Source organism: Juglans regia, chromosome 11 (assembly GCF_001411555.2).
Source record: "Juglans regia cultivar Chandler chromosome 11, Walnut 2.0, whole genome shotgun sequence".
Classification (NCBI taxonomy): Eukaryota; Viridiplantae; Streptophyta; class Magnoliopsida; order Fagales; family Juglandaceae; genus Juglans; species Juglans regia.
This window is the reverse complement of record NC_049911.1, coordinates 16,860,734-16,932,822: the sequence shown is the minus strand read 5'-3', so window position 1 is coordinate 16,932,822 and position 72,089 is coordinate 16,860,734. Positions and strand designations below refer to the sequence as shown.

Genomic DNA, 72,089 nt, shown 5'->3' with positions numbered 1-72,089 from the left:
CATCAGAAATCTAGAAAATAAAATTAGGTCATAATAAAAATAAAAATAAAAAGATAAAAATAAAACTAGTATTCTTCGTTTGAGTCATTTGATGAAACATGCGGCTCTCACATTTGCTCCCCAGATCTGCCTCCTTGAAAGAAACTCAAATAATAAGCTTTGAATTATCGAAACCTAAATTCAGACTCTCTAAAACTAAAACTAAGATTAATAACCAAGACTCCCTATTCATCCCAAAAGACGAGATTAAATAGATGTCAAAATTCAAACTTGGAAACAAAATAAATGCGGCTACAATCTAGCCTAAAAATTTGGAAAATAGTTTTTAAAGGTAGATATTAACATAAAAGGAAATTATCCTAAGAATATTAGAATTATCTAAAATAGAAGATTCAGTGATATGCGGCTTGAAATGTGAAGTTTGGGAGGATTTTGTCGCCAATAGATTGATTACGCAACTCGAAAGGGTCACACCGAGTAGATGTCGTGTGCGCTGAATATAACTGGCAGGCGTGGAGGTCACAAATGAATAGGCGTGGAGGTCAGAAAAACCACACAGCCCTCTACTCGCCTACTGAGTGGAAAGACTCCTCTCGCCAACCTACCGAGTGGTAAAGCTGCTCGCCTTTGCTGGTTGTCGCCCATAATGTTGGTCTTTGATCGGTTAGATTGGTCGCCAAGTCTTCTCACCTAATCTGATCACCATTGGGTCTCCTCGCCTACCGAGAGGAACGATTATTCTCTTTGCTTCCGGTGGTACAAGGCTCCTTGCCCAAATTTCCTTAGCTCTCTTTAGATCTCGTCGCCTCTCTTCGATTTGTATCTTTTAGTCTCTTTCTTTGTTCCAAAATGTTCTCATTTTGCACTAAAATCTTCTCATTCCTTCCAATCTAAGAAAATATAAAATAAAATAAATAAAATTGAATGAAAATTGACACATTTCATAAATAAAAGAGTGATAAAAATCACATAAAAATAGCACTTATCTAGTCGCATCAATTTTCTTAGCACCCAGAAAATCGGTAAGTTAGCTTCTAACTTACTCTTAGATAATTTATTTATGATTCTTGTATAACGCCACATTCATATTATAAATTTCATTTTAGCATGAAATGTTATATGAAACATTGAGTATTTGAATATTTGTTTACATAACATGTGAAATTTTTACCATTTTTAACATATTGCATATAAGTGTTATTTTCACATGAACCTTGCTGCATGTGCGCATGTCATGAAACACAATTTTTAAGTATTGCATGAAAATAAATTTTGTCATGACCCCAAAGGTTAGGATAGAGAATTATCCTAGTGGAACTTATCTGTCCACTCTGGAGTGAGTAAAAATAGAGTGGTAACTTTTAAGTTGACAAATAACTATCAACTGGTTTCGAATGCATTCTTTTTAAAAAAATGTCGGAGTGAAGTCATTTATGGCATGTAATGCTGGTAGGTGCATACGTTATAATGTTATGTTATGATGAAATATTATGACCAATGCATTGGGTTAAGATATTTGCAGACAAAAACGTAGTGTCAACATAAGTTGTACTACAGTCACCGGCAGGCACTCACAGTGCATATGGGGAGCTATGACGATACCATATATTATGTTAATGATGGCTTTAATAACGATGAAATGTTATGTTTTTTAAAGCAATAAGGTACGAAATGTTTTCTTTCGAAATGTCATACTTTTGAAATGAGAAAGTGAAAAAATATTTTGTGAAAGAAAATGTGCATTAAAGTTTTTTTGAAAAATGTTGAGGAATCTAAATAGGAGACAAATACGGATTTTTTGCATAGCATGCACTCATGTTTATCATTAATCATACATATGTTATCTTTGTGCAAGTTGGTTGTTTAACTTATTAAGGTTTCAAGTAAATATCACCCTTGTGGACCAGCATTTGATGAACAAGATGAATCGTTGCATATAAATGGTTGAAGAGGAGTCTGATTTAGAGAGGAGGCTGGACTTAATTTTAACTTTCGTAGCAATGACTTTATATACTATAGAGCGGATGTGAGAGTTAGTCTGATTATGTAGATTATGTTTTATGGAGACTCTATCTCCCATGTTATGTTGAACTCAAGTGGACTTTTTAAATGAGGAAGTACCTATTTATTGTTTATAAATCATTGGGATGTTTAGTTCATTCTGGTATCAATTATTTTTATCACCCTTATTTCTGTTGCAATTATTGCATATTGCTAGTTGTATACTAGGATGCATTGCATATTAATTGTCATGAAAGCGGGTATGTAACCTTGTGTTGCATGTCTCGACATGGCCTAGTTTGGATATTGAGAATATCTCATTACTATTTATTATTTTATTGTTATTTTTTATCTACTTTTCACTATTATTCAATATTCTATCATTATTTTTCATTACTTTTTCACTATTATTTACAGAATATCTTAGAATACCTCACTACCCAAATGTAACATTTCTCCATTCTATCCTAAGCGGTGACCTTGGGGCATCACAGAAACCCTCTTTGGTTTGACACAAATTGAATGGTTGGATGGAATAGTGTTTGGCTTAGGTGACATGACCACAAAGCTGATTTCCTTCACATTTCCATCTCATGGTTTCTCTTAGTACCAAGTGTCCAATATCATTCATCAAGTGTGGCTAAGATCTTGTCAAGTGTCCGAATAAAACTTCTCTAACCTAATTTGGACATTTCACATTGTGATCTTGAAAACATTTGACTGAGTGCCACATGACGCTTACACTGGAGTCATTATTCACTCTGAAAAATGGTGAAAAAATTTTGCATCATAAAACTCTAAATAATCATACTAACCTTAAGGTGTAAATTGTTTATCAAAATTCGACTCCATAGTGTCTCGAATAAATCAAAACGTGATTTCGAACAGCTGTTATTCTAGAAATCAAAATTATTTTATTGTGCCATAAAATCATAAATATTCATCTGAAACTAATGGTGTAGACCGTTTCTCATTCTCACACTCCTAAGTACCTCAAATAAATAAAATTGTGTTTCTAGCATTATAGTGAGTAGTAAGACTGACTATGATGTCAGACTAAAACTTGCTCAATTGGTCGATTAGTGAAACCTTTCCGGAGTTTTTACAAGGTTCCTAAAACTTAAAGAAATTTCTAACGGACTGCTACAACTATAATGGTTGAGCTTTGATACGTTGGTTGAATACTCATTCATGAAATAAATAATAAATAAAGCGTATAAAATGTAAATAAAGATAGAGACACATAGATTTACATGATTTGGCATAAAACTACTACATCCACAAGTTGTTTGGGTGCAAACTCCACTATGCTTGATAATTTTACAATCTCATAGCCTATCATAGCTCTCAATACAATTGACGAAATTAGGATTCTTCGTAGGTTGAAGAAGATGCCTTCATTGTAGAAATCTAGAGGGGGAGCCAATAATCTATCATTTTTCAAGTGTAAAGAAGTTTGCAGATCTGGAGAGATCCCCTCCATTCTTTCAAGTAGCTGATTACTACTTGTCTTATAACTTTCACCATTTTATATCTGAGTCAACCTTTTTCAATTTTTGTAACAATCCCTTTGTAGAGATAGAATGAGTTGCTACATTTCATCAAACTTTCCCTTTCTACACAAAGAATATGAAATCTAACATTTAATAAAAATGACTCTCATTTTCTCATAACTTCAAAGCTTAAAATAAGATATTTGTCAAAATAAAAAAATTGTCTCATTAGTTACACATTGAAAACATAACTTTTATACAGTATGAAGATCCATCCTGTTTACAAAAGAATGTTCTCTCAAAATACATAACAAAAGTCTATCATATTCATCAAACGGTTTCACAAAACACAACACAAACTAAAACTCCAACACAAGACCCAACCCAATTCTACTAAACATCTATCTCTCCTTTCTAAGTAGTTTCACGCTCTATAGCTTCATCTTTTTTTTTTAATCAAAGAGCCGAAGGTCACATGTCCAATAGTGACTTCGTCCCAAATTTATTAAAGACCTTCACGTAGGTGGAGGAAACCATATCTACTAACCATCACCTGAAGACCAAACATCATAAGGACATCAAACCAGAAAAAACCAAAAAAACCCAACATAGCACAAACAACCTTACTTCCTATGTAAACGAATATATGGAACCCCCCCCCCCCCCTTTTCCAATCTAATGATACCTCTAATAAGAGAAGGAATATCCGATAATGAAGACCAAACTCCAGAGGAACCTATGCTTTGTAAATCCATCTGCCGCTAAATTCACCTCTCTAAAAGAATGAGATAAAGAAAAATTGATCCCACCTAAACGCCTTTGAATTTCTTCCCAAAAATCTTCCATATACCAAAGCCCACATCTTTTATTCCTTAGCCAGTGAATAACAAGCAAACAATCCAATTCAATTTCCACATTCGTAAACCCCAACCTATCAATGTTCCGAAGACCATGCAATAATCCCATTACTTCTGCAAAATTATTCAAGTGATGGCCTAGAGTGACGGCAAACCCGCTTATAAACTCACTAGTTGAACTTCTTATAATTCCTCCAGCCCCTGCATCACCAGGATTCCCTAAAGAACACCCATCAATATTCAATTTCACCCAACCCTCCTTAGGCTAATTCCACTTGACCATAGATGCAACTTTCTCTCGCATCGAAGGACAAGGCAACTGGAAACAGCGTAGCACATCTTCATCTCTCCAACTTAGACCTTTGACTTCCTTTATTTTCAAAGCTGCCCAAGAGATCCAAAACCTGATAGAGCACCAAACCGACTGAGTGGAGTCCACCACTCCCTCCATTCTTGCCTTGCACTGACGAACCCACAAACGCCATATTAAGATCGACGACAGTAAACAAAGTAACTGCCCACTAAAGAAAGCATTACTTGCTCTTCTGTGCCAACAAGCAACCCTCTCTTTCCATGGCTTACCTTCCAACCTCGGTACACCCAGGACTAAAGAGCACCTCCTCCACATTTCTTCTACAAAGCCACCTTTGGCAAATACGTGATCTGTATCTTCACAAGCTCGAACAAGACAAGAATCACAGCCTGATACTACTGGAATGCCAATCCTCCTCACACGGTCATCCAACGGGAGACATTCATGCATTGCTTTCCACAGTCACTGATATTTTCCTTGGAAGAGCCGGATTCCAAACCCATTTCGCCCATGGAAATGTCTGCCCCTTAATTCTTATGCAGTTCCAAGCACTCTGTGTTGTAACATTCCATCAGAATTCGGCAACCAAAGTATTCAATCTTTCCCATCTTTGACACTTCCCAACAGCTCAAGCACCACCTCTATTTTTTCTTGCCCCAGAAGGCGTGTAAAAAGCTCAACATTCCATCCCAGTCCAGACTTGCAATCTGCCAATGTAAGCCCCTGCAACTCCGTCATTTGCTGTTGGTTACATAATGGCTCAGTGCCAACCCACCGATCATGCCAAAAGGAGACCAAGCCATCTTTCACTTTCCATTTCGAGTTCTCATGTATAAATGGAATTTGCTTCAACACCATTTTCCAAAACTTGACCCTTTTTGTGGATCCACCATAGTGATGTGTTTGTTTCCAACATATTTACAGCGGAATAAATTCAACCATAGCAATGAACCTTCAGTCAAATTTCATGCAAGCTTCATATGTAAGGAATTTTGCACCACATGTAAATTACGGATGCCTAATCCACCTTTCGAAACTGGTTTATAGATAGCATCCCAGGAGCACCATATTCTCTTAGGCTTCCATCAGTAGTTCCCCAAAAGAAATTACACAACATCCTTTGAATGTTTTGAAGAACCATTTGTGGCGTCTGTATAACAGATAAGTAGTGCATAGGAATACTTTGCAAAACATGTTTTATTAATAAAAGCCTAGCTCCACTAGAAAGGAGTCTAGATTTCGACCCACCCGAACAACCCCGGATTTTATTAACCAGATCCTCAAAGTGGGCACTCAAAAGTCGACCAGATATAATTGGAGGTAAGATGTGGATTTTTTGGTCTCAAGATATGGAGCTTTCATTTGTTTGTATGTGTGAGCAATTCATAACAGTGCAGCTTAACCATAACATGCGCGATATCCTAATGACCTTTGTTTATGCGAAATGTTACTATATGGATCGGAGGAGCTTATGGAGTGAGTTGTTAGAGGTCAATCATCAGAACCTACCTTGGATCATCTTGGGTGACTTTAATATTATTAGAAATGATCATGAGAGGAGAGAGGGAAGGCAAGACTTGTGTCGACCATACAAGATTTTAATGATTGGGTGGATGTTTGCGGCTTTTTGGAAATGAATTTTTCTGGACAATCTCTCTCGTGGTGTAATGGTCATGCAGTTTTATCTAGGAGTTGGGCCCATTTAGATCGTGTGCTCTTGAATGTTACAGCATTGGACCTCTTCCTTGATGCGCATATGAAATATCTTCACAGGTCTTCCTCGGATCATGCACCATTGCAGGTTTTTTTGGAAGCAAAAATGGAGCCGTATGGGTTCTGCCCTTTTAAATTTCAGCAGATGTGGGTTTCTCATGATCAATTCTTGACTTGTATTTCTCAAGCTTGGCATGGTGAAGAGGGCAGGGGCTCGAAATTGGAATCTCTTGTGATGAAGCTGAAACGTGTGAAGGCTGCTTTGCGTATATGGAAAAAGCATATGTTTGGAAGAACAGATAGGCATATTGCGGATCTTAAGGACCGGATAAGGGGTTTAGAGAAGAGTTTGTAAAATGCTTATTCTGAGGATGCGGAAATCGAACTTATTGTTTCTCAGGTTGAGCTTTTCGTTTAGATTGATAGAGAAGAGCAAAGATTATCCCAACAGGCAAAGCAATCTTGGATTCAAAAAGGGGAAGCAAATGCTAAATTTTTCCATGCTATCAGTTGTCATAATTAGAAAGAGGTCAAGATAATGCAACTAGAAGATGGATCTTGTCTTACTTCTCCGGAACAGATTCATGAGGGGCAGTGCGACACTTTCAAAAATTCCTAGAAGCAAGTGTTCCACATGCAGCACCAAAATTGGAGGGTCTGGTTCAAATGAAAATTCAGCAGGTTGATAATGAGGATTTATGTCGAATTCCAACTTCGCAGGAAGTTCATGACTCCATGATGTCTATCCCGATTCATAGTAGTCCAGGTCCTGACGGGTTTGGTTCAGGTTTTTATAGATCTTGTTGGCATACTGTGGGTTCTGATGTAGTTGATGCAGTGGCTGATTTTTTTTTAGGTATGGCATTGCCTCGATTTTATACGGCTTCTTTTTTGGTTCTTATACCGAAAGTGGAAAATCCATCAAGCTTTGATAAATTTAGGCCGATAAGTTTATGTTCGGTGTTTTATAAATTGTGCTCTAAGATTTTGGCTAAACGACTTGCCCCGTTGTTAGCCAAACTGATATCTTCTGAACAAGGTGCTTTCATTCCAAGCCGGATTATTTTTTAGAACATTAGTTTGACACAAGAAATGATCCACTCTATTAATAAGCCAAAGTTTGGTGGGAATGTTGTTATGAAGATTGACATGGCGAAGGCGTATGATAGTATTGACTGGGGTTTTCTTCTACATGTTCTGAGTTCTTTTGGTTTTCAGAATTTTTTTGCTTGCTTATTCGACAATGCATTAATATGCCTTGATATTCTGTGGTCATGAATGGTATACCAAAGGGTTTCTTTAAAGGAGCACATTACGTGGACATTTAAAACATTAAACACTAAATTGAGTCCAATTCTCAATAAGTAGTTACACCATATAGTTAAGATATCACACATAAGTTATTTCATTTCTTTTGAAAAGCCCATACAAATATAAAAAAATTTCAATTAAACATTATTAAATCAATTTTCATTTTTCATTGGCTGGTACACAACATTACGCCCCGTATGTTAAGGTTAGTAGTCTTTTGGACCTGATTTTGACCGTGGTCGCAGGTTGGGGATTCATCAGTCAAGATAGCACCACTGGGTGCATTACCAGTGGAACTGATCTGGCATTGCAATATGCCCCTCTTTTCAATACCATAATCATTCATTCGTTGGTTATTACATATTTTCATACATAAAACTTTCATTTTCTTTTCCCTTCATTTCTCTTTTCATAACATTTTCATTATCTTTCTTAGTCCAATGAAATATGTATTTTCTTTTACAAAAAGTATGTAATTCATGCTATAGCTTTACATTACGAAAGTCACTAATTTCTTTGTAAAAGCGTGTACATGATAAATTGCATGATCTCAACCTTGAATGTGAATGCCTTATATCATACTCATGCACACATTTATAATTAATAGGATGCTCAACATGGGCTACCAAGAAAGGTTTATTTATACATTACATGCATTTACTATTTTACTACAAAGAAGCATTTATTGAAAAAGAGAGCATTTTAATAAGAAACTTAGTGTAAGAAGCATGATCATAGCTAGTTACCTCAAAGCTTTACCCTTGGTCTTGCACTTCAATAAATCCGATTCAATGAAATGGAATCAATGCATTAGTGCCTACTTTATACTATGTTTTTCTAACTACAATTTAACTAGTTCTTTACTTTAATTCAAAAAAGAAAGTAAAACATTTCCTTAACTTCCTCTTCACTTAGACAAAAATCAAACTATAAGGCAAAATCTCCATCCCTTTAACTTCCTTCCATATCAAACAAGCCCACCAAGAACCAAGCCAATACAACTTCATCCCATCCTTATCACCATTCTTTTTTTCAAGGTATAATAATCTCATTCCACAATTTCATACTTAACACTAAAGGTCCGTTTGGCAAGACATTATTTTAAGTATTCTCAGATATTTTCATATATTTCCTTCCCAAACATCACTTAAATACAAAATACCTTTTAATTTCAAGTTTTTAACTTTTTCATCTAATCATTACCTAATCATTACAATTTTCTCAAATTCCCAAATAAAACATAAAAAATAATACATTTTTTTCAAATTTTAAAACAAAAATTATATTCAAATATTTTTTAACTTTATAATATATTTATTCAACTTTTTCTTTCTATTTTCCTAATACTCAATAAAATATCTTAATTCAAATTATTTCACTATTATTCACAAATATACTGAGATATTCTAAGTATCCAAATGGGGCCTTCAGGCTCTTTAAAGTCCACATTTCAAGCATTACAAAGAAATTCATAAACATGTTTAATAACATGCTTGCTACCCCACTCAAACTCCATATATTGGTCACACTTTTCTTTATTGCCCACATCCTCATTTTTAACTCAATTTAAGCCAAGAGAAAAGAGCTTACCAAAATAGGCTTGTTGTCCAATAAGGGTCTATTGAGTTTTCTACATTAAAAGTGGGTCAACCATGGATTAAAAATGTGTAGATGATAGGAAGTTGCTAGGAATTGAAGGAACAAGAAGTATCAAAATCTGGAATTTTACCAAAGGTGGGTGTTTGACAGCTTGTTAGTAAACTTCTTGGAACCAAGAAGTATGAAGAACTAAGGCTCACTTGGTGGTTGGCTTTGCCCTTTGTTTATAGTAGTTTATCACACAAAGAAGTAAACTTAGTTTAGTGGGAGATGAAATTGAAGATGGAAATGAAAAGGGGCTGATTTGCACTAAAACGGAATGTATAGTAGAAAATTAGACTTTGGTTTGCACCAACCTGTATAGCCAACAATTTAGCTATATTCTTGCTTCAAAATTTGCCTCCTTTAAACATAATCCCAACTATATAAGAAAAATGATGAAGATAGTTTGGAAAGAAACATTGCTTATGTGTAGGCATAGCAAAAAAACAAAAAGAGAATTAACTAGTATAGTTCTTGGTAAAGCAGAGAATCATGGAGGAAAAACTTACTGATTTGGGTGAAGTCCTTAGTTGTTCAGTTAGGTTATTTTCTTGGGAGATAACTCACAATTTCACACTAATTTCTAAGGGTCTTGTGGCACCCCGTCTCTCGTGTGAAGGTCCTGGCGAAGTTTTGTGGTGCCAGCCAAGCGGTCTACACCCAAGGTTTAATTGGTTTAGGCGTGCCTCATTCACTTGGAAGGGCACGTGTGGGATATAAGTATAAGATTGCAACAGAAAAGGTCGAGGTTCAGTCGATAACTAGATGATGGGCATCAAGATGGACCTAGTCTTAAAGATCCTTTGCAAGTTCCAGATGGGTTAATTACAAGGTCAAGAGCCAAGAAGATCAATGAGGCAATGCAATGATTGACACAATCCACTTGGGATGAAGCTAGCAAGACTCCAACACTCATGATGGACTTGAAGGATGAAGATCCAGTTTTGATTCAATTGATAAGCTATGAAAGACGACAACAACATGACTTAAAGGCTTTGGGCCCTTGAAGGTTTTCAATTTATTTAATTCATTTAAATGACTTATTTTATTAGTTTAGAATTATTGGGTTTAATTATGAGAATGACTTAAGGGGGGACCTATTCAAAGGCATGTTGGGAAAGTTATTATTTCTTATGAACTAGGGTTTTTGGGAAGGCCTTGTATTTTGGCCAATGGCTTATTTGGAAAGTTACTTTTTAGGAATTAGGGTTTCAAGAGGTTATTGTAGCATTACTGTAGCCGCGGCACGGTTCATCCAGGGGTATTTTGGGTAAAAGGGGCTTTATTTTAGCTAGGGTTTGATTAGATTTTACTTTAAATACTCGTTGTAGCCTCATTTTAAGAAGTTTATGAAATTTGATGAATTTATTCATTGTGAGTTGAGTTTTACTCCTCTTGTTCTTAATTGAACTTTTAAACTTATCAAAAGTAAATCACAACCTTTATGGTGTTCTTCCTTTGTAATCTGGGTTCTTAAGAAGGGTTATTTAACGGGTCTAGATTTTTATATAATCTAGGTTCTTGAAACGAGTTCTCATTGGATCTAGGTTCTCCATCAATTGACTTGATTTTGGCTTTTTTGGGGTGTTTTCAAATTGATTATGGGTTCAAAGGATTTTATTCCCACGGGTTCATATCACTAGACCATACAATACCAGAATCTAAAACATGTTTAAGAAAATGTCACTGTCATTCATCATAAATATTAACATCGAGTTACATACAACCCAAAATGGAATGTTCATCGCCGAATATCTTGCAAGAATGGGCATGAGGAACTCCGTCCCACCCCATGATTGATACACAGTACACATACTTACATAGAGATATAAATACACACACCGGGATCATGAGCCAGCGAAAAATAGCAACATATTCAAAATCTTGGAAAACATGAAGTGAACATAAGATAAACATAATGATCCAAAACAAATTTATTTATGTCGGAAAGTGGAAGGTTATAGGAAATGCAAATGCCTCTTACATGCAATATTCATCCTACATTCCCTAATCCTGTCTTAGAAGCTAACCTACCTCACAACATCGTGCTCGCCACTCAGTTGCATCGCTCATTTCCTTGCTCCCTCCTTAGCTTTTGCTAAGAGGGGTCTCAAGTATATAAAATCGTAAAGTTATATTTTGTCACATGTCTAATTTCATTTTATAGAGTGGGACTGTCAAACGTCCTTCTAACTCTAGGCATGCTTGATTAGAAGTCCTTTGGCCTCGTCTGTCAAAATGTAGAATGACAGAGACATATGGCTAGGGAATGGTTCGCCCTTCTTTGTGGTCAACCAACTCCTCAGTCTGTCCTTCAATGAGGGTCTTCCACGTGGTGTCTGGCCATACCTCTGGGTTCAGATGATATGATTTTTCATGTCTTCACCTTTCATTGCAGACCCACTCTGAATGTGATCTTGCAGATGGATTGTAGGCTTCTACGTACGACATTGCCACTTTTCTGAGCATCTTCGATGTCATTCCGAAAAGCTCCAATACTTGATCTAGCCTATCCTAGGCCGTTGCTCACCCTAGGCGAGTAACCGTTACTCGTCTTGGGCAGTTAGCCTTAGTCTCATCAGAGCTACTGGCATCTCCAGCTCCTTGTTCTCGTCTTTATGGCGAGTGAATTTTCTAGCTCACCTACCATGGGACGAGACGCATATTTCCACCTCGCTATGGGACATATTAGCTCGACAGTCCACAAGGTGCTTGATCCCCCACTTATTGGACTAGCTGCACTTTGCGGCACCCGCTGTCATTCTCCTCACTGCACCAATGGAGTGTCTCTCAATCTTTCTTTCCACTTAACTCTATTGGTGATATGTCCCTGTATGTTGGTGGGGTCCTCACAGCGTGCCTAAGACCATACTATTGAATCAAGATCCAAGATTTACTTCCCATTTTTGGAGAAGCCTACCACCGGCGATGAGTACAAAACTAAGGTTTAGAAGTGTGTATCACTCGCAAACAAATAGACAGTTTGAGCGAACCATCCAAACACTAGGGTTGTAATCGAGCCGAGCTGAGCCGGTCTTTGACTTGCCGAGCTCGGCTCGACTCAAAATACTCGAGCACGAGTCTGAGCTCGAGATTTTTTTTTTATTATTTGTTCAAGCTCGACTCGATAAGTTAAACTCTCAACTTGAGCTCCAGCTCGAACTCATCCCACAAACGTGTTTGAGTCAAGCCGAGCTCGAGCTTGAGCTCGAATTGTTTATACAATTAATAAAAAAATTAACCATTAATAAATTAAATAAAAAGAAATAAAAGATATAATATTGAATTTATACAACTAACAAGTAGAACCTCTATTGAATTATAAAATTTTTAAAAATTTATAAATAATTAATATCTAACTAGTTGATATTTATCCAAAATAACAATATATTATATGTCTACATATATTATTAAGATATACACTTAATATGATAGCATATATCTATTTTATATATGGTTCCCACGTACTAGTATATGAAATTATTAAATTTTATCGACTAATTATTATACAAATTATAAATTATACCTATGAAGTATATTCATTATATAGACATAAGTAATTAGATTACATATTATATATTTAATTATAAAAGTAGTATGCTTATATTATTAGCTAATACATATATTTATATATGTATATATACATAGGTGTTTATATATTTATCAATATGAATGAGTTTTAATTGAGTCGAGCTAACGAGTCGACTCGAGCATAAACGAGCGCGCCTTAACGAGTCTTAGCCGAGTCGAGTTGAGTTTTGTTGGGTATGTGTCATTTACAAATTGAGCGGGTATCTACTTTCACGAACAAGCTTTTTTTTCACGAGTCGAGTTCGATTCGAGTTTAACTGAGCATGTACCGAGGGGGCTATTGAACAGACTGGTTCATTTACAGCCCTACCAAACACTGAAAGAAACGTAAGAGCCTACATGCTAACTTTGAATGCATTTGGGAGAATATAACAATAGCTATGAGGCAACTATCCAAATGGCCCTTTACAAAGCTTTCTACGGGAAGAAATGTAGGCCATCTCTATATTGAGATGAAGTTGGAGAATGTAAGGTCATTGGGCCAGAGTTAATCCAAGAAATGAAGAATCAAGTCAAGGTTATACGAGAAAGGATAGCGACAACACAATGTTGACATAAAAGTTATGCTGATACAAGAATATGAGACTTGACTTTCGAAGAGCATGATTGGGTGTATCTTAAAGTGTCATAGTGTCACCCATCAAGGGCGTGAAGAGGTTTGAGAAGAAATGAAAGTTGAGACCAAGATATGTTAGGGCCTATTAAATAATGGAAATGGTAGGTCGAGTAGTATATTGAGTAGCACTACCAGATGAGTATGAAGGAGTGTATGACATGTTTCATGTCTCCTCATTAATGAAGAGTTTAGAAACCAAGAACCTTGAATAGTTAGTTCAAATGAGATTTAGTTACAATTGACTATGAACTCCATGGCAGTCATCCCATTTTCACTCTGGATAGGTAAAGGCTGCAAATTCTCGACATGTCTTTGATATTCTACCTTCACTTGACTACACGTGAAACATCTTTGGATAAAGTGAGCAATATCCCACTTCATTCCTTCCTACCAACAGTTTTTCTTCAAATCTCTGCACATTTTTGTACTACCCAGGTGTTTTGAATGAGCCTTAATGAGCATCTTTCCTTTAATCTCCTAGTCGATAGGGATCACCCTTTGACCTATATACAACATGGTTCCATTTTCATTAAGACTGAAGTGCATGGGCCCTTCAACTTCCTAACCCTTTGTCAAATGTCCAATAATTTTGGATCTTTTCGTTGTTGCTCTTTTAGTCCATCACACTTAAATCCTGCATGAGGCGAGGGCTTTCCCTTGTTGTGAACTTTCCACTAGTAATCTCCTCATCCCATTGAGGAGGGAATCCATGTTTGTAGATCCATCGACTCCCTTCATATGAGATTTTCAACTTAAAGCATCGACGACCAAATTGTCTTTTTCGAGATGGTAATTGATCTCGCAACGATAATCACTTATGATCTACAACCATCTCCTTTGCCTTATATTGAGGTTCTTTAAGGCAAAGACCCCCACCGCCAATTCCAAATCATGGGTAGGTTAGTTCTTTTCATGGTCCTTCAATTGTCATGAGGAGTATGCTAGTACTCTCTCCTCTTGCATTAGAACACACCCAAGTCCATACTTAGATGCATTACTAAACACCACCATTGGCTTGTGAGGCTCTGGCAATGCTAATATAGGAGTCGTGGTCAACATTTTCTTCACTTCCTTGAAACTCCTTTCGCATTGCCCGATCCATATATGTCTAGTGTTCTTCCTAGTCAACGTTGTGAGTGGACTCAAAAGTTTAGACAATCCCTCCACGAATCTTCTGTAATACCCAACGAGTGCAATCAAAACTCCTAACTTTGTGGATAGCCAATCTATGACCGCTTCAATCTTACTTGGGTCTACTGAGACTCTTTCCTTGGATATCACTTCACCGAGGAATTAAATCTCCCCTAGCCAGAATTCCTAGCATGATGTCAAATCCGACTAGATTAAACATTATCGAGTCAGTGCCCAACACTTTCCCTCCTATCTCTAGCAAACAACTCGATGCTACCCTAGTACAAACCACTACCTATCCAGTCGATAATGCTATTGTGACACTTTGTCGCATCGATTCTATCCACAGAATCTATATCCTAGCAAACATGGTAGATACAAACAACTAGGATGCTCTCGAGTCAAATAAGGTGCACGTATAGTACCCAAATACCTTCACTTGCCTTGTTGCAACCAAACCTCATAATTCTTACAAAAACATTCTAATCATCAATGCATGCTCATTCTAGACCTAGGGAGTCCGTACTTGTAATGATGCCCGCCTTCTGGGTTTCTGGGGCGTATTCATCACCGCCCATGGTGTTAATGTCAATGCATACACCCTTGCCTACATCACCTATCTTTGGCCTCCTTTTCCTCCCATAGGGCTAGTCCTTCCTTATTGGACTGCCTTCAGGCACTCCTCGGCATAATGTCTGACTTGACCACATCGGTAGCATGTGAGCATGAGTTATTGATAATCCTCCTAATGGGATTTGTTACAGTGGCCACACACTAGTGCCCATCCTCCCATGCGCATTCCAAGGATAGCTTGTGGACATACCCCCATCCTATATGCAAACTTTTGGGGTGATCCAGATCTACTTCCTTCCCCCCAACAAATTCCTAACCCATTATCACGGTCGCAAGACTGCGATACTCCTGCTCAGCGATTGAGGCCACATTTCCTAACCTCTGGAAGTCTTGTATCTGCAGGCAAGTCACTTAGGTTCGTAATCACAGCTGTAACCCCCATCTTGGAAGCACTCAGGATGCATTTCTTTCGTGGCGATAAAATGTGGGGCAAACCTTCCCAACTTCACAAACTTAGTAGCATATTGTTTGACTGTCATGCCACCATGAACTAAACCGGCAAAACCTTTCAACTTTTGCTGCCTCACTGTGGTAGGGAAATATCAATCATCAAATTCCTTCTTAAACCTTTCCCAAGGAATGGCTTCCATAGATCCTAGTTCTGTGATAAGCAGTTGCCCCCTGGCATCCCACAAAATTGCTATTTCTACTTAAAATAACTAACTAGCATATAGTACTTTATGATCCTCCGTGCAACCTCACACTTCAAATGTCCTTTCAATATCCTTAATCTACCTTCCTACTTTTGTTGGCCCTTCATTCCCAAAGAACCTTAGATATCAATAGGCTAAGGATCGTTTGTACATACATCCCCTTTGTTCAACGCGTGGGTAATTAACTTGTTATGTTTGCAATTGCTATTGGAAAAAATCCCACTGTCCTTGTAACATGTCCTTCATACGGTCGATCACTTGGCATGTGGCGTGGTTTCCATCGTTATAAGGTTGATCATCTACGTGATCGCCCCCGGGTCATCTATTACATGAAACTCTTAGTCGCACCAAATCATAATCATGCCACATAAATCCAAGCCTATCACTCTCACTCTTGAGCCAAACTTATTTACTAACAAATCGGCCTATGATACCCAAAGATTCCAGCCTATCACACTAAAGGTCACAAGTTATTGCTCTAGTGCTACCCTAAGTAATATTATGGATATAACGAGAGTCGTAAAAGCTATGAGACCAAGTTATGGCGCCCCCAACCCCCGTTGTAGTTTGCAGAGGAAGGACCATGGTGCCCGAGATGCAAGCCGATCAACCACACCACTTTCGTTTGTGGGGATCTCACATTGTCGTCTGCAAAGCACATGTGTATATAGAACATTTATCATAGTAGAATGAGTAAAGGTGATTAGTCGGAGACTAGTACTAGTTGTACCAAAGAAGTTGTACAAATACTCCTTCATTTAATAAAAATATCCATATGTCATCCTTCCTTCATCCCATATGTAATTACATACTATCATTAGATTATCGCCCACATCGAAATAGATAACACCAAAAACTGTTTATTGTTTGTCGCCTAACTACAGTAAACATCTTAAAACTTACAAAGATATTAAACTAAATGGAGACATTCCTCCATGGCTATTCCTCAGGTTGGGTAGGTCGTTTATTCTTGGGGTAGGTCTTCTGGACTACATATGTATCAAAGTCTACGGTTTCGAGGAGCGGAACCATAGTGGGACTACCATAAAGATTTTAATGAAATCTTAGTAAGTTAAACTCATAACAACACTAATAATAAGAGACAATGATAATGAATATGCATACACGAGTTCCTGTAAATAAAATTGATAACACATATATCTTAAGCATGGCGGGGAATCACCCTCTTTGCAAGACACGCATATTCATTAGCATAGCATGGAATCACCAACTGAGCAAAATGCATACATTCGTAAGTATGGCGAGGAATCACTCGCTGAGCAAAACTTGTATAATGAGAAAAAGATCATGATTATCACTAACTACGAGGAATCACTCCACACATCCAACACAAGAAATCACTCCACCCGCCCAACATGAGAAATCACTCCACCCATTCAACATGAGAATTTCTACCCAGCCAATGCATGGGACATATTCACCAAAGCAGCATAGAGAGCGCTCCACCTAATCAACACAAGGACTCTTTCTACCCATGTTATCAAATGGAGTCATACATAAACAATTCACCCCGACCATCATGGGGAACCCCTCTATCCATATGAAACTCATGGTAACGTGCCACCAGGAATGGTACGGGGAGCCCTCAACCCGATCCCAAGAGTACAGAGCACATTAAAGGCACATCACTCTAAATCACATCATCTTGAAATCACACCATCAAAGTAATCTATAAGTATAGTGAGAAATGTATTTACTTTATGAGAAAAAGAGATGATAAGTAGAATATGACATCATGAATATACCCATAAATATTTACCCCACATTTCTAGTATCATCGTAGGAGTGAACCTACCTAGACAACAACTAAATGCTAATGGTCATGTTGGATCGTCGGCCTCCTTGTGGATGAAAACTCTAAGCTCTTTGCTTTGTCAAAGTCTTCAAATAGTAGAAGAGAGAAAAGATAAATACTTTCAAATCTCAAAAGTGAGATGTTGACTATTGTCCAATGTCTTTTATACTGCAGAACTATCAGTTACAGTCCTGACGGATCCTAACCTCTAATTGACTGAAAAGGCAATCTTGAATCTCGGTTGTCCATGTGTCCTCTAGATTGAAGAATGGTAGAGACTGAGTGGACTGATGGGACAAGGCGCACACATCTCTACTACTTGCCTTGAGACTAAGCTTGTAGTCATTCTCCTTATGAGAGTTGCCCATGTGGCATTAGGCCTTACTTCTAAGGTTAGATGATATAGCCTACAACTCTGTAACCTCTTCCCCAAGCGTGCTCCTGTTGTGACTTTTGTGATGGAGCATAGGCCTTGGGCACATCACCTGATGCCTTCTAAGCTCCTCCAGGTTATCTCAGAATGCTCTCCACCTTCACAACAAGCTTGCCTTTTGTATGGTCAGCACATCCTTTGCTCGATGGGTGTAAGGTGAACCTTCTTTAGTCACCTTCTACTGCCTGCATCTGCCAAGATCTCTACAACATCCTACTCACCTTACTTCTTTTCTGATTGCATGTTGCTTGCCTAATTGCCTCATTTTCACTAATGTTTTGCCTACATGAGGAGATTCCTTCCCTCGGCTCGACATGGTCCACACATCGCCCAATCCCGTTGTTGCCAAGCGACAACCCAAGGAACGTTACTCAATTCTTAAGCACTCTTAAGTAACCAGAGAAACTCTACTAAGATAATTTCCCATCATAGCTTGGGATTCGTGATACACACACACACACACACTTAGAACTCCTTGAAACCAATGCATTAAATACTTTGAAATCACATCATCAAAGTAGTCAGTAAACATAACGAGAAAATAATGCACTTTCATGAGAGAAAGAGACTAAGGGAGGTTTGAATTGTGAGTTGAGATGAGATAAAAGTTAAAAGTTGAATAAAATATTGTTAGAATATTATTTTTTATTATTATTTTTGTTTTGCTATTTGAAAATTTTGAATTGTTTGTTGTATTTTGTGTGAAAGTTTGAAAAAATTGTAATAATTAGATTAGATAAGATGAGATGAGTTAAAAGACTTCTTGTATCCAAACAATCCTAGGAAGTAGAAAATGAATATCATAAACATAGCCACATAAGTAGTTTGGGTGAAGTAGAAAATGAATATCATAAACATACTCACAGAGACTAAGAAGTAGAAAATGAATATCGTCCATGTGGCGTTTGGCTGCTTTACGTATTACTAGCATGCCTTTTAATCGCTTGATATAGAAAGCTTTTCCCTTGGTCGTCCAAAGTGGCGTTCGACTTGCTCACATGTATTTCTTGTCTTGTAAATTTGCTCACTATAATGTGTTGCTCGCCCTACAATGCTTTCGGCTACACGTTGTTCAACTAACTACCTTCTTCTTGGCTGCATTTGCCCTTGTGTAGGGGAGTTCCTTCCTTTGAATTTGCACAGTCCTCACACACTGCATGGGTGCTACGGTACCCCTAGAATGGAGAAGATGATCACCTACGTGCATAAGTTTTCTTTTTGGTCTATAATTTTATATTATACAAGTTGGTCCAGTTTTCATGGATTGGATCCATGAGTATTAGGATTTCCTTGGATCTACTTGACGGTTGTTTTTCTTACGCCTTGTATGCGGTTTATCAACTCACTTAGGTCTATCAAGGGCTTGTTTGAAAATAGATCTCATCTCAAAATCCTCATCTCATCTCATCACATCTCCTTTCCAAACATAATTTAAATGCAACATTTTCAAATTAATCATTACAATTTTTTCAAACTAATCATTACAACTTATACAATATAAGTCCATCTTTAGTTAGGAGATGCTTTAAAATTTAGTTTGACACCATCCAATCAAATGCTAAGAGCTCAATTTCATGTACTCCTTTTAAAAATTAGGAGAACCACTAAATCATTCCCAAACAAAGGTATGAAAAATATCCCCCTTATCTGTGAGTTTCAACCAGGAAATTCGAATGACAAGATGAAAATCAATGCACATCTAAACAGCAATATGAAAATCAGAACCCATTCATGAGAGATCCTAATCTATGCAAATCTAAAGGGTAGTGCTAGTGTGCCGCCTAGCTTTGACCGTTGGGCATGCCCATTAGTACAAATTTTACTCTTTTTTTTTCTTCTTTTTTTAATATTTTTTTAACATATTTAAATATTTTAAAAAAATAAAAAAATACACTAATAGTCACTTCCTTAGTTAGTAAGTAAAAGAAAGAAATTAAAAAAAAAAATACGTCAAAATGAGGCGGCATAGTAGCATTATTCAAATCTAAAAATAGAAATCCAAGTTTTGATGAACCCAGAATTCTCCAATTCAAGCCTATGCTCCATGCCTGTAAATGCAAACTCCATTTGACACTCACAACTTCTTCATTACAACTAGCTTCTTATACACTCACTGCCCTCAGTAAGTGTTCTTGTGTTAGAAATTTAACACACGTGTTGGGGGAGGGGGGGTTGGGTAAGGCATTGAAGAAATTTTAACACAAATAATTCTACAAGTAACTAATTATTTGTGTTAAATTTCTTCAAAGAAAGTTCCACAGAAAATTACTAACACAAGGCCAAACAAAAATATTTAGTTAATTAGTTAAATTTCACTGTATAATTTAACACGGATTTCACTCAAATCTCAATGGTCCATTAGTCAGACCTAAAATGAAGATAGAAAGTTGCAATCAATAAATGAAAAAAATTGATAATAAAAAATTGAACACGATAAAAGTAGAATTTGATTCTTATCAAGAAAATGGGTTCTCCATAGTCCATAGTCTCTCAACTCCATCCCAACTCTCAAGGGGCATTTGTCTCAAACTCTCAGTCATTGACAATTATGTTAGGGCTCACAATTAGGTCTATAAAATCATAAAAAGTAGAAGTTAGAAACATTAAAAATAATTAAATAATCATTTAAAAGCATATAAAGTTACCCGATTCAAGCCTATAGCTCTCGGCATCAACGCCAATGGTAACTAGTCCAATAGACGTTTCACTTATCCAATTCTGTGTGCAAACGAGGGCCTCCACAGTTGACGGTGACAATGAACTCCGATAAGCATCCATTACGCGACCTCCAGCGCTAAACGCCGACTCTGAGACAACCGTATGACAGGAATGTCTAGCATATCTCAGGCTATACGAGAAAGGACTGGATACTTGGTAGAATTAATTCCACCAAGTTAATAATTGAAATACAGCACTAGGTGCCTCGACAACTTTCATAAAATATCGTTCAACCTCATATGTACACTGCATAATATTCCTCGTTGCAATGAGTTGATGATACTGGTGCATAATACGATGGCTTGTAACCCCTATGGATGGGCTAGTATCATCTAAGGAAGCTGTCGACTCCGTCGACCTCAAATGTAAGGAGCTACCAACTGCGGATGAAGGTTGACAACTATTGCTGTTGTGACTATATAGGTCATCAATATCACTTTTTAGCACTCTAATAAACTTTGCAGCTTTCACTACCCCAAGGACGAAATTTACCCAAAATTCTAGAACGACCAACTTATATTGAGAGTCAAGGATCACAACCACAAATAGTAATTTATTTCTCTTCTCAATATTTCCTCAATATTTATCATATTTGGTCTTCATCCTCATAGCCATAGCAGATAACAATTCCCTAGAGTTAGCACAACTATTTTGCAAGTGGAAGTGAAGCTCCGAGAGCTTACTGAAGTACAAGTTTGTAGTTGTATATTTGGATCCAGATATCCGCATGGTTATGTCATAAAAAAATTTTAAAAATTGAACAAAGTACCTCATACTAGTCCACTCCGAACTCCGACTTCGACTCCGTTAGCTAATTCGGAGCTACTCTGATTCCAACTCCTATTTTTTTAATAAATCCAGATGTAAAACAATATCTTTTTACATCTGGATTTAAAATGCAGGACCCCTTCCCCTTCCATTTTCCCTTCTCTGAACCTCTCGGATCTTTGCGTCTCGCCGCCTCGTTCCCTCCCTCTCTGTTGCTGCCGGCCCTCCGTTGCTCTTTGCGCCTCCGTAGTGCGCAACAGGATTCCAAGCTTCAATCTCTGTTTAGCTTTAGACTCTTGTAGCTTGTAAGAGTACCTGATTCCGAGCCCTAAAATTAAATTATTTTATGTATTATTTTTTTCCATGTTGTTGGGTTGCTTGAAATTAGTTTGTTTTGGGATTAATTGTTGTGATTGTTGTGAAGTTGTATTGTAGTAAGAAAATGTGTTTGTAAGTTATGTTGTATGCATGCAATGGGTTTAATAAAATGTGTAAGAGATGTGTAAGACATGCAATGTGCCATCATTCATTACTAATTAACTATCATGGAACTAATGCATGCTGGAAGTATAGCTTAAAGTGGGAGGATTAGCCTACGCAGAGGTGGTCATTAATTTGAATACTTGATGGATGGCGCGTTGATGAGTGTCTGGCTACTTTGTGACTTTATCTATACCATTGAATCTCTCTGTTTCATAATTCATTCCGCGCTGCTTGACACAATCTCATTCATCAGTCTCAACATTGGTTTCCTTTTGCAGAATCCGTATTAGGGAGTGCTGGTTTTGGCCATTTAAAGCCGAACACTTGCATTAGTCATGGTCTTTGTGATGAGGACATCTCCTTCTATTAATGTTTTAGTTATTTTATTAATGTTTTGTCTATTTTATTTAGGGTTGTATTGCCCTACTACTTAAAGACATTTTCTATTTTTGTCATTTTATTAATGTGTTAGTTATTTCATTTAGGGTTTGTGTTGCCCTACTATTTAAAGACAATTGAAGGAATTTTGTAGTTAGTTGATTTTGAATGGAAAAACTGATGCGCTAGCCGCCCCCCTTCAGTCCCGATTGTCTTCTTCTTCTCCCTCCCTCCTCTCTCGTTCTTTTCTCTTCTCTATTTTCTTAATATTCTACTCTACCTCTTGTCTCATTTCTACCCTACATCATATTGGTATCAAGAGCCGGTTGTATTGTTTTCTCAAACAATACCGAGCCACGCTGACAAACACCTAGCGCCATTCGCTTCATCTCCTTCCTCCGAAAACCAGCGCCGAAAACCCACCCACCTGAGTTCCCTTCGATCCAAGCCAAAGCAAAACCCGTCGAAGACCTTGCCGAGAACTGGGTTCTCTTCAGTGATTCGACCCTCCCCGTTACCTCCGTCTCACCCTCGGCCTCTCCCGAAATACCCAGTACCGAGATACACAGAGACAACAGGTGCAAAAAAAAAAAAGAAGAGAAAACAGTACAGACCTCGCCGAAATCACTAGACTTGAGGCAGACGACGCCGGAAACGCAGCATCTCAGCTCCGAGTCTTCTCCCTCTACCAGACGTCGAACTCTCCTTCGAGTTCTCCTCACGCGCGACTTCTGCGTGGTTCAGCTTATCCTTCCGCGTGACTCTCATCGATATTTCCGCGTGATTCTCATTGATAGTGCACAGTTATCGGACAGAGGGAAGTTTACTATCTCCTTCTTTGGTTTACACTATGGGTTTGTTTTTGAAAATGTATTAATTGTTTTCTCTGTGTTGCTATTACCATAGAGAAGTTAGCCAAACCCGCATTTGCTACGGCCAGATTTATTCGACACTTGAATTTCGTTTTACGTCCTATGTCTTGTGTTTCCATTCTCATTTTCATAGCCTGAAGCTTTACTCTCATTTTGCATTGATTGTATTTCCCAAAAAAAAAAAAAACAGCATTGCTACGTGATTGGACTTGTTTGATGATTAAGCATTTGTCCATTGCTTTATTATTTTAAACGTCAGTATTATTTGTTTGCCGTATTTTGAATTTACTTAATCCCAAAAAAAAAAAAAAAAGACATTATTATTTGGCTTAGTTGATATTTTTCATTGCTTGCATTTATTGTTCATTGATCTCTCCATTGCACTTCATTTAGCGAGTGTTGCATTGCATGCAGTTGCGTAGTGGTCGTCTTGTCACCTCTAGTTCCAGTGCTTTTACCATGGACCCTTCCCAATTTGATGCCCTCACTCGGCAATTAGCTCAACTAGCCAATAACCAGCAACATGTACAAACTCAATTAGCGGCTGTCCAAACTGAGATGGCTGCTACTCGTGAGGAGAACAGGGACCTAGCTGCTAGGTTGAACAATTTTGAGGAACTCCCTCATTCGTCTGACAACTCTGAAGTGTCCCAAAATAGACGCCATCGTCGTCGACGAGGTGATCGACAACATGTCAGACATGATCGTGGGGGTAGGGATTATGATCGTGAGCGAGAACGAGACCATTACCGCCAAGGTACTCAGTCCCCTACTCGCCATGAGGAGCGTCTATTCAGAAACATTAAGCTAGAGGCCCCTACTTTTGATGGTTGCTTAGATCCTCGAGTTTTTACTCAATGGATTAGGGATATGGATCGTTTCTTTACCTGGTATAGAGTCCCTGAAGATCGAAGAGTTCAATTTGCTAGCCTGAAACTAACTGGCACTGCCCAACTCTTTTGGGAAAGTGTAGAGGATCTCCTTGAGAGGCGTCATGCGCCTCCCGTTGGGAGTTGGGAAGAAATGAAGCGTCGTCTTCAAGAGAAATACCTGCCCCAATCTTACAGGGGTAATTTGTTGGACCAATGGAATGCCCTTACACAGGGCAATCGGCCAGTGACCGAGTATGTCACTCAATTTGATGAATTCCGAATGAGATGTCATATTGTTGAGGATGAGGCCATGACTTTGAGTAGGTTTAGACAAGGCTTAAAGGATGACCTTAGACGTGAGCTTGTCCTTCGGGGTGTCGCTACACTTGACCATGCTTACTCTTTAGTCCGAGACTATGAGTCGGTCATGAGGACTCCGTATGGAAGGCGCGGTGACAACCGCCCTTCCATCACCCCAGCGCCCACCCTTTCCCCTAAGTCTCTCTTAGGACCTCCGCCATCTAATGTTTCCCCCGCATGGGAAAATAAGGGTAAAGGTCCTGAAGTTCCAAGGACTTCCTCCCGCTTGCAGTGTTTCAAATGTAAGGGTTTTGGTCACATTTCTTCCAATTGTCCTAGTCGAACCCTAGTCATTGAGGAACATGAGGGTATAGTTGAGGAACTGTTAGAAGATCAAGTCTATGAGCCTAATCTTGAGGATTTTGGTGATTTAGGTGATGATGAGGGTACCTTCTTAGGTTGTATCCGAGCCTTTCCTGTGGATTTAAGTTCTGTACCTTATGCTCCCGACACACCCAGATTAAGTGTTGTACGTTGCACCCTTACCCAACCAAAAGGTACTGATGATTGGCGCCGTCATGCCATCTTTCATACTTATATCAAAATCAATGATAAGGGTTGTAAAATCATTGTGGATAGTGGGAGTTGCATTAATGCGGTTTCTGTGGCTACTGTGTCCCGTCTTGGATTACAACCAGTGCCTCACCCTCAGCCGTATAGTGTTTCTTGGGTTGATACCTCTTCCATAGCTGTGAAAGAGCGTTGTCTGGTTCCTATCCAGTTCTTAGAATATAAGGATCGTATATGGTGTGACGTCATTCCTATGGATGTCGGTCATGTCATTCTTGGCAGGCCTTGGTTATTCGACTTAGATGTGACTATCCATGGTCGATCCAATTCATGTTCCTTTGTGTTTAATGGAAAGAAGATTCATCTTAACCCTCTACCTCCAAAACCTGTTGGTTCACAACAAACAAAGAAAATTGTGGAACGAAAAGGGTTAAATATCATTAACTCTACGGAGTTTGAGCGTGCACTCGTGAGTGCTCCTGTTGTGTTTGCTGTAGTTGTTATGGAGGTTCCTTTGGCATCTCCAGTAGTGGTCCCTGATGAGGCCCAATCATTTTTTCAGGAGTTTCGGGATGTCTTCCCTGAAGACCTCCCTGACCACTTACCTCCTCTACGAGATATTCAACATGCCATAGATCTCGTCCCAGGAGCGTCCCTTCCCAACTTGCCTCATTATAGGATGAATCCCACTGAGCATGCTGAGCTCCAAAGACAAGTAGGTGAACTTCTTCACAAAGGCTTTATCCGTGAGAGTTTAAGTCCTTGTGCAGTTCCTGCCCTTTTGACTCCTAAGAAAGATGGTTCTTAGAGGATGTGCATTGATAGTCGTGCCATTAATAGGATCACAGTGAAATATCGATTTCCCATCCCTAGGCTTGATGATATGTTGGATATGATGGTTGTGCCACAATATTTTCGAAAATTGATTTAAAGAGTGGGTATCACCAAATTAGGATTCGCCAGGGTGATGAGTGAAAGACTGCCTTCAAGACGAAGGACGGCCTTTATGAGTGGTTGGTCATGCCTTTTGGACTAACCAATGCCCCAAGTACTTTTATGAAAGTGATGACACAAGCTCTTCGGCCTTTCATGGGTAAGTTCCTCGTCGTCTACTTTGATGACATTCTCGTTTACAGTAGGACTAAGGAACAACATCTAGATCATCTCACACAGGTTTGTTCCACTCTTCGTGAGACAAAGCTGTATGCTAATGTGAAGAAATGCTCTTTCTTCACCGATCGGGTTGTCTTCCTAGGATTCATTGTGTCTTCTACTGGAGTATCTGCTGACCCCACAAAGATTCAGGCCATTGTTGGTTGGCCTGAGCCCAATACTATACATGATGTCAGGAGTTTTCATGGTCTGGCTACATTTTATCGTCGTTTTATTAAGGGGTTTAGCACAATCATGGCTCCTATCACGGAGTGCATGAAGAGGGGAGAATTTCAGTGGACATCGGTAGCGGCTAAGGCTTTTAAGTTAGTCAAGAAGCGAATGACGGAAGCTTCTGTCATGCGACTTCCTGATTTCTCCAAAGTTTTTGAGGTTGAGTGTGATGCTTCAGGGGTAGGAATAGGTGGAGTTCTTAGCCAGGAACGCCACCCTGTTGCTTATTTCAGTGAGAAGTTAAATGATGCCAAACAACAGTACTCTACCTATGATAAGGAACTGTACGCGGTTGTGCAAGCTTTGCGCTATTGGCGCCATTATTTGCTACCTCAGGAGTTTGTTCTTTATTCAGATCATGAGGCCCTCCGCTACCTCAATTCCCAGAAAAGATTGAATTCTAGGCATGGCCGTTGGGTTGAGTATTTGCAAGCTTATTCTTTTGCTTTAAAGCATAGGAAGGGCGTTGAGAACCAAGCAGCTGATGCCTTGAGCCGTCGTATCTCTCTTTTGTCTATCATGAATGTCGAGGTCATAGGTTTTGAAAGACTTAAGGAAGAGTATGAGTCTTGTCTTGATTTTAGGGATACTTTTTTCGCTTTGAAAAGCGAGCAATCGGATACCACTGATGGTTTCCGTTTGGAGGATGGTTATCTTTTTAAAACCAATAAGTTGTGTATTCCCCGGACTTCAGTTAGAGACTTTATAGTTTGGGAAGTTCATGCCGGAGGCTTGGCTGGACATTTTGGACGTGATAAGACCATAGAAGAGATTGAACGTCAATTCTATTGGCCTAGCTTGAAGAGAGATGTGGCTAAGATAGTTAGTACCTGTAACACTTGTCAATTAGCCAAACAAAAGCGACAAAATACTGGTCTCTACACACCCCTTCCTGTCCCTAGTTGTCCTTGGCAAGACGTTAGTATGGACTTTGTGTTGGGACTTCCACGCACTCTGAAGAAGTGTAATTCTATTTTTGTTGTAGTGGACCGTTTCTAAAAAATGGCTCACTTTATCCCTTGTAGCAAAACTTCAGATGCGTCTAAGGTCGCTAGGTTGTACTTTAACGAGATTGTCAAGTTGTATGGTCTTCCTAAAACCATTGTGTCAGATAGGGATGTTCGCTTCACAAGTCATTTTTGGAGAACCCTATGGCATATGGTTGGCACTAAATTGAAATTCTCCACTGCTTACCACCCCCAGACAGATGGTCAAACTGAAGTTGTCAACCGCAGTCTTGGCAACTTATTAAGATGTCTGGTTCAGGAGAATCTTAGGAATTGGGATTTGATCCTCCCTACAGCTCAGATTGCATATAACAGTTCGGTGAATCGGTCTATAGGTATGAGTCCCTTTGAAGTTGTTCATGGCTACAAACCTAGGAAGCCTTTAGACCTTATTCCCATGTCTCCTCATGCTCATGTATCTGTGTCAGCTGAGGCTTTTGTTCAACATCTTCATGACTTGCATATTGAGATCAATAAACAACTTGAGGCTAGTAATGCATCATATAAACTGCAAGCTGATTTGCATAAACGACATGTTGAATTTAAAATTGGGGATTATGTTATGATTCGAATTAGACCGGAACGGCGTCCACCTGGATCCGCTTCCAAATTGCAAGCACGTAGTGCTGGTCCTTTTAAAATTTTAAAGCTTGTTGGTCCAAATGCATACATTATTGATCTTCCATCACATTTTGGTTACCACCCTACTTTCAATGTTGAGGACTTAGTTGCTTATAAAGGCCATTTCAATCCCTCCAGTGATCCTTTTCTGCCTCCATCTGTGAACCTTGATCCTGAACCCTTTGTAACTCCTAATCCACTACCACCCATCACAGCACACAAAGATAAAATTGATACTATTCTAGATGAACAGATTGTGTTGACCAATGATGGAGAGGTTCAGCGTTTCCTTGTTCGTTGGGTCGATCGACCAGATTCTGACTGTACATGGATTCCCAGAGAGACACTATAGCAGCTTGATCCAGATTTATTAGAGCTTTATCGGAGCCAGCAGGATCTTCCTTTGCCTGGGTCACCAGCCACCTATTCTAGAGAAGTGGGTAGAGACACCAGATTCCGACCTCCACTCACACGTGTTTATGGCCGTCGGAAGAAGCGTGCTCAACCACTTAGCTTATGGTTGGGTGATTGATTGCAACCTTAGTGTGACTCATCAACTTGGCAGAATCAAGCTTTTTCCACCTCGGGAGAGTTGATGAGGACATCTCCTTCTATTAATGTTTTAGTTATTTTATTAATGTTTTGTCTATTTTATTTAGGGTCGTATTGCCCTACCACTTAAAGACATTTTCTATTTTTGTCATTTTATTAATGTGTTAGTTATTTCATTTAGGGTTTGTGTTGCCCTACTATTTAAAGACAATTGAAGGAATTTCGTAGTTAGTTGATTTTGAATGGAAAAACTGATGCGCTAGCCGCCCCCCTTCAGTCCCGATTGTCTTCTTCTTCTCCCTCCCTCCTCTCTCGTTCTTTTCTCTTCTCTATTTTCTTAATATTCTACTCTACCTCTTGTCTCATTTCTACCCTACATCACTTTGATTTTTAAAATCCCTTTCTGTTTCATCATCCTTTTAAGTTTTTAACCATCATCCTCCACTTATAGAAAAAAATCTTCGGGGTGCTAAGTTTCTTGAGGCAAAATGGAAATGACCGAATTTCCATTTTGCAATAGAAGCAGTGAGGAGTCAGAATCAATATGCTCACATAGCATCATAATCATTCACGAGCAGGTTTATTAGTAATCAGACACAAATTAGACACCACCCAGAGGCTTGCTAATTACTAGACACTGCAGTAGACACAAAGTATGAAGGTTCTAGATTCCCTCCTCCCCTCTAATCAGTTACAAAAGCCTATTCTCAATTTGCTTGAGAATGAGTCTGCGTCTTACTCCATTGAAGACCACATTAGCAGGCAGGGAGGGAGGGAGACAGCTTTGCTATTTATAAGTCTCACACATAACACATCACCCATCATATTTTTATTTTTATTTTTTATTTTTATTTTTTATTTTTTATTTTTATTTTTTAAAATAATTAAATTTTTTTACTCATCATCTATATACCACATATTTAATAAGAGAAAAAAAATTTAAAAATAATAAAAAGAGTGATATATGGTGTGTGATTCTTATGAGCAGAATTTTTCTAGTCTGCTAATACCTATTTCGACTTTACATTAATAATAATTTCTTCAGAAGTTATCTCCATTTAACTTTGTGTTCCACTTTAGGCCTCTACTTTCCTATGCCTTTTTCTGCCCCTTTTAAACCAGATGTAACTCTCAACCATTATTTAATTATTTTCCAAGTTATTATTTGTTAGTTGGGAAAGACAATTCCACATATTTCATAAATTTTATTTGGATTTTTTTTCAAATTAGGAGAAATTGATAAAATATAAAGAAACGAGTCCAGCTTGGAACAGCTGTCAAAACAAAAGCGTAAACCCAAAACCCAGATAAAGAAATTTCAGTTTCACCACCCCCTCCCCCCAAAAGAACCCGTTCAAGAGATCCAATCACTATTTGAGACCCGAAGAAGAAGATCATGATGCGAAACAAGGAGGTATGACTGGGAATATATATATATATATATATATATATATATGTATATATGTAATGGGTTTTGCATTTAGATCCTGAATATTTACTCTTGACATATATAGGAAAAAGAGGTAAAGAAAGAAGCATTCAGGAAATATTTGGAGTCAAGTGGGGTTCTTGATGCTCTAACCAAAGGTTTTTTCTTCTCTTTTTAGATCAGAATTTTTAGTTGAGTTGTATATTTTATTTTTCATCTGGCTTTGATCACTTTATTAACCTTTTTTTTCCGGGCTGTCTTCTTTTCAGTTCTGGTTTCATTGTATGAGCAGAACGACAAACCTTCCTCTGCCCTTGAGTAAGTTCATTTTTTAAGCAAATGCATTCGTTGAAACCAAGAGATTTTATTTCATATTTATGTGCGTGCGTGTATGTACTTTGGCAAAAGGATGGGCTATGTAAAGTTCTTCTTTATCTTTGTTCGGATTAGTTAAAGAGCTCTTCGCTTCGACAAATTTTAGAATTGGAAGAATAATTAATTCCCTTTTCAAACCATAGGGCGTATTTGCTTCCTGTGCAAACCATAGGGCTAACATTACATTCGAAGGAAGTATTCTCAAAGGCGTGGAAGATATAGGAATATGGGTACTAGCAAAGATCGTCAAATCTTATTGCTATATACAATCTAATGCTACATGTTACGCTTTATAAAAACTGACATTAACTGACTTTTAAATTCGCCATTGAGCAGAAACAGGTTTACCATACATGCAAAGATATAAAATTTCCCAATGCAAAGTAAATGATTGATCAGTTTATCTGTCCCATAAGTGAAAAGAAGGATAGTGTTTTATAGCATTATCAAGAAATTAGGCAACCTCTAAGGGCCTGTTTGTATGCCATTAAAATAATGAAATAAAGGCCACCTACAATTATTCATTTAAAAATTGGTCTTTGGAGTTTTCCGTTGTCCAATTGCACTTGAGTGCGCCTACTGCTTTCACCGATGCTGACTCCATCTCAGTGTTCCCAGAAAATTGTATATACTTGTCACTACTTGTGTTTACAAGCCTTTAAGATATAATATCTTGCATATTTCTTTTGGCAGATTCATCCAACAAAAATTAGGTGGTCCATCAGTGTCAGAATATGAAAAGCTACAAGCTGAAATGTCAAATTTGCAAATAAGATACGATGAGCTTTTAGCAGAACACCAAGAAACCTGCAAAGAGGTGGGTTTATGGTTGCGAATAATGCACTTATATAATCAGTGGCTAATGAGATCAATATAGGATTGATTCCTCATGTTTGGATACTAAATTATTTCTCCATAGCTGACTAAACTTTTGATAACTTTTTTTGAGAGGTAATAACAAATTTTATAAAATACTTCCAAGCCTTAGCCCAAGCACACCAGATGTAAACAAGAGAAATGTCTAACTAGGAACATTAAAAGATAGTAGAAATAATGAAGAATTAGCCTGTTAAGATAGCTGAAACCCAAATAAACAACCTTTTGGTAACTAATGTGAAGACTAGTGAACATAACAAATGTGGGGGATGATAAAAATGTAGTTATGAAACTTTTAATAAAAACTTCTGAACAGAAAAACTACTAATTAGAATTATGAGTTAATGGGAGTTTTTAGTGCAAATCTGGATCCCTTTTTAATATTATTTGTGTGAGAAGAATACCAATGAACAGAATATCAATGTGGCATTGCCCGGCTACCAATTTTTCCTGCTATTATGTCTCTTACACATGTCAGCCTCATGTAAGTCATGTTGCTGGAATTAAATTAATCCTCCAAAGTGTTACACATTCGAGGCCTTTTTGACATGTTCGGATGTGCCAAAAGAGTTTATTGGTTGATATGGTGTTGTATCTGCCACTTACCTGGCCTTTAGTATTAAGGCATTTGAAATTGAACTGCTTAAGTGATATACAATAGAAGAGAACTTACTCTGAATCTCAATAAAACATTACTTTGTTTAAAACTTACTTTATTATAATTATTTTTCTCTTCAGCTCCTTAGAAAAAAAAAAAAAAAAAAAACATTAGGACTGCTCTTCCAGTGTTGGTTTTTGCATTAAAAAAAAAAAAAAAAAAGATCGTGATTCACCCCCTATAAGCAATTTTTCTGAATGTTGATCAACATTTGTGCCTAAATCCTTGATTAAGGATGTCTTTTATAACCATTGCATTTTAGGTTTGCATTTTAGGTTTGCATCATTTTATTTTTTCTGGTATTAAGGATGTCTTTTATAACCATTACAAGTGGAAGTACTCAATCATTTAATCAAGTATGAGGCTTCTTTCACTAAACTTTTGCAATAATGACTTCAGTTTCATACCAACGGTGAGATTTGTAAGAATGTCCAATATAGATGTCAAAAAGATTAAAGTTATGGATTGCTTTGTACATCTTTTGTATCCTTCTCTTGCTAATGTAAACATTGTAAGAGTTTTGAAGATTGTGTTGACAATGCTAGTTTTGCTTTGTATAAGATCAGATGAGATTGTACAACAATATTTGTTGTAGTTCCCAACATGGAGAAGGTCTTAAATGATTTGGACTATTTGGCATTGCTGTTCATAGTGGCAATATGCACGTTGGATTATGCTGTTGTAGCAAAGAAAGGTGCTGAATGGTTTTGCTTTGGTAGATCACCTTTCTTCCCAGGATGCATGCTTCACGATATTGTACCTGCTACCTACTTAGTGAAGGCACAAAATGAAGATCAAATTGATCATAAGTTACCAAACCATATCATATGAAATAGTATGGTTTGTGTCTATAACTGCCTTTTCTTTGACATTGATGGACTTAGGATGTTGAATTTTAATCCCATTTAGAATAGTGGTCCTTAAATCTTCAGAACCCTTTATCCTTGGAAGTGTGCTTACTTTGGTTTTAGGATTTCTTACACTTTTTGCCGTTTTCTTGATAGGTGTTTCTCTTGTATCTGCCATGTGTTTCTCTTTTGACCATTCCTATACTTCTGGTGTTCAAAACAATTGTCAAAAAATACATCTTTAATAAAAACTGATCAATAGTACCTACCTGGTTGGTGAAGTAAAGCTAGTTGCCAATTCATTTTTTCTTCCTTGAGTGGTTGCCAATTTCCTTTCTTCAACTATAATTATCTCAAGGCAGTTCTTTTGATTTATCCAGCAAAGTAATATATGGTAGTCATTTTGCAAAAAGCATGTTGGCCAAACAAGGGAGGATGTCTGTACATTGTGTTAGAAATTTCTTGTTCAATACTTTATACTATTGGTCGATTGTAATTGATTAATTGCATGAATTTTCATGAATTTCTTGTAACACTAAACTAGCACATATAGGCGATGCTTTTGTATATACCCCTATAATTGGGCTCGCTCTTATCTCTTATGATCAATAAAATTTTATTTACCAGTTAAAAAAAAAACTTTGGCCTCATGACAGTCTTTCTTGCTGTCTACTGTTTCTTTTTTTCAACTATACAATGTCATTTTTTTAGCCATATCAGAGGTATAATACAAGTCGCCAAATTCTCACTTTTGTCACAGTTGGAGGAACTTAAGATTTCAAATGCCATGGAAATGCCATTAACAAAGGAGACCATTGATGAGAAGGCTCACAAGGCTGTGTTTTGAAGGAGCGTTCAAAGAACTTGTACATTGTTCAAAGCGTTGTTTCCTAGAGTGCTGTATCCATTGTATTCACCGGGACTTTTAACGTTGTTTTCTTCTTTTCCGTTATTTCACTGTTTTCTGTTAAAGAAAAGGAGGGGGCATTTGGCTGATTTCAGTGGTGATTATGTTCATATCCACCTCTCTAGCATTTATCTTTGTTGAAATTCTGCTGTTTGGCAGGAATATTTACCCTTATAGTAATGCACTTGCTTGGAATTTATTTATTTATTATTATTATTAAGTACATTTGCTAGAAGTTATGCCGATTGACCAAAAGTTTTCTTCTTCATTATTCCATTAGAGAATGAATGTGACATCATACATAAGAAAAAAAGAAGGAAACAGAAGAGTAATTAACTTGAGATGGGCTCACATTATTCAAAGAGCCAATTACATGAACACTTCCAAACGGCAAATGGAAGGCCCAACTCTAAAAATAAATCACATTATTAAGCCAAAATAGTAATGCTACATACAGTTGTAGAGTGCGTGAGTGTCACGTAATCGTTTTGAAAAAAAAATAGAGTTTATTATTAAAAAATTAATTTTCTTATGTATGTTTCATATTTACTTATTTTTTTTAAAAAAGATTGCGTAGCGCTTGCAGCTATATGAGCTGCATCCAAAATAAGTGTTTAAGACACATATCCTGCTTTTGCAAGGCAAAAAAAATACAACTAACTTCCAGGGATGCGCATTGGTTATGCTAACAGAAAACAGCAATCAGGGAAATCACGACAATGACCGAACAAAATAATGCCTGCAAGATTTTGAAGAGCGAAGTAAAAAAAACGTTATAATCTGCAACATAGAATTTGGAAGACAACATAGATAGATCCGGCGGTGTTGTGTCTGTGTTTTTGTTTATATGATTTGCATTGCATACTTACAGCAATTGCAGATGCAGCAAGGCCAGGTCGTTCCCTGGGGTCTTTAAGATAATATTTTCCAAAGTAAAGCACCATAGCATAATACCAGAGTGGTGGAAACACAAATCCCAGAAGAAATCTGACAGAGACAGACGCATTTAGATTCATTAAAAAAAAATCTATTTCCTGTTTGTTGGGAAAGACAGACAGTTGCCATGACTTTTTTTTTTTTTCATTTTCGATGTAAAAAGAAAACTTACGAGAACCAGCCAATGCCACAACCAAAGCATGAAAGAGGCTTATCATAAGGCCCTGTGGATTGTCCACTTCCTAGCAGACTAAAATCCCCTTCGTCAGCGTGGAGTCCTCGCACTTGCACCTGTGCCATTTCCCTACTCTTATGATCATTTGGATCTCCACCTACGCACACCACGGCCATTAGAAATTACTCAAAACCAATGAATACTGCAAAATCATGTAAAGATTTTCTGCATTCCTCCCCGGCCCCCAACCCCTCCCCCGTGCATGGTAGAATTTTGTTGTTGTTGTTGTTAATTTAACCATTATTGTATGTGAAATACGGACAACTATGGCGGCCAAAGAGAGACTGATATGAAAAGAAAGTCTGATTAGCATCCCCAGAAAAGAAAAGAAGAAACGGGAAAGAATATGAACTTTGCTCCATGATCAATGTAATTCCAACGGTCTTATCCTGATCATTAGGTTGGAGTACTTCCATTGACAACCGTTTGCTTCCACGTTCCCTGCGTTGCTTATGATCAAGTTGAATACGAGTAGTAATTTGTTCAATATATGATCTGTACTCGTCAAGAAATGCAGTCACTAATAAAATAACCAACTTTTGAAAACTACTCTGGAAGAAACCCATCTCGCAAACAGAGAGAGAGAGAGAGAGAGAGAGTCCTACCGGGTTGCAGATAAAAATGGAGAGGAACCCACCGGTGCAGAGTAAGGGACAGGATCCCTTTGTTCCCGTTTGAAGTTAAGGTTCCCTCTTTGTAACCGAAACAACTGCCACTACATTTTAAACAAGCCTATCACTTATTCGTGTACTTTTTTTAATGGATTTTTTTTTTTTTTTTTGGGTCTGAAGCAACTATGATAATAAATAAAAAATGAGTCTTGCTAGCACGAGACGGCTCCCGACAAGAATAAAAAGGTTTTTTTATTTTATTTTTACTTTTCTTCATTCATTATTTTATACTTTTAAATATTTTTTTAATAAAAATATTACATCACTAAAAAATATTTCTTTAATCACTAAGTAAAATGAAAAGAAATTTTTTTTTATTGAGACCCAATCGGTATCCAACTCTAGGTGACAATAGCATTTTTGAATAAAAAAAAAGGTATTTTCTTTCTCTTGGTAAACGCTCTAGGTGTTTTTGGGTATTTATTTGGGAGTCTTGTTCTTGTTCATCATAAAAGTTTCTGTTATTCCTCCCCACTATTTTTCCCTTTAGCGGGGCATTCTTTGTTTAGTTATGGCTGAAGATTTGTCGTTCAGTGTGGATAAATTGCATATCACACGTCGACTGTGACAATAGAGACCAAATTCATAATGGGTTTAGGTTGGATAATAGGAGTTTAGTAATTGGCCTCAGCCTATGGCCCAAAGCCCTCATCTCTTTTATTTGCTTGAGTATTGTTGAGTCGGCCCATGGCCCATTTATTGTTAGTTACAATTATAATTGTAGCTTTATATTTACGGCTGGAGTAAGTGGCATGTGGCCCAAGAGTCGAACACAAATGTCATATAAGTAGTAGAATGAGGGAATTGTAATAGGATCCAGAATCATTAATGAAAATATTTTTCCATTCTCTTTGCTCTATTTCTCTTGGAGGCTAGGTCAACTTCGAATATGACCATTTTCTTTACATTTTCTAGTTATCCAAACATTATCCATCAGGTGTGTTACATTGCATTTGTCCGAGTTAGAAACTGAGGAAATTATGATTCAAGAGTCGTTTCCTATGTTTACATTGAAGCAGTCCGAGTGTTGTCTTTTGTTCAAACTTTTGACAAGCAAATTCATTAACAAGGAAGCCTTTAAGAATATGATAAAATTGATATGGAATCCTAAGGGAATTAAGTTCCATGATCTCAGTAATGGTCTATTTCTCGCCCAGTTTACACCTTAGGTGTCATAAGTCTGCAGATAACGTAGTTTCAACATGAGTTATACTACAGTCACCAACATGTACTCACAGTGCTTATGGAAAACTGTGACGATACCATACATTATGATGTTAACGATATGATTAAATGTGACTTGCTATAAATGATGAAATGTTATGTTTTTTGTAGTTAAAGTGAAAAATTGTTCTCTGTAAGAAAATGTGTCTCAATTTTTTGAAAAATATCCAGAAATCTGGATGGGAGACATATATTGATTTTTTTACATCGCACTCATTTTATATTTATCCTTCGTCATGCAAAATTTATCTTTGTGCACGTTAGTTGTCTAACTTACTTAGATTTCAAGTAAATCTCACCCCTTGTGGACCCACTATCATTCCACTCAAAATTATAGAAGTTGTTTCAAGACTCGATGAGGATGGACCAATGGATACGATTGATTGAAGAGGAGCCAGATCTCAATAAAAGATTAGACCTCATTTTTTCATCTAAAACCAATAATAATGTAATGAAATAAATAAAATATATTGGTTCTAAATGTATAAAATATGTAATAATTCAGCTCAATCATACCCCCAACTAATGTCTTGCTAATCCTTGAGCAAAATAGTAAAAATTAATTGAGATGAATATTACATAAAAATCGAAATCCAAACAGAAACAATCAAACCACAATTCTGAATTTACATAAAAGTGACACGTTACTACTCAACCCCCAGGGGCTATACCCACCAAGACTATCTCAACAATCGTTTACATAGAATTGAGGCAAATGTCTCAGAACTCAAATGTGTGTGTGGAGCTAAACTGATTGTGTGTTCCTCATTACTAACCATGATTTGTCATAGGATTTTTCAACCTTAAGATTAATCATTGCTAATTCTAATTACCTCAAAGCCCAAGGGACTAACAGTTTTCACGCCAGCTCTATTTTTAAAGGTTGAACACTCAACCCCCAAAGTCTTGGATAACTGTTTCTATCTATTTACTTAGGAAATCTCACTAAACCGCATTTATCTATTTTTTTTTTCTATTCTTTTCAAATCTCCTTTTTTTTTCTTTCTTTTCCTTTTTTTTTTTTTTAAGCATGGCTCGATAGTCCTGCAGTTTACTTCTCCCGTGTCAAATCAATGAACAGTAAATAAGGAACACTACAAGCGTAAGCATGTGCAAAATGTCCTTCAAAATTTGTCCTTCGTTCTACAAAAATCTTATCAAGTCTCATCTCAATAAGTATAGCATCCCGGTGTTTCAAGCCACACATCAACAAAATATGATGCATAAAAAATCATGCTCTATGCTTAAGCTTGAAAATAAATTTTCACAAAATGATTCCGCTCGACTACTCCACCAAGATGCTCAGATTTCATAAAATACCAGAAATGGAGTGTGTGTCAATCATATATGTATCAATGCACATCATATTAATTTTTTTTTTAAATCTGTGCACACACGCTACCCCCCAACTAGTGAGAGATATGGTCCTTAATGAAACGAACGAAAGAAAACAAAGTGCACAGAAATAAGCAAGCAAAACAAAAAAAAAATCAATAGGAAATATAAAATCAAAGCAAAATAACAAATAATAATATTAAAAAAAAATGCAAGTAAAGAAAACGGTAAAATAGGGAAAAGATCAAAACACTTCCCTGAAATCTTGCACAAGCAAGATCTCTTCGTGTGGATCAAAGACATTCAGAAACGACTTTAGACGTTGTCCAATGACAGTGAAGCTATTTCCATTCTTCAGATTGACAATGTCTACCGCCCCATGAGGATGAACCTTCTTTACAATGTACGGCCCCTTCCATCGAGATTTCGACTTCCTAGGAAAAAGATATAGTCTTGAATTGTAGAGGAGCACTTTCTGATCAGGGAAAAGATGTTTGTCATGGATCTTCTTGTCATGCAAGGCCTTCAATCGCTCATTCGCCAAGCGGGAATTATCGTAGGCCTCTCTCTTTATTTCTTCAAGCTCTGAAATCACTTCAACAACATGCACCTCTGACTCGTTGCAATCACCAGGCATCTTGCAAGTATTGAACACATTCATTTCCAATGTCATATTCCTGAATGTGAGTTTCAGCACTCTACTTTGACAATTTATTAGTGCATTGGAGGTAGCAATGAATGGGCGCCCAAGGATGACAGGAACCTGGTAAATAGTAGTGGTTGGCTGCTGCATATCAAGAACTACAAAATCCACTGGGTAGTAAAATTTGTCCACCTGGACCAGCACATTCTCAACAATACTCCCCGGCACCTTGACTGATCTGTCAGCTAACTGTAGCTTGATGGAGGTTTTTTTTAGCTCACCTAATCTCAACTGCTCATACACTGAGAACGGTAGCCAGTTCACACTACTCCCCAAATCAAGTAGAGCTCTCCCAATGCGTGACTCACCAATCATAATGGAAATGTGGGGAGAGCCGGGATCTCCAAACTCCTGAGGAGTCTCGCTCAATATCAATACGCTGACTTGCTCCTTAGGAAAGGTTTCTTTTTTACATTCAGCTTCCTTTTCACTGTGCACAAGTCCTTTAGAAATTTTGCATATGAAGGAACTTGTTGTATGGCATCCAAGAGTGGAATATTAATCTTTACTTGCTTGAAGATCTCCTGAATCTCAGTGTGGTATTTGTTCTTTTGGCCAGCTGCCAATCTTTGAGGATAGGGAACCACAGGTTGGTACCCCTACTAGTTTCAACATCTGCACTCACAGGCTTCTTCAGCTCTGGTCTCACTACCTCTGGTTCTTTTTCAGCTTCATCAGTCTCTGTTACATTTTCAGGTGTAGAAGCAACTACCTGTATGTCCATAGTCATATCTGGTTGGGGAACTTCCTTTACACTTCTCAAAGTAAGAACGACCTTCGCTGTCTCAAAAACCTCCCCTGAGACATTATGCACTTGCTATTGTTGTTGCCAGTATACTTGAGGATTAGGCTGAGGCTGTGCTGGAAATTTCCCTCTCTCTAGAGTGCTCAATGTCGTGCTCATCTTATTGATGGTGCCCTGCAAGTCATTTATGGCCTGAGTGTTCTGATTGTTTGTGGTGGTCTGAATCTGCATGAATTGCTGAAGTGTATTGGTCATCTGTGCCATACTGTCATCTAGAGACTTCTTTGCAGATGATTGAGGCTGAGAACTCTATGCAGCTACATGAGTTTGAAATCCTAGAGGTGCTACAAAAGGATAGTTCTGAGAACTCTGATATGACTGATACTAGTGCTGAGGAGCAGCCTGATGAAATGGCTGCTGAGAAGGTGGTGGAGACCAGCCAGGCTGATCATTCCTCCATGAGAAATTTGGGTGATTCCTCCACCCGAATTATATGTATTGGAAAAAGGCTAATTTTGTGCTCTATTTACCTAGTTCGCTGATTGCATCTGCTCAGAGCCACATTCTTGAAATACTGGCATAATCGGACAATCTTGGATCTTGTGGTTCGAATCAGTGCATATAGAGCATGCATCTACTGTTTTCACTGCTTTCATATTTTCCATCTCCATGACCTCTAATTTTCTAGTCAATGCAGCTATTCGGGTTTGAACGTCAGTGTCCTCCTTAAGCTCATATCTACCCCCACCAAATATAACCCTCAGTGGCTGTACTGTCAATGAAAATCGGTCAGTGCAAGTGTTCCATTGTTGTGCGCTCTCAGCAAGATAGTCAAAAAATGGCAATGCTTTATCAAATCCTTAAACCTTTCCCAACTGGCCTGGAAAGTCTCGTCAGATTTCTATTGAACTGACTGATCTATTCTTGTAAATACTGAGTTCTTTGAAAAGGAAATTTTTTTTGTAAGAACTCACGCTGCATATCAGACAAACTAGAGATAGAATTAGGCCTCAAAGAATTAAACCAAATATTCGCTTTATCCTTTAAAGAGAAAGGAAATAAATGAAGTCTAATAAATTCATCAGTAGTGGCTCTATTGATAATAGTGCAGGCCAACTCAAAATCTATCAAGTGTTGATAAGGACTCTCAGAATCCATCTTGTGGAACTGAGGTATCACTGACATCATGCCATGCTTAATAGAAAAATTAGGTTTATCGTCAGGTAAAATAATGCATGATGGTGTAGTGGTGCGAGTAGGCTGCAAATAATCCCTAAGAGTGCGTGGTGCAGGTGCAGCCATGGTTTGTTCAATCTCAATGTCCTTGTCTGTAGAAAAAACAGAAGACCTATCTATCTCTGGACTGTGTATACTACTCTCAGTGCTCGATGTAACTCTAACCAGCCTATTTGAATTGTCTCTCATTCATAACATGAAACATCAGTCCAAATAGTATAAGTAAGGTTCAAGTGACTGAGTAATAAGTGACAAGTGAAATGTGTAATCAGAGATAAGATAATGAAATAAATATTTGAGATAAAAAAGAAAAAAAATAACGAGTCTAAATTTACGTCAAACAACTATTTCTCGATAACGACGCCAAAAACTTGACTCACTCAAAAATGAGCAGTACAAAGGCTATCCCAAGTGCCGGAGGATGTCGCGTAATAATTAGGAATAAATTCCTAAATCGTCTCCTCAAGAAAAGTTACTTAAAATCAAACTCATTTAAAATGGTAAAAATATTTACAAAAAGAAAATAAACATGGTGGTACGTGTAATGAATGGAAGAGTGCAACAAGAATGAAAAAGGGCACTAGTCATGGACTAAATTCATATTTTTGGATTTTTTAGTGTCGAAATGAAATGTAAAAAAAAAAAACTAACAAATTGAAACTAACAATAAAAAAATCAACTAAACTAAATAGTCTTAATTAATCTGAAAATTAAACAATAAAACAGAAATTATTTAAGTCCTAATTAAGCTTTAATCAATCTAATATGCAATGGAATTGAGAGATTAATAAAACTAATCTAAGAATTAAACTAGAATAGAAAGTAATTGACAAAATACGAACTGAAAATTGAAAAGCCCCAAAATCAAGATTCTAGGGTTCATCCTTGTATTCAAATCACAAATTCTCGAAATTAATCCATAACAATTGTAATCAATGTTAAATGAAAGCTTAAAGAAACGAGAAAAATAAATAACACGAAATAAATAAACAGTAAATAAAATGTCCAAAAATCTAAGCCAAATATCTCAAAAATATTTCATAAACTTTAAACTGAAATTAAATAAAAAGTTGGGAATGAAAAGAGCAAGCCAAATGAATGGAGATGGAGGTGGTAGGTAATGGAGGAGGCGGCTGGAGCGGCAATTGGACCCTGGAAGAGTTCTTCAAATGCGCGGCCTTGCTCTGCAAAAGTCTCCAATTTCGTGCTAATGATATGCTTAAATAGAGTAGGAAAGAAACCCTAATGTCTTCATATTTCCGCACACAAAATCGCTTAAATTTTAGAACTCAACTTGATAGCCATGTGTGCGCTTCAGGAGTTCGAATTTGGAAATTCTTATTAGAGACAACTTTGCAGCCCTTTAAGATAACTTTCCAACGCATTAAGAATCGTATCAATCCGATATTTGAGCATAAAATTATGATTAAAATACTAAAGTATGTCCATCTTGTCTCCTAACGCATTTTGGAGTCTGATCTGAATTACTCTCAAACTCCATCATTATCCTTATTTGAAGAGTCCTACACTCGTTGAAAATTTTTAGGTTATTCCAACGTCTTGCCCACTTGAAAGTCTTTTGAATTTGAAATTAGAAATAAAATAAAATAAGAATAATAGAATATCAAAAATATGTTGTGCATGTGAATGAACATTGTCTAAGTAAATCACAAGTTATAAAATTAAACATAAATTATGCTATTAACCAATTTAAATCACAACTCGAATTTATTCATCTTAACCATTTTTTCATCTAAAATCAATAATAATGTAATGAAATAAATAAAATATATGGATTCTAAATATATAAAATATGCAATAATTCAACTCAATCAATATTCTATACTTAATGTGACACCAAAATAGATAGATTTTACAAGAAATTTGATAAACTAGCTAGCTTAGATATTAGAATGAAAGATGACATTCTACAAGGTCACTTGAAAGTTTATATGAAGAAAACAATTTTTAAATATTTCATATTTATAAAAATAATAATGGATGAATATTATTCTATGAAATATTGTAGTGAAAAATCTGAAACAGACATTAAGTTGTGTTTTAAAAATTTTATTTCAACATTATTTGGCAAATTATCAAGATTTAATTTTATATATGCTTTATGATTTTGTAATATTTTTTCATTTTACATAAACATCTCGTGCGATAGAAAAGTTGACCCCCCTAAAAAAAATTGTTGGTTCCGCCACTACACATCATCATTGGCGAAGGGAGTTCTTCCTTCCACGATGGTTCAAAAATCAAAGGAGAGGAGTGTAGCTTCTTTCATAAAGGTTGTACCGGTGAAGGGCTTTGGATGTCAGCTAATGTGATGCCCCCAACCTCAGTTTGGGATGTAACGGGGACTTTGAGCGTCGGGATATACAATACAAAATTACATACCCCTGTTCATGATAGTTAATATGCAATGCATCCTAGTATACACCTAATAGTATGCAATAATTGCAGCGGAATAAATGTGACTTAAAAATTTTATGCTAGAATGAGCTAAATATCCCAAATGATTAATTAGCCATAAATAAATACTGCCTCACATTAGAGGTTCACATAAGTTCAGACATAAAGTGTGAGATAGAATCTCCTTAATACAGATACTACATAGTCAGATCAAATTTCTCATCTGCTCTATAGTGTATAGAATCATCGCTATAAACAATAAGATCAAATCCAAGCTCTTCTCAAGATCGAGCTCATCCTCAACCATCTGAAGCCAACGGTTCATCCTACTCATTGTATCTCAGTCCTGACACAACTTCTACCATTCTGGGAGGAATGGTAGTGGGACTACCACAGCGAGATTCCTTAAAATCTCAGTAAGTTAAACAAATAACTTGCACAGAAATAAGATATGTACAATTAATGATAAACATGAGATGCATGCTAGATATGCAGAAAAACCCATATTTGTCTCCCATCAAGATTTCTCAATGTTTTCCAGAAAAAATTTGATGTACATTTTCTTGCAGAGAATATTTTTCTCTTCATCTTTTCAAAAATATAACATATCATCATTATTAAACTCATCATTAACATAATATAACGTATGGTATTGTCACAGCTTTCCTATAAGCACTGTGAGTACTATTGGTAACTATAGTACAACTCACGTTGAAATTACATTGTATGTAGACTTGTTATCCAATGCATTGGAACCATAACATTTCATTATAATATATCATCATAACATATACACCCATCAGTATTAGGTGTCATAAATGACTTCGCTCCAGCAATCTTTAAGAATCCATTCGAAACCCGTTGCCAGTTCTTTATCAATTCAGGGGTTAGCACTCCATTTTTACTCACACTAGAGTAGGCAGAGAAATTCCACTAGGATAATTTCACATCCTAGCCTTTGGGGTCGTGACCAAATTTATTTTCATACAATGCTTGAAAAATATGTATTTCATGATATGTGCATATATTGTAAGTTTCATGAAAAATAACATTTATAAATATAATATACTAAAATGGTGAGAATTTCACATGTCGTGTAAGAAAGTAATAAAATGTTCAATGACGTATCATATGATGTTCATGCTTAAAATGACATTTATAATGTGAATGTGACGCTTATACAAGAATCATAAATAAGTTAGAAGCTAACTTATAAACTTTACGAGTACTTCAGAATTTGGTGCAGCTGTAATGAAAGTTATTCTAAGTTAGGAATTGTAAGACTTAGAAAAACTTTCATAATTAAAAAGGGTTTAAACAATGATATATAACAAATTGCCCCTATATTTCTCGAAATTCTCACTTAGGCCCTAACTTTCACTATTTGTATTTTGGTTCCAAACTTCACCAAAACTCAAAAACCTTATATTTTCCAAGTTCTAAATCTATATATGACCTTAGAATTGTAAGAATCAATCAACTACTATGCAAAACGCTATCCAACCCATGACTTGCATTTTGTGGGCCTTTTTGTGATTTCAAGCCTATAGCCTCTTTGAATGCATGTGTGATCAAGTTTCATCAAGTAGCAAACCTTAAATCTGATATTGGAACCATGTTCATAACTTAGATACAGGTCACACCGAATCATCATAAAGGTTTGTTTCTAGCTTCTCCTTGTTAATGTAGATTTTAAAGCCTAAATGAATCATGCATTCTAAATCTCGTCTTGATAACAAAGCATTTCTAGATGCTGAACACTCATGCTTTGGAAACTTAGCTAAGATTTCACAAGATAAACTTCAACCAAGTGGAAACCGAAACATGTTTGATGATCAACACAAGATATTAATTTATAATTTTCCTCAAATTTAAACCTTCAATAACTTTTCGAAGACATTAGAAAAACATATAAGATCACATCAAGACATGTCATGGTTATAATTTCACCCCAAAACAATTTATTCAAGCAAGATTCCACATCTTAACTGAAATGCATGTGCTCAAGTTAAACCTCATATAACTCAAACAAATCTTCTTTCTCATACCATAATTCAAAACCTAACATGTCAATCTAACACCTGATAGAGTAAGATTACTTACCCAAACCGTGGCTTTGAAGCCTCTCAAGAACAACACACTTGAAGAATCTCACACGCAACCACTCAGTTTCACCTTTCTCTCACATTAGGAGAAATTTGCTTCAAGAACAATAAAAGAATGATTGAGAAAGTTGTGTGAGGTAGTGGTGTGAGGAAGTGAGGGGTGAAGAGGGTACTTATAGAACTCAATGGAGGGGTGAGAGGCAAGGAGGGGCATATTTTACTAAAATGAAGTGAGTGTGATTGGTGTGTGTGGGTGGTTGAGTGCTTGATTGCATTTTCAGTTTTTTCATGGATTGGTTAGCTGAATAGTGGCCTAAACCACTTGATTATCTCATGGAAAAGAACTAAGTAAAGGCTATAGGTGCAGGTTTTGAAAGTTTTCAGAAGTTAGAAGAGAAATCACATGAGAAATCCAAGTTGAAAGGCAATGATTTTGGCTTTACCAAACTGTCTGGATTTTGATTCCTTTCTTGTCCCTCTTTCTTGGTCTGATTTGAGGGTATGATTACCTCTATTTGATGGATTTTATAGGGTGAGGTAAAGAGGCATGAGTGGCTCCAAGTGATCATGTTTGAGCAGGAAATGAAATGGATGAAGTGGGTGGTGGTTTAGCTAAGTGGTTCAAGTGTGCCACTTTATTTGCAAATCGGTTTGGCTACCCTAGGGAAATAATTGGACAAGCTTGCACTTGTGTGTTTTAAAGCATTTCCCAGAGAATAAATGAAAAAGTTGGTGGTGCAATTGGTTTAGTCAAGACCTTAAGTACTAGGTGAATAGTTGGTGTTTTGGTTTTGTTTTTTGGAACTGTTTTGCACACTTACTAGGTATGATTCTTAGGTGACATCATGAGTATTAAATAGGTAGAAATCCTCTTGAAAACTAGTTGAGGAGGCGTTGGTTTTGGGTCGTTTAATGAAGGGTCACTCGATTTGCTTCAAGTGTGCCAACTGGTGGGTTTAGTTGGCATTGACATGTCTTTCCTTCAAGTGACATGGATTGTTTAATTCTAACATTCAAGGGTTGTCTAAGAGACAAATATTTCAGATATTAAATCATGAAGAAGGGTTTCGAGAAAACTATACAAATCATGATGCTTGAGTTACTATTCAAGGGTGAGATGAATAGTGATCTTAACTCAAGTTTAAGACTTTACCAAGGTTGAAGGGGAATCCTAGGGGCATGTGGTTAGGGCTTGGGTAAGATGGAAACCAATGGTATGATGTATGTGGGTCCCATTTGGAAGAGTGAAATAAAATACAAGGCTTGGGCTTCAAGTGTTGAGCTTTTATTGGGCCATATGAACAGGCCTTTGCTATAGGCCTAGATGTGGACTTATCCATAGGCTTTATGTCCAGATTTATTGGGTCTATCCTTGGCCTCAATAGCCCACTAGGTTAGGTCCTAACTTTGGGTCCTTCTTCAATTGGACCAACAACCTTGAATCTTACTAAGTTGGGCCCAATAGCCTTATACTTACTAGGTTGGGCCTAATATCTTATGTCTAATAAGTTAGGCACAAGTCTTGTGTCCAACAAGTTGGACTTAAGTCAAGGTATCTCTCCTTAGCCCTCATACCCAAAAAGCTTGGGTCCTTATTAAACTAATCTCTTGAGTCTTCCCCAAATCCAACTAGTATTTAACCCAGATTACTTAGTCCATTTATGTGGCAAATCTCAAATATGCTGTAACACTCGGGTCCAACACCAAGCCCGCATTCTATAAAATCTTGGGTTTATACAAATGAAAAACCCATAAAAACCTAAATATTAAATTTTAAAATTGAAGAAACATAAAGAAAACCAAAATTTAAAATTAAATAAACTAAAGTGAGGAAACAAGCCAAAAAATAAATAAAAAATCTAAAATTAAACTAAAACTAAAATTAGAAAATAAAAATGAATTTCTAGTGTAAATTAAAAAGATAAAAATTATTTTTCACATGATTTTAAGTTCTTCATTCGATTGTCCACGACATTTTGTATTGTGTATTTTAAAACTGATTTCTTGCCCTTTTAATTTTTTATTTTAAAAATGTTTTTATTTTATTTTATTTTAAATACTTTATTTTTTACATGTAGCATATTGAAGGTCATGTGGCACCGGTCATTGGCACTGATATTATATTTTTAACAGATTACTAGTTATTTGTACTAGATATATATTTTAATCACAAAGTAATTTTATAAAAATAAATTCACAAATTGACGTATATGATATATTATATATTATGTGTAAGGGATAAAATATCCAGACCCAGCCCATCAGGCCACCACTAGCAGACAAGAGAAAGAGTAGGAAAGCAGATATCCCTACCACTACCGAGGCGCACCCGAAAAGATGATCAGATAAAAAAAGCAAGCAGCCAAATGGCTTGGGGACTTCTACTTCTTCTTCAACCTTTCGAATGGGAGCTACAATGAGAGGGTCTTCTCTAACAAATATATTCAAGATTTTCATTGTATAGTGAGAAATGAGAGGCTATGAGAGACTATAAACAAGCATATTATAATGGATTTCTCCTCCCCAAAAGCCTGTGCACGTGGGCATTATGTTGAACCACGTAAATCCCTCTGTCTCGATCTTTTACTTTTCCTACATTTGTTTTCTATACACCGCCATGGATGTACAAATCAACAACGTACAGTTGCACCAGACCACTGCCAGGGGCACCAAACCACACCAATCGAGGCTCGAATCGTCATAGCGGTTTGGAAATGACTCTTTTCCCATTTATGCATGTTGTGCAATTTTTCTAGTATCAACAGTTGACACCGTCTGTTAGATCTGATTCACTTTACACACCGGACGATTTCCAGTGTGCTGAATAATCTTTGAATGAAAAAAATGAAGCTTCCTCCAAATAAGTACTCCCCAACTTTCCTACTCTTATTTTTATTAATGATGTCATCGCAAAAATCAGGCAAGTAAACTCTTCCTCGCCCATTTAGTTGATAATACTATAGACTTAAGTGCCTGCACATGGCACTTGCAACTCAAGTGATCAGGCCATTCATCTTCCCGACTCATGGGGTGTAGTTTATGCACGACACACATGCACTAGCGGGCAAATACTGTGCACTTAAATGCATAGTGCCTAAATCCTTGACATTGTGCTCTATGCACAGTACCTAGGCACATGCATAAGAAGGAAGTGCATAGTGCCCGCTAGCCACGCACGTCCTGACTATGCATGGCACAGTGCCATACATAGTGCTAGTGCATCTAATGGATGCACAACTGAGAGGCTCATGACAGCCAGTCGTGAACCCGACGGACCTGCCAGCAAGAACCATGTGACCAGCCGACAGTTTTTGATGGCGACCGCACCCCCAGTGAAGGTAGCTTAGTCAGGAGAACCATATACACAGCCTCGCATGTGGTGAAAAGCACAAAGCCAAGCCCCGTAGTCGCACGATTGGGAGGCCTGGGACCCCCCAGTGGCTCACCGACGCTGTTTGCCCTCCCTAGGGTGGTTCCTTACCTCCCCAACCAGCTGGCGGCGGCTGTTGGCCACACACATCGTGCACGACTAGCTCATGGCACTGTTGTGAGCTCCATGTCTGTAGTGATCGCCGACAACTTCTGCCCCGATGCTAGGGTGGTCACCAACTACCCTGGCAAACTGACGGCGACCGTTGGCCACACACGCAATGTACAAAACGTGCACCAACGTGCATGACAAGCTCACGGCACTACTGTGAGCACCGTGTCCCCATCGGTGATCACCACTTGGACCACCAGTGCCTTCCACTGCCCCTGAGTTGGTCCTCAACCACATGGCAGGCATGAGGTGGCCCCTAGCCAGTACTCAACCATCCAACAATGGCCACTCCGTGGGTTGGCCACTTGACTACCCGCGCCCTGTTGGCCAGCATCTTATGTCATTGGCGAGGTGCTTCACCCCCGGTTACCTCTCGGTCATGTCCTCCTCAGCTACATGCAAAGGCACGTGGGCGACCGCCCACCAAGCTGCAAGCAAACCCGAGCACTTGCTAGGCCTAAGTGCTCGGCCTGGGCAATTGTTGGCCCACACGCATAGCTGAAGTCGCTAGGAAGCGCCTTAACCACAAGTCTCACGGACGGACAGGAACATCACGACCACCCACTTGGCGCAGCATGTTGCATGGCCCATGCAATGTGCTTCACCAGCCCCTCATTGGTGAGTAAGTTCCCAACCAACCCCTCGGACAGAAGTTGCTTGCCCAAAGCTACTCCCTTAGCTACTTGTCCAAAGTCTGATCGCCCAACATACTTGCCCAACAAGCTCGCCAACTCTGCTCGGGCATGAAGCCCCTAGCCTCAACTGCCCAAGCAACAGACCATTGGTGACAAAGCCCCTGCCCGAAAAATGAAGCTAGTTGTTTAGCACATCGAAATTCACTCAATGGTAATAAAAAAAGAAATAGTAAGAAAAGCTAGAAGAGAAGAAATGGTGACCAGTAGCGGGTGAATTCAGTCAAACAAAAATCGACTACAACGATTAAAACTTCTCAATTTTTCTCTCTTGAAATTTGTGTGAATTTTATTCATGCTAACAAAACTGCTTCATGTGGTGCAGAACATCGGCTACGTAGCCCAGCTTGAGCACTGCCTAGATGTCCCAATGTAACTCCGTCGGGACAAATTGTTTGGCACTAACGTGCATGCGGGCACATTGAACCTCCGTTATCACCGAAACATGACAACCCACATGCCTCACCGGCACACCTCTAACCTTTGCTGCACTCTGGCAGGGCAAGCCAAGTTTGCCACCCCACTTTGTGGTTTGGGTTATTTACGCTAACCGAGTTGACCTTTTTTGGCATGGACAAACGTCTCCTTCAACAAAGCCGAGTCCCTTGACTTTTCGTGACACAAAGGTCGAACACAAGTCCATTGACTTGCCGACCCTCAAGCCAACCAAGCCGGGTCCCTTGGCTTACCATAATGCATTGATCGGGCAAGAGCCCTAGGGCTTGCCCACACGACTAGTTGGACACAAGTCCCTTGACTTGCCGACTTTCGTACACCAAGTCGAGTCTCTTGACTTGATGACCTTCGTGCTCCAAGCCGGATCCTTTAACTTGCCACGATTTAGAGCCCTAGGGCTAGCCCACACAACTAGTCGGACACAAGTCTCTTGACTTGCTGACCTTCGTGCTACAAGTCGAGTCCCTCGATTTGCCATGAAGTCAAGACGGGCACCAGTCCCAATACTTGCCAGATGACCCGTTGGACATAAGTCCCTTAATGTGCCGACCTTCGTGCAACCAAGTTGAGTCCCTTGACTCGCCTCTGGACAGCAACACCAACACAATCTCTTCCCAGCAAAGGTTGAGTGTTACACTTATACCTTCACCACATGCCAGCAAGACAATTCAGATTTACAAATTTCGCACTTGTGATTGGAGATTATTTACACTAACCAGTTTGACTTTTGCAGCACTGTCAAACATCTCCTACTTACCTTCCTGTCGAGGGTCAACAAGTGGGTCTAGCCTCATGGCGGCTCAGTATGCCTCACAGTGAAGTATGGATTCAGTCTTTCGGCTGCCCAACATTACTCCTAAGACGGCATCTCCCCCAGCAAATGTTGTGTGTTTACACTTATGCCATAACAGCCTCTCCCGACTTTGGCAACGCGTCAACAAATGGGAAAGGTTAGGGACCGCCCGGTCGCCCAAACGAGCTCTGCGCTTGCATCTTATGTCGTCGAGTACACCTCTCGCCATATATTATAACAATATTTTATTTAATCTTAAACTTTTATTTTATCTCATCTTATTTTATCTATATATCCAACAATACCTAAGTTTTGGATCTAGCTTGCTTTCTGTTGCAAAAATGACAGAACATCCCCTGTATAAATCCAATGCCTACTATTGCAAGCCAAGTCTCTATTTTTTATTTTTATTTTCTTTTCCTCCACCGCGGTACTCATTTTGGTCAAACCAAAACTAAACTATAATTCTTTATCTCAAAGTCCAGCCATTTTGACAATAACCGGAGAGTCGGCTATCAATATTCTTTTGTTAAATTTTTTCAAAAGTTTCCTTAAAATAAACTTAACTAGACCAACGAGAATGTCCTTACAATTGTTGTTGTGTTATTTACCTGTTTGTATATATATATATATATATATATATATTAAAGAATATAAAATATAAATATTTTTTTATACTAGTTACTATGGTTAATGGATAAATCGATGGTTTTTTTTTTAATTATTAGCGTGTTTAATGTGTAAATAAATGGTCTTTCCAACAGAAGGCAAGACGGATCCCTAAGTTTTATAATTAACGAAACGTCAGCATAGAATCATTGTTTTTAACGATGCTGATGGGGGCGCTTTTAACCTGATTAATATATTCAAAGGGGTCAATCATAAATATTATTTTAAAGTTTAAATCTTTCAAAATATTATAAACTTAAAAGAACTAAACGATAAAAATATAAATGGAAGAAGTAAAAATATAATCACAATTTATACATGCTATGTAATCTTTTTGAAAAAAAAAAAATTTATTATTAAAAATTTATTTTTTCATATAAATCTCATATATATATATATTTTTTTTAAAACATGACGGTTGCACAATTCATAATTATAAATATCTTTGCTCGAATATTAAATATTAAGAAGAGATTTGAATAGTGAATTAAGATAATATAAAATGAGATAAAAATTGAAAATATAATAAAATATTATTATAATATTATTTTTATATTTTATTTAAAAGTTTAATAAATTTATAATGATCAAATGAGATGAATTGAAATTTTTTTAATCCAAACATAAATCAATCCAATTTCATTAAAATTATTATTCCTTTTAGTTTTAAAATGATCAAATAAACTATTAAGTTTTGACAAAAATTAAGAACTTTATAAAAAAGAACTTGAAAAACATGTTGCAATCTAAAAAATAAAAAATTAAAATTACAATGAATAAAATGCTTGTTTAAATCCTACGCCTCTGGTTTTTTATACAAATGATTTTGTATTATTTTAATATTTAACGATTTAAAAATATCATTTGTATTATTTTAATATTTAAAAATTTAAAAATTAAAAAACCTAAAGCAAATATAGGAAATGGAGATAAGGCTAATTGGATGTGAAAAATGGAGTCAAATCATAAAAAGACAAAAAAAATCCAATCGAGCGGTTGAGAACACACAATTCTTCTTCTTTTCTTTTATTCAAAACAAAAAAAAATCAATTCCTTTCATGAAAAATTAAAAGAAATAAAAAAATAAAAAAATCTCATTCCACACACACTCTCTCTCTCTCTCTCTCCCCTAAAATGGAACCCAGTGAGAGCCAACTCAGCTCCTACTTCCGCCACCACCACCACCAGAACCCCATCACCACTACGACCAACGCCGCTATCTCCCCGACCAATGGGCTCATGCCACCTGCAGAAGGTGGCGGGCTCCACATGGTCTACTCTCACCCGTCCTCGGTGCCTTCTTCCGCCGTGACGACGACGACTACCACGACGTCTTCGCCGCTGGATGGCACGCCCACGGCTAAGCGGAAGCGAGGGAGGCCTAGGAAGTACGGCACTCCGGAGCAAGCCCTTGCCGCCAAGAAGGCAGCCGCTCAGCAGCAAACGACGTCGTCTCACTCCCACTCTTCCAAGGACAAGAAGGACGCCACCTCTGCTTCCTCCAAGAAATCTCATCTCGTCGCTCCCGGTGGGTCTTTCTCCATTACCCTTTCTGTTCCTTCTCCTGGTTCTGCTTCAATTCCTCGTTTCTGTGTGGGCTCCTTTTGCAAATTTATTGAATTGGGTTTCTTTCTTGATTGTTTAATATATGGGTGCTGTCGGTGGGTTTTCATGACTACTATTTGGATTTTGATGCTTTAATCAGGATTATATATTTAAATTCAATTGCTTTTCCCCCAAAATTATCACCCATTTGCTTGAACTTTAAATTTGGAAGGATTAACGTCTTGGTTGAAAACACATATACTTGAAGTTTTGAATCAACCAATCAACCAACTAATCCTGGAAAGTACCCCCCTTGTTAGGAAATTATGATGAAAATAATGGAATCCAAAGTTCTAAATAGATTTAACATATTCAACAGTAATCAATGCATTATTGAGTAATTCACGCACATAATTTTGTCTCAAACTAATATGTCTTGATTTATTGTTATAGGTCTTGCTTGTTCTCACAAGGTTTCCTCACTATCACAATGTATCGTTACTATAGGAAATGTTTTAGTCCAAATTTGTATGTCTACCAACAAATTCCTAAGCCATTCCGCTTCTTTACATGCGGCTGCTAAAGCAATAAACTTAGATCCCATGAGGTCGTAGCTCCTCCTAACGTAAAAACCCACCCACTTGTAGACTTTGAATTTGATTCTACACTATTCCATCTTGCATCACTGTATACTTCTAATACAACATTTTCCTTTTGGTAGTTGTTATGCCCTAATGAAAGGCCCAAACCACATGACCTATAAAGGAGTAGTCAATGATTCAATTGGCGTCCCATTGAAACCTTATAAAGAGCAAGAACTTCTCATTCTCAAGCAACGTGGGATCCCTTACACTGCCTACCGTTTTCCTTATAATCTATTATTATCATGTGGGGTGTCACAATCTCCTCCCCTTAAATTCTTGATGTCCTCGTTGTACCAGTCTATCGTAGGTGGCACGGTTCAAGTTCCACATTTCTAGTGGGGATAGGCTCTAATACCATTTGTAACGCCCAAATGAAAGGCCCAAACCACATGCCTATACTCTAAAAAGACTTTTCAATGATACAATTGGAGCCCCATTGGAACCTTATAAAAAACAAGAACTTCTCATTTTCAAGTAATGTGAGATCCCATGCATCACCTACCCTTATCCTTATAATCTATCCTTATCATATGGGGTATCACAATAGTGTAGACCATAATTCATATTCCCTTTTAAGTATTTCCGAACTTGAGAAATTGCAACCCAATGCTCTTTACCTAGATTGCTAGTAAAGAATATTTTCTAAAGAAATTTTCTATCATCATGCTTAAGCTTCCTCTTGTAATCATTCCATGTTGAGGGAAATTTATTAACAATTTCTCCCACCAAGAAATTTTCAGCAACATCAATTCCCATCGATTTAAGATCACCAACGATAAGCAATAATTCATATGCTTGGGTTAAAATTGGCTTATCATTAGTCATCTTAAAATCCATAAAATTTAAAATAATAGACATTTCAATACCTGCTTCCTCGATTTTATATTTGTTTCCAAACTCGTCCATAAATTTGTTGCCGAAGGAGTAGACCGATAGACATCATATATTGAATTGGACAATGCGTTGAGGATGTGGCCTTTGTATAGAAAGTCGTCCTCTTTCTACTTCTTGTGCTTCTCCTTCAACTCGGAACTTTCTCCTGGAGTAGGATCGTGAATCGCCTCCAAGTCATCTTCCAAAATTTATGCGATCTTCAAAGTGGTAAGGAAGAACATTATCTTTTGCTGCCACCGAATGAAGTTTTGACCATCGAAACGATCAAGAAAAACGGAGTTTTGGTTCTTCACTTGGATGGACTGCATCACCTCCATGATACAAAATATGTTCTAAAATTGTTAGAAAATTATAATGAAAATAATGAATTCATGAAGGCAGAAAATAAAGATCTAGACTCCAAGGCTCGATCATAACGGTGATTTCTTTAGAACATATTTTTTCCCCTTTCAACGTGCTCTAGAGTAATGACAAAATTGTTTCTAGGATACAATGAAGCCCTCTATCAAAAAATAATCTCGTTGTTCTACAATAGCACTTTTATAGAACAACTCAAACACCATTTTTTTTAGAATTACAAGATAGAGAGATATTTTTTAGAAGATGCATTCCAACGGCTAGGAAACGGCTAGTTTTCTTGTTACGTAAAAAATGCTGTCCAACGGCTAGTTTTATGTTTTGTAACAAATGTTGTCTAACAGCTAGAAAACGACTAGTTTTTTATTATGTAACAAATGCTGTCCAACTGTTTCCTTCTTCACATATTTCAATGAGTTGACATTCTCCATCAATGCACAAGATTTTATTTAAACATGTAAGAAAAATGAAATATTACATTATTATTTAAAATACCCATAATAATATTATCGTTTTAATAAAATCTAACACCCCTTGTACCCTTACTTTGTAAAACGATTGAACTACCCTAATAAATCTTACAAAATGCTTGAACTATCATATAGAAATCCCATTTAGTTAGGCAATGGTGTATTAATTATACCATGATTTTCATTCCTGTTTGATTTGGTCAGGTATGTAGTGTTTCATTTGTATCCAATTCTTCTCTATTTAAGCTAGTAGATGCATTATGGCTTATTCATAGTGACAATTACACATTTTCTTAGGCATTTGGAGGCTGGATGCTTTTGAATTGATCATTTTGTTCCTCGTCTTTTTACTTTTTTCCCCTAAATTTTCCTTCGATTTCGATCGATAGAATCCTCAGGTCCTATAGAAACCTTGTCAAATAGTATCAAGCATATCATTACTGTACCTGAAGCATCATAAGCTTTCAAAATTTATTGTTTTACCTATTATATTTTTTTATATTTATTTTTATTGTTTTGTGAGCATTAGATAAACTTTACAATACTTATGAGGTGCACCTACTTCCAACTGATTGATGCAGGCAATGCAGGGCAAGGTTTTACGCCACATATCATTACTGTAGCTGCTGGTGAGGTATAAATTTTCTGTTTGACTTGAAGCTTTTAATGTTTTTTCTTTTTTGATGTACAAACATGCATGCAATACATTCTTGAAGATGCGCACATGCAAGTAATACTCAAATATTCTTAGTAAGGTTTAATTTTGCTTTATGTCTTTTTATTTACTTTCTGTAATTCATTTTCCCTTTTAGTTGTTGGAGCGGTTTGGTCTTTTACGTTGCTTTCCTTTTTTGGTTTATGGTTTTATCTAAGGGTGAAATTTTGTGCTTCAAAACTCTGAAGTCGGTGAAAGTTAGTAACTTGGAGGCCACATCTGATGACAGTTATTCGAGTATTTTCTCAATTTTCTTTGTTTTTCCTTTAGGGTTTTAGTTTTGTGCCCAATAACTCTTGGAGGTCCAGCCCTACTTACTGGGAATTGTTGTTAACAGAGATCTGCAAACTTCTACCACTGTAGATTTGAATGATATTCAGGCTGATCACTGCCTGCAACCATTGGATTCTACCTGAATTTCATCACGTTGCAAATGTTTTTCATGTAGAATGTGGGTTCTTTGTCATACGGTTTACCTGACTGCCTATGCTTGCCTCATGATGGACTTGGTCAAACTGGTGTTCCACTCCCATGTGTTTTTGTGAGACAATCCTCTGTAGAAGTCCCAACCTCTGTAAAGGAGGCAAGTTTTGGATTTGGGCACCACGAGGGCTGGCTACCTGCTCCTGGCTGAGCCATATGAGATCTGCAATATAGTAGCTGTGCGGTGATACCACTATGAGGATAAGTTGATGAGCTTCATTGATCATGATAACTCCATGTAAGAAGTGTGGAGTGTTTTTTTTTCACTTATAAAAAAAAAAGTGTGGAGTGTTTTTGGAAAATATGAAGATGGTGATGAGTAACAAACAGTGGTTCTGCTCCATAATATCAACGTATTGAGCGGGTTGGAGATGTAACAGTAATATTGATAGTGTCTTTTGTGCTGGTAAGGATATCTACGTGATGCGTTCAGATTATATGAGAATATTAGAATACATTACGGATAAAAAGTACGGTTGGAAGAAACTACTTAAGATGATGGTAAAGGAGAGAAAATATCATAGAGATAATGATGATGAAGTCTCCTTTGAAGTTTGAATTTCTTTAACTCATGAGAAGTTTAATAGATAGAGAATACCACCTTTTAATATGGATAATGTAAATTTTAAAAACTAAACATATTAGATCAACAAATTACAGCCAAAGAGATATTTTTTTAAAAATAAAAAAGGTAGGAGGGGGCAACCTGAAGGGGCCTTCCCACCTAGGCTTGACCGTAATAACATCTTACTCTTTGGGAACCGAACCGAACAGAACAGGAGGAGCCTAGGTGGCAGGAAGCTGCAAACCCTCCTTTAAGTTGGGTTTGAGCCATAGTTTAGTCCCCAGCCCCACTAGGGAATTCAATAAATCCTTAGGCTGCTTATACCAATAGTGTAAGGTGAATCCATATTCGGATGCAAACCATGGACCTAATACATGCCAAACTATCTGGGAGTAACCCAAGGATCATTGAGCTACCACCCTCGGTGGTTACGGTGAAAGAAGTCGATCACTGAAAGTGATCTTTAATGGGTTAAACTCTGTTTGTGTATCCAAATGTCTTTGATTCTTGATAGGCATTTCATGGCTTTTTTTATTCCTGTGACCTGATCAATGGGTTATTGTCATTCTTTTTATTGACGTTTCTTCTTTGGGTAGGTATAAAAATAGTCTGCATTTTTGTATGATTATCTTTTTGGTTATTAGATTTTCGATTTCATCATTTTGCTCCCTGAGTTACAATTTCTGGGTGGACTAACCTAGGCGTCTGCCAGGGTCAACAAACCCAGTCAGGTCCTGGGTTGGTCACCCAAGTGATGGCTATGTTTGTGTTTTTTTACTTTTTTCTAGTTTATATTGGTTTTCTATTTTGGTTTAATGTTCTTTTGAGTTTTAGATCTATTTTTATATGTTTTACACTATTTTCAAATTTATTTTGGACATTTATTTTTATTTATATTATTTGAATTTTATTTATATATATTATTTATTTATTTATATATTTATTTATACATCATGAAAACTTGATTTTTTAAGCATTTGTTTTTAGTTTGTTATCTTGTTATCCATACTTATCAAAAAAAAGTTTGTTATCTTGTTATCCATGTTGCACGCCACATGTCCAAAAACAGACACATGGCATGGGTGTTAGCATTACTGTGAGATCAATTAATGGAACTTTGACGGAGAAACCTAACACAGATTGTTTTTTTACTTAGGTCTTTTTCTATGAGTAAGTTAATTTTATTTAAATCACAAAGTGCCACGACTCAAGTACACGAGGATTTATATAGTCGGAGACACCTAACTAGCGGGCTAAAGAAAAAGAACACAATTGTATGAACTTTAGAAAGCTAGAGGAACGTAAGAATTGAACATAAAGGTTCTTAAACCTTTTTTTTTAAATTGGCACCCCGTGTCTGAAAACCAAGTCCCAACTAATCCCTGAAAAAATTAAAAATTATTTATAAATCATAATGGCTCTTAAATCTAACACTGCCCTCACAGCATTCGAATGTATGAGCATTACATTGCCACCAAATACACTACATCAGACATAATGGAACAATCAAATGCTTCCAAGTTGTTGGGGCTCGTGAGGGAACTTCTCCAACAAGCTATCAAATCCATCACGCACTAAGGCGTCACTTTCACAATCTAAAAGTACGAAACTTTGGTGTGTGTATGTCTCAAGCCACATGCAATGAAGAAGAGAATGGTCCACGCTTTGTTCACCCCGCGTACACATACAGTAGCAGCCTATTACTAAAACATTCCTCTTCCTCAAATTACTCACTGTTTAGAGCTTCTCCAATGCTGCCAACCAAAACAAAGAATGCTATCCTTTGACGCCGCCTTGTTTCTCCAAACAATCTTCCAAGGAAACAAAGAGTCATCTTGGGGGGAGAGAGTTTAGCAAACGGAGTTGACTACTAAGGTCCGGATTTTGGAATGAACCTGAATTACGAATCTGCTACACCACTTCTCAGCCTGATAGAGTAAAAATAACCAAAGAATGAAGATATCATCTCCATGTCCAATTATTTGTATCTCTAATGATGCCATAATTGGGTGAACCTCTGTGGTTGTTACTGAAGGTTCAGTAAACAATGCCACATGTGATTTACTGTTTTTCTCTTTCAGCGATAAAAAATTAAGTACATCTGTAATGGAAGTAATGTTTCATTGGTGTCTATATTTTAGAGATTTGTAAAATTTCTGCTACCAACCCAACCCCTCTTTACAGCGGGAGATTCTGAACAATGCTGGGAAAGTTGTCTTCAAAGGCTAATGCCTGAATCACAAATCATGCCAAAAACTAATCTTAGACCCATCCCTCACATCAAATCTACTACATGGAGAGAAATTGTCCCATCCTTTCCTGATGCTTTTCCACTCCCCCATCCCCTAAGACGTGCTAATCTCATTTGTGCTCCATCATCCCCTCATATGACCATATTTATTTTCTACAACCAATCTCCACAATGTCTCTCCCCTCATGGCCTAATGCCCTAAACACTCTTGGATCATTTCCATTATTGTTTCCACTCCCCCATCCCCTAAGACGTGCTAATCTCATTTGTGCTCCATCATCCCCTCATATGACCATATTTATTTTCTACAACCAAACTCCATAATGCCTCTCCCCTCATGGCCTAATGCCCTAAACACTCTTGGATCATTTCCATTATTGCTTGATTCGAGGATGTTGTTTGGAGTAAACTGCACTTCAAGTTTAACAACATGTGGCTAAAATCTGAGTGAGTTCTTGAGAAGGTGAAACAATTGTGGTTGTCATATGAATTTCAAGGACCACCTATCAAAAAAAAAAAAAGAAAAGAATTTCAAGGACCTCCTAGATTTGTTATGGCCAGTGAACTGCAAGCCTTGAAGCTAGATCTTAGAAAATCGAATGAGGAGGTGGTTGTCCATGTTGGGAAGATGATGTGTCTCCTTATGGATGAGCTACGAGGCTTGATATTTTGAAAAAGATAGAGCCTAATCCGAGTTTGAGAGATTGAGAAGGCCTGAGGTCTTGACTGAGCTGGAAAGGATCATCCTTTTTGAGGTGGTGAGTTGGAGACTAGCCAAGGGCTTTGTGGCTAGAGGAGGGTGATAAGAGTACAAGATTCTTCCATTGGGTGGCTAATCCAATTAGTAGAAATATTACAATCGACTCCATAGTTGTTGTGGAAAGCCACAATAGCTTCTAAATTTGGTTGTGCTTGGCGTGGGTGGTGTACAAAAGAGGTACATGGCTGGCACGGGGCGGGGCTATGTAAAAGTATCAGGAAAGGATATGAAGTTTTTTCTGGTAATACTTGACTTGAGGTGGGTGATGGCTCTGGGACTATATTTTAACACGATTTATAGTGTGCTGACAGGGTTCTCAAGGAAGTTCTCCTAGAGGTATATAGTATTGCACATGTGCAAGAGTGGTCAGTGGCTGATTTATTGTAGTTCTCCAATGGCACTCATTGGAAGGTTAGTTTTTTTAGATTGGCTCACGACTAGCAAGTCCATGCCTTCATTTAGTTCTTCAATCTCTTATACTCTACTAGATTACGTTTGGAGGTGTGGATAAGATTCTTTAAGCCCCTCCCAAGTAAGGGAAGTTCAGTGTTCAATCTTTCTATATGGTCTTTATCTCTTATTATAGTGATCCCTTCCAATGGAAGTCTTTAGTGGACTAAAGCACCAAGAAAGCAGTTTTTTTTTTGGCTTAGACAACCTCTCTAGAGAGTATCCTCACCATGGATAGCCTAAAGAAAAGTCATATTAGCCTGGCAGATTGGTGCTGTGTGTGCATAAAGAGCAGGAAATTTGTTGACCATGTTTTTCTTCGTTGTGAGATAGCTAGTGCCTTGCGGAATAAATTTTTTATCAAGGGGCATTGAATACTATATTCAGTCCATATTGCCAATGAATGACTCAGTAGCTATGAAAAGGAATTAATTTGAATATATTGAAGTCTCTTTTTCTAACAATAAATTTATCTCATATTCATTCAATAGTGTACAGCTTTGATTCTTTTAAACTAATAATTCCTTTAATTTTGTTTGGGCCATGCATAATTTGGAACCCAACTGCATTGTCCTCCCGGGGACAATTGGATATTGTGGGGCCACACTTGTTTTGCCTTTTTCATGAGCATCATTGATGCATGGACCAATAAAAAATGAAAGCAACTGAAGCCAGATCCAACTGAAAATACTTTGTAGCGGCTCCAATGAGTTTGATTTCATGGATGAAGATGTTTTTAGACATTTCTATCTCAAAACTGCAAATGTCCTCATTGAATGTGGAGTATTTTTGTTGACTTCCTCGTCGCAGATGATGATAAGTTAACATGCTTGGTTTCCACCTTTTTGTTTTTCTTTTTTGAGATTATCACGTTACATCTTTAAATCCGAAATATATCTATCCTTGATGGCTGTCCTTACCTTGCTTGTTGGATACTTATTTGTTTACTTTATTAGTTAAGATGGATGATATATTTTAGTGTTTATCACCTAACACAAAGTATGAATGTATTCACTAGGATGTGGGCCAGAAAATTATGATGTTCATGCAACAAAGCAAGCGTGAACTATGTATTTTATCTGCATCTGGTTCGATCTCTAATGCTTCTCTTCGACAGCCAGCAACTTCTGGAGGCAACATTGCGTATGAGGTAAATCGCTTTTATTTTATCAAATGGGAATTTCCAGAATGCAGATTTTGGGAGAAAAAATTTCTACGAGTATCAAGAATAAATGTTTTAAAATCTTGTGTATCCTTAACAGAGTTTGGTTGTCGTTAGCCCATTATATGGTGACTTTTTGTTTGCTTTAATATGGCATGATGTGATTAAAAAAATAAAAATAGTGAAAGTTCATTTGACACAAACACACACACTTAGTGTTAGACAGAACCCATGGTTGGGCTTCTTCTGGGGTAGGTGGCACAACAAGATTGTGTGAAAAATGAGCTTGGTGTTGAATTAGATCAGTAAAGTCTCAAACTGAAATTCGAGCTTGTAAGTAAATGTGGGAATTGTTTTTCCTTATGTGTGCTATATCTCAGATCCTGGCCTTGATAAAACATGGCTCTATTGGACCATTAGATTGGGACTGGTAAATTCAAGTTAGTAGTGAAATATGGCATGTTTGTAATTTTTTCTTGGGCTTTTAACACACGAATTATAACTGCTTTCTGTAAACAACTTCAAAATTGCCCATTCTCAAAAAAAGGCACGGGGATTAATTTTCATAACTCTTGTGATTCCACATAGTTTTCCAGTTACCTAGAGTCAATTATTTTTAATGAGGTATATTGTGCTGGAAAACATCTTCTATTATATATATATATATATATATATATATATAAAGTATATTTCGATGCAAAAAGAGTATTCTTATTCTTTATCTGGTCAATAGAATCAGTATTTGATGATTACATTGTTTGTATCTGCATGGTGGCAATATACTTAAAGCATCATATTGCAAATGGCTGGCCACTACTTTGTCATAGCCCCTAACTAGGATTAGATTCTTGGTGGGCTGCAATTGGGAAGAAGTCACATAGATGCACCCGCTAGGCTTTAACCTTTTTAGTTGCTAAGTTGTCCTCAATATATGAGTATGGTTCCAATATTATTCTACAGAGCAACTATACATTCTACTAACTTTGTATATATGAATGCTTTATTGGCATGTAAACTTCCCTTCTGAACTTCATTAATTACTCTTATCATCATGGTAATGTTAAGTTTCAACAACAAATTGCTGGCCATACTCTTGCCAAGATAGATATATTATTTTTAGTAGGTAGAATAAAGATATGGAATAAGTTCAGGAAAATTTGATAGAATTATTCAAAAGTTGAGACAAAAAAATTTAGTGAATCCAAAGAAGGTTTTGAATGCCATTTGTACTTTAAGGCTAGGTCCTTTTTATATTAATAATTAATATGTTGGTTAAAGTCGATTCATTTCACTCGGAGATTAGTATTTGAGTTCCTTGAAATCGAACTCATGAAAGGTGTAATCTAAGACAAAGCCTTTTAGTAATTTGCAATTGTAATTTGCCTTTCCCAGTCTTTTGGCTAGATCAAATGTACTAGTCAATGATCACTATAAAGCTATTTTATGAATAATAGAGGATGCTAATTTAACCTACACCTATGTTTTCTGCCTAGAAATTATTTTTCTATAATCCATATATTGAATAAAACTTCTTGATTACCTATAAAAAAAATAAAATTCAATAATCCATATATGCTTTGTCTGTATTTCATTTATCAATTTGAAAGAATATCTTTTGGCCTTACAACCCAAAAGATCATCTCCTTTCAAGGCTAGAGGTTTGGCTTTGGGTTTAGCTCCTCCTGGAGAATTGTGGGGTTGAGGGCTATTCTAATAAAAGGAAAGGAAACAATGATGTTAGTAATAGCTTCTTTATATGAAAATAAAGTAATGAAATAACAAAAATTATGAAAACCAAATCAAGTAATAATCAAATCAAGAATTTGATTTGATTATTATCTCTAACACCCTCCCTAAAAAACTTTAAAATATTGAGTTTGAAATTTTAGTGTAGTCTTCATATCCGTTTGTTGATCGCCGATGAGATGATGAAAGTGGCGGTGGTGATGATGAAGTCACTTGCAGCTTGAACATCAAATTTGAAGATGTCGCCAGCAATGGGTAGAGAATGGGCCAAAGCCAACAAAGGGCTAATAATAGGCCAAAAAATTGAGCCAACAATGGGCTAAAGATGGTCTTTCTCAACTATAGGACAGAAATAAGAAGGCCAAAAATGGGTCTAGGGCTTCAAACAATGCTCGCATCAGACCTTAAAGAACAATTGAGCTAACAAAGAGCCCAATGAAAAGAGGCTTATAGCCAATAAAGATACTCCAAAAGCATCGATTTGAGACAAAATATGGTTGAACAATGATGAAGATTCTATGAAAGAGATAAAGCTAGTGGAAGGATTGAACAAAAAAGTAAAATATTCCATAGGATCGAGCCTGGCATTAGCCAAGGGCTCTGATGCTATGATAGAAAATTGTGCCCAAGCTTTATGGATTGATTTAAACAAGTTCAGTTTTGAAAATGAGAAATGATATTTTCAGTCGTGAGTGTTCTAACGCCGTACAATCCTTTTGAAAAAAATTGAGTAAATACGGGATCTACACAAAAAAAAAAAAAACGAATTTATTAATAGTGGACCCAATCTTTTTCAAAAGGATTGCATAGTGCTTGCGCACTCCACGATTGTATCTAGCAGTACTCTTTGAAAATAAGGTCTTTGTTGATAATTGAGAATTATTAGCTTTGCAAGGAAAAATCGTACGAGTACGTATGCTTTTTAGGCATATGCGTTTCAAACAAAAAGGCCTAAAATATGAATTGAGAATGTAGGATCAGTAATAACATTTAACACTAATTCTATACCATGCTACAAACTTATTTGCCATTAAGAATACATTGTTGTCCAAGATTAGTACTTCTTAAAATGTAAACTATAAGATGTGAAGCTTTATAATGCTGTCAAAACAAATTTCGATTGGAGTGATGAATGTGATGCCTAAAGTGTAGGCCATCTACACTTGAATATCCCCATAGAAAGTTTCATTTAATTCTACCTCTTATAGGATTTCAAATGAGGCTTAACCTGTCAGCATTTTGCTGAAAATTTCCCCCCTCTATTTTTAAAGTGCTTGTTGCTTATCAAAAAAACTTTAAGTGCTTGTTCAAACGAAGGCACATGCATTGTTTGGAGACAACGCATTTTCCCCTTTCTACGTAGCGTTAATATTCCTACAGTCTATTCTTATTGTGTTTATGCTAAGTAGTTTTGATTTAGTGGGTGTTTTTTCCTTTTTAATTTGGATTTAACTATGATGTAGTAATATGCCTTTCTTCTTTCTGCCTATCTGGTGAGGCAAAATGAAAATGAAATCCTGAAAATGAGTGGTATGACGATCCTAAAATGATTCTTGGGGCTGTTTGAGAAACTTATATGATTTGACCGCTGGTTGTATTGTCGGTCTAATGGTGCTGGTCTGTTAATATGGATGGATACAATTTGAAAAATTGCTCAGACTGCCTTTTACCAAGAGAAATCTTCCAATTATTTGGTTCCAGTTGCCTAGAACAGCTGGTCGAATGTCTGAATCACTCCAGTCAATGGTTGGGAAACAGACCCTTATTATAAAATTTTAGAAAAAGAAAATACACCTCTTTATTATCCTGTTAATCATATCATATCAGCTTTTACGAGATTTGAAGTTTTTTCTCTTTTTTAGTGCCTGAATATCTCGGAGGGTGATATTCTTGTCCAGTACTAGTTTGTTAGTTACCTACAATTATGCATTTTCATCTGGTTCATTCCTTTGTTCCACTAGAGAATTTGATAGTTTGACGTATGGTTTCTTGCTCTGTCAATTTATGATTGTTTCCTAAAATACCCCAATATTAGGGTCGGTTTGAGATTATTTCACTCTCTGGATCTTATGTGCGCACTGAGCTTGGAGGGAGGACTGGCGGGCTGAGTGTTTGTCTATCTAGTACAGATGGCCAAATTATTGGAGGAGGAGTTGGAGGACCACTACGGGCTGCAGGCCCAGTACAGGTACTGTACTCACACACACACACACACACACACACACACACACTGTGTGTGTAGGGCATGATTGGGGTGGGTTAGCTGACATCATCACTCAATCTTGGTGATTTGAACGTTGACAAGTTTTTGAAATGGTTTATTGCTATGTATCAGACGTTAGAAGATTTCTTTCCCCAAGTTCATGGCCTTTTTCTGCTTGTTTTAGTTAGCAGGTTGGATCCGCCATTTGACGTACTATTTAATTTCATCCACAGGTTATTGTTGGTACATTTCTGTTTGACACCAAGAAGGATATCAATGCGGGGGTAAAAGGTGATACTTCTGCTAGCAAAATGCCATCACCAGTTGGTGGGGCAGCAGTATCAAGTATCGGCTTTCGCTCAGCTATAGACTCTTCTGGAAGAAACTCAGTCAGGGGAAATGATGAGCCCCAAGCTATTGGAGGAAGTCATTTCATGATTCAGGGCATGCAGATGACAACTTCGCGGCCCACAGATTGGAGGGTTGGTCCTGATGCTAGAAGTGCTGCTGTTTACGAATTAACAGGTATCATTTCCCTCTATCACACACACAACCAAACACATGCATGGAGTGAAATGGAATGGTTTCATTTTGCAGGAAGAACAGGGCACGGAGGACACCAATCTCCCGAAAACGGGGATTACGAGTAACTTCCAGATTAGGGGTTACTTTTGTGGATGGAAGGCACTGTTTTGAGGTAGATAGATGTATAATATTATGTGTACCCAGCACCTCGTAGCTCTATCAGCTGATGCTGTTATATAGTATGCTCCACCTGTCCGAAAATTGCATGCTTGTGCACTTCGTATCAAATATTTCTGTCTTCATTGCTCAAGGCATAATTGCATTTATTTTTAAGTGTATTTCATAATGGGTAGCTGGCTAATCCTTGCTTGCGCTAAGGTAAATAAGGTAGTAAGCTATATGCAATTGCACTTATATTTTCAGAATAGTACTATTTGGCCATTTGCTTTGGATATATAAATATATATATATTTTTTTTTATAGAAGCCAAACTCCGTTCCCAACCCTATCAAAAATGGATTATTAGATAATGCGAATTGAATTCAAGCAATATTCATGAATGAGACCCTTGAAGAAAGTTTGCACTGCTTTCCTGGCATTGGTGCTAGTGTTGACATTGAGGTAGGGCTGTCATTTTAGAGATAAGCGTCTTGGAATATATGCTCAAAGTCCATTTTTGAGTAGTACTATATGTATTTATACTTTTACTTACAATTTTATTTATAAGATTCATTTTGTTAGTTTTCTTTTGAAATTCAAATTTTATAATTTTCAACATATCAATAACGGATATGTGGACAAATAAGTTTTTTGTAAGTTTTTCTTAAGTACATTTAACATTTTCCGTCCATTTTTATCCAAACAATTTTTTTTTATCCATTCGGGTTAAGATTAGTCTCTTAATCCAATACAAAATATTTTTAGGGAAAAGTCAGAAAATGAAGTATACAATATTATAGCTTAACACTGGCTTTAAAACGCTTAATCCCAAGGCCAAAGCAATATTCCTACTAACCCTTCTCTCTCAAGTGATGCAGACATATAAACCCTCTTTAATCCCAATAAACACAACTTTTTAAGCTATATCGAGAGGTCATAACATCATTCATTTTCTTCACCAGAATTTAAAGCGATGCGGCCAAAACATGAACAATGAAGTCTTGCTTAAGAGAAACCTTTCATCTTTCAAAAAAAAAAAAAAAAAACGTAACAACCTCTGTTATTGCTAGCTTTCAAAATAAAAAGCTAAGTTATTTTTTTTTTCATTTTTTTTTTCTTTTTTATGGGCATAAGGTGTCAGGAAAAAGTCTCTACTAATTTCAATGATGCACAAACCCTCGGTAAAAGGTTTTCTATAGTCCAATAATCTTGAGAGTGTGAAACTATTATTCGACTTGCCCTTGAACCACTACCCCACTTCTTGCCTTCTTGGGTTTGGCTAAGCTATATAAATTAATGCCTATAACATTACATGATGTCAGTCTACTAACGATAAGTTATGTTATGAGCAGTCTAGCGGTCGTCTTGTAGCTGCAAGATGTGGAATCAGTACCTAATCTTATATATAATAATTAAAAGAAATAATGTTTATAGTCCTGAAAGACGTAAGAGCTGTATAATTTTTTTTAAAAAAATAAATAAATACAGAAATTTATATAAAAAACTAATTTTTAATAATAATTTCTCACTCTTTTTTAAAAAAATTACGTAATACTTACGTACTCCACGACTATATGATGATTTCAAATCTCAAGAATTATAAAGATAAATTAAAAAATTCAAGGAGGAAAAAGATAATCTTGTAAAATTTAAGGACTAATTATGATTTTTTTTTTTTTTGGTTCAGAACTTTTCTAACTAAATAAAAAAGATGTACATGGATCTAAAAAGAAACTTTTTTATGCTCCAATTTTTTTTTTTGACATCTTTTTATGCTCCAACTTGATTGGCATTTAAAGGAAAAATAAATAAATAGAGATGTACTGTACAATGCACGCTGGAATACACTCTTTTAACCGTCCTTATCACGTGTGAGTCAACAACCGTACCTCGTAAGCGTCGATACCACAATTGGACATGAAAAATTGTATTGGACATACAACGGACCATTGCCCAGTGGTCGTGTAGATCTAAACCATACAAGAGTTGAAGAAGATGCGACGGTGGAAAAACGATGACATGGCTACTCTCGGGTCACACCATAAACACTCGTTTTCCAAAGAAAATAACGCTTTCTGACGAATAATATAGAGAAAAAAAAAAGCTTGAAAAGTAATATAATATAACAAAAATAAACAAATGCTTTGTGGGTCTGACGAGATTCGAGAATGCGGACCGAGGAGGCAAAAGTGAAAGATCGTTAGTGTCTAGGTTCGCTTCATGTAAAAGTGTCTGGGTCCCACTCCCACCTCTCTCTCACTATCTCTCTCCGAGCTGTTCAATATACGGCTTTCTCGAAGTTTTATTATTCTCCTTAGACCTTGTTGCTCTGTCTCTCTCTCCCCCCCGGCTGCAAATACTTCTTTGGAAGCTGCAAAGTGAGAGAGACATGCAAGGAGAGAGACATGGGTTGGATAGATGATGTATGAAAAATCTCTCTATTTGGTTTTTCTTCAATGGAAGTACAAGGAAATATCTGACTTAACCAGGTAATTTCTAGGTGGATTTTTCCTTTGTTTTCGTGGTGGTCATTTTCTGTGCCAGTTAACTGAGGGTTGAAGATTGGCCACTGGTTAGTGGAAGTGGTGGGAATTGCGCACTATGAATATGATTTGGTAAAATAGTAAGGTTTGAAGTTGGTTTTGCCTCCTGTGGCCCGAGGTTTTGTGCTTTGAGATATTTTTTCTCTATTTTTTTTCTGTTCTGTTTAGATGGTTTTGATAGATTGAAGTTGGCCGATCTTTGTATTTTCCTCTCAATTGGTTGTTTTAGTTATGTGGGTTGTAGAAGTCATTGCTTTTTCTGCATTCTTCTTTAGCGGATCAGTGACATAAGTAGACATTTTTTTTTTTCATTACCAAACTAATAGGAAATATAAACTGATAGGAAAATATGAAAACTCATTTTGTTCTGGGAAACTAGAGGATCAGAATAAATGGATGCCTGATATCTTTGGATCTATTGGATAGATATTCAACTTTTTGACAACACTAGCTTAGTATTTTTGGATGATGAAATTATGGCAGATGAGCTTCGGTGATACGGGTTGTGCGAGTGTTTCCTCGAGGAGTTCTGCTATAGGAGATCACAATTCAGAATTGGGGTTCGAGGGCTTTAGTTGAATGCATGATATTGCAGTTGGATTACGGGAATGAGAACTGGTGGAAAATTTGATTGAAGAAGCAACGACTTGGCTGCAATGTTAAGAGCATTAGCTTTTGGATCGGTGATTGCTTATCTTGTTCTATCTGTTGTTGCGATCGATAATGACCTTACTAATTGTAACTGTGACGATGAGGGCTTTTGGGGCATTCAGAGCATTTTAGAATGCCAGAAAGTGAGTGATTTCTTGATTGCAGTTGCATATTTTTCGATCCCTGTTGAGCTCCTTTACTTTGTTAGCTGCTCGAACGTCCCTTTCAAATGGGTACTTCTTCAGTTTATCGCCTTTATAGTCCTTTGTGGATTGACTCATTTGCTCAATGGATGGACTTATTATCGCCAACACTCATTCCAGTTGATGCTGTCCCTCACCATTGCCAAATTCCTCACAGCTTTGGTTTCATGTGCAACTGCAATTACTCTGTTGACTCTGATCCCTCTTCTTCTCAAAGTCAAAGTGAGAGAGCTATTCTTGAGGCAAAATGTATTGGAGTTAGATCAAGAGGTTGGGATGATGAAGAAACAGACGGACGCAAGTTGGCATGTACGAATGCTGACCAGAAAAATCCGAAAGTCGCTTGATAAGCATACCATACTATATACCACACTGGTCGAGCTTTCCAAGACTTTGGATTTGCAGAATTGTGCGGTTTGGATGCCAAATGAGAGCAGAACAGAGATGAACCTGACCCATGAATTGAAAACAAGTTCTTCAAAGAATTACCACCGTTCTCTCCCAATTAATGACCCAGATGTCTTAGAGATAAGAGGGAGCAAGGGAGTGAGGATTCTGAGGCCTGAGTCAGCACTAGGGGCTGCAAGCAGTGGTGGATCTTCTGAGTCAGGTGCTGTGGCTGCAATTCGGATGCCAATGCTTCGAGTTTCAAATTTCAAAGGGGGGACACCAGAGCTGGTTGACACTTGCTATGCTATATTGGTTTTGGTTTTTCCTGCTGCAAACTCTAGAGTTTGGAATTATCATGAAATGCAGATAGTGGATGTTGTTGCTGACCAGGTGGCTGTGGCTCTGTCTCATGCTGCAGTTCTTGAAGAGTCTCATCTAATGAGAGAGCAGCTGGGTGAGAAAAATCGGGCATTACAACAAGCTAAGAAGAATGCAATGATGGCAAGTCAGGCAAGAAACTCCTTTCAGAAGGTGATGAGTCATGGAATGAGGAGGCCAATGCATTCAATTTTAGGCCTGCTCTCAATGTTTCCAGAGGAGAATATGAGCTTCGAACAGAGGATTATCGTTGACACAATGATGAAAATTGGCCATGTTCTCTCGACTTTGATAAATGACGTGATGGAGATTTCAACAAAGGATAATGGAAGGTTCCAATTAGAGATGCGGCCTTTTGGGCTACATTCCATGATCAAGGAAGCTTCTTGTCTTGCCAAGTGCTTGTGTGTATATAAAGGCTTTAGTTTTGATTTTAATGTTCAGATCTCTTTGCCTGATCAGGTGATAGGTGATGAGAGAAGGGCCTTTCAAGTGATTTTGCACATGGTTGGGTATCTATTGAATGTCTATAATGGACAGGGAACTGTCATATTTCGGGTTTCTCGGGAGAGTGGTATTGATGGGAAGGATGATAAACCATTGGGAGTGTGGAGATCAAGCATGCCAGATGAGCATTACATAAAGTTTGACATTAGGATAAGTGAGCAAAGCTCCCAGTCAGATGGATCAATCTCAGGAGTAAATCATGCTAGTAGGAGGCACACCAGCAATGAAGTTAAGGAGGGCCTGAGCTTCAGCATCTGTAAAAAGCTCGTGCAGGTATTTTCTAATATTCTTTTGTCTATAAATCAGTTTTCTCTTTTATTGTTATGCTTGATTGATTTCATTTTGCAAGTGATTGATTTTACCGTTGGCAAAATGAGCGATCCCTCTTTCAATTCATTGCATTCTGTACCTGTTTTGAATTTTCACACGGAGTATGTTGACTTATGGTGGATCGGTATCAAATACAATGAACTGTTTCCTTTCCATGGGAATGTTGACACATAATCTTTCTCGAAAAATGGATTTTTACTATTTCTAGTTTTGATTGTTATATTTAGTCTAACCAATTTGGTAACTTGCTACTTTTCTACTCAAATCACAAAAGTTTCTTCAAATGATGTGTTCCGTTTTCTCTTTTATTGTTATGCTTGATTGATTTCATTTTGCAAGTGATTGATTTTACCATTGGCAAAATGAGCGATCCCTCTTTCAATTCATTGCATTCTGTACCTGTTTTGAATTTTCACACGGAGTATGTTGACTTATGGTGGATCGGTATCAAATACAATGAACTGTTTCCTTTCCATGGGAATGTTGACACATAATCTTTCTCGAAAAATGGATTTTTACTATTTCTAGTTTTGATTGTTGTATTTAGTCTAACCAATTTGGTAACTTGCTACTTTTC

General features: G+C 37.3%; 5 protein-coding genes and 1 pseudogene across 5 annotated transcripts in view; 4 read left to right on the top strand and 2 right to left on the bottom strand.

Annotated features, from left to right (window-relative positions):
* The first annotated feature begins 23,880 nt into the window (after nucleotides 1–23,880).
* On the top strand, nucleotides 23,881–25,971 carry LOC118349905. Its single transcript, XM_035695856.1, has 3 exons — nucleotides 23,881–23,992; nucleotides 24,068–25,555; nucleotides 25,661–25,971. The coding sequence occupies exons 1-3, from the start codon at nucleotides 23,881–23,883 to the stop codon at nucleotides 25,969–25,971; spliced, it is 1,911 nt and encodes a 636-aa protein (XP_035551749.1).
* Nucleotides 25,972–30,015: 4,044 nt separating this feature from the next.
* On the top strand, nucleotides 30,016–34,025 carry LOC108993592 (c-Myc-binding protein homolog). The gene is made up of 5 exons (XM_018968580.2): nucleotides 30,016–30,143; nucleotides 30,244–30,316; nucleotides 30,428–30,476; nucleotides 31,227–31,350; nucleotides 33,676–34,025. The coding sequence occupies exons 1-5, from the start codon at nucleotides 30,126–30,128 to the stop codon at nucleotides 33,760–33,762; spliced, it is 351 nt and encodes a 116-aa protein (XP_018824125.1). The 5' UTR covers nucleotides 30,016–30,125; the 3' UTR covers nucleotides 33,763–34,025.
* Nucleotides 34,026–34,488: 463 nt separating this feature from the next.
* Nucleotides 34,489–35,109, bottom strand: LOC109019852 (annotated as a pseudogene).
* Nucleotides 35,110–38,467: 3,358 nt separating this feature from the next.
* LOC108993611 lies at nucleotides 38,468–39,935 on the bottom strand. The gene is made up of 4 exons (XM_018968594.1): nucleotides 39,765–39,935; nucleotides 39,524–39,638; nucleotides 39,059–39,369; nucleotides 38,468–39,010 (listed from the first exon to the last, which is right to left on the bottom strand). The coding sequence occupies exons 1-4, from the start codon at nucleotides 39,933–39,935 to the stop codon at nucleotides 38,468–38,470; spliced, it is 1,140 nt and encodes a 379-aa protein (XP_018824139.1).
* A 12,725-nt stretch (nucleotides 39,936–52,660) lies between these two features.
* Nucleotides 52,661–66,778, top strand: LOC108993630 (AT-hook motif nuclear-localized protein 14). The gene is made up of 6 exons (XM_018968611.2): nucleotides 52,661–53,109; nucleotides 56,073–56,125; nucleotides 61,734–61,865; nucleotides 65,659–65,811; nucleotides 66,060–66,351; nucleotides 66,424–66,778. The coding sequence occupies exons 1-6, from the start codon at nucleotides 52,716–52,718 to the stop codon at nucleotides 66,474–66,476; spliced, it is 1,077 nt and encodes a 358-aa protein (XP_018824156.1). The 5' UTR covers nucleotides 52,661–52,715; the 3' UTR covers nucleotides 66,477–66,778.
* A 2,042-nt stretch (nucleotides 66,779–68,820) lies between these two features.
* The window catches only part of LOC108993629 (protein EIN4), an 8,544-nt gene continuing 5,275 nt past the window's right edge, over nucleotides 68,821–72,089 (top strand). Inside the window, exons 1-2 of the mRNA XM_018968610.2 lie at nucleotides 68,821–68,999; nucleotides 69,537–71,455. Coding sequence (XP_018824155.2) covers nucleotides 69,710–71,455 — 1,746 coding nt within the window. The 5' untranslated portion in view covers nucleotides 68,821–68,999; nucleotides 69,537–69,709. The remainder of the gene's footprint in view (nucleotides 69,000–69,536; nucleotides 71,456–72,089) is intronic.

What these genes read in the sequence shown, in the direction of transcription:
- LOC118349905 (XM_035695856.1), top strand. Translation starts at nt 23,881, where the DNA reads ATGGACCCTTCCCAATTTGATGCCCTCACTCGGCAATTAGCTCAACTA. An exon ending in AACTGAGATGGCTGCTACTC is followed by an intron (nt 23,993 to 24,067) that starts GTGAGGAGAACA and finishes ACAACTCTGAAG; the next exon opens with TGTCCCAAAATAGACGCCAT. An exon ending in TCTACCTCCAAAACCTGTTG is followed by an intron (nt 25,556 to 25,660) that starts GTTCACAACAAA and finishes TGTTTGCTGTAG; the next exon opens with TTGTTATGGAGGTTCCTTTG.
- LOC108993592 (XM_018968580.2), top strand. An exon ending in AAACCTTCCTCTGCCCTTGA is followed by an intron (nt 30,477 to 31,226) that starts GTAAGTTCATTT and finishes TTCTTTTGGCAG; the next exon opens with ATTCATCCAACAAAAATTAG. An exon ending in ACCAAGAAACCTGCAAAGAG is followed by an intron (nt 31,351 to 33,675) that starts GTGGGTTTATGG and finishes CTTTTGTCACAG; the next exon opens with TTGGAGGAACTTAAGATTTC.
- LOC108993630 (XM_018968611.2), top strand. Translation starts at nt 52,716, where the DNA reads ATGGAACCCAGTGAGAGCCAACTCAGCTCCTACTTCCGCCACCACCAC. An exon ending in TTACTGTAGCTGCTGGTGAG is followed by an intron (nt 56,126 to 61,733) that starts GTATAAATTTTC and finishes TGTATTCACTAG; the next exon opens with GATGTGGGCCAGAAAATTAT. An exon ending in GGGCTGCAGGCCCAGTACAG is followed by an intron (nt 65,812 to 66,059) that starts GTACTGTACTCA and finishes TTTCATCCACAG; the next exon opens with GTTATTGTTGGTACATTTCT.
- LOC108993611 (XM_018968594.1), bottom strand. Translation starts at nt 39,935, where the DNA reads ATGGCACAGATGACCAATACACTTCAGCAATTCATGCAGATTCAGACC. An exon ending in AGCCTCAGCCTAATCCTCAA is followed by an intron (nt 39,639 to 39,764) that starts GTATACTGGCAA and finishes ATGGACATACAG; the next exon opens with GTAGTTGCTTCTACACCTGA. An exon ending in TTGAGAATGTGCTGGTCCAG is followed by an intron (nt 39,011 to 39,058) that starts GTGGACAAATTT and finishes CTTGATATGCAG; the next exon opens with CAGCCAACCACTACTATTTA.